The sequence below is a fragment of the Martes martes genome, assembly GCF_963455335.1.
Source record: "Martes martes genome assembly, chromosome: 8".
Lineage (NCBI taxonomy): Eukaryota > Metazoa > Chordata > Mammalia > Carnivora > Mustelidae > Martes > Martes martes.
Window position 1 is genome coordinate 99,755,416 of NC_137895.1, and position 72,089 is coordinate 99,827,504.

At 43.8% G+C, this 72,089-nt stretch overlaps 2 protein-coding genes across 2 annotated transcripts; one reads left to right on the forward strand and one right to left on the reverse strand.

Moving 5' to 3' along the window:
• Positions 1 to 3,092: 3,092 nt before the first annotated feature.
• Positions 3,093 to 4,541, forward strand: C3AR1 (complement C3a receptor 1; the record flags this gene model as incomplete). The annotated part of the gene is made up of 1 exon (XM_080811134.1): positions 3,093 to 4,541. One exon carries the CDS (start codon positions 3,093 to 3,095, stop codon positions 4,539 to 4,541), a length of 1,449 nt encoding a protein of 482 aa, XP_080667260.1.
• A 650-nt stretch (positions 4,542 to 5,191) lies between these two features.
• FOXJ2 (forkhead box J2) lies at positions 5,192 to 26,736 on the reverse strand. The gene is made up of 11 exons (XM_080811135.1): positions 25,977 to 26,736; positions 19,622 to 19,968; positions 18,262 to 18,336; positions 16,850 to 16,918; positions 16,556 to 16,696; positions 15,896 to 16,094; positions 12,986 to 13,369; positions 12,503 to 12,604; positions 11,731 to 11,940; positions 11,009 to 11,107; positions 5,192 to 9,888 (listed from the first exon to the last, which is right to left on the reverse strand). The coding sequence occupies exons 2-11, from the start codon at positions 19,952 to 19,954 to the stop codon at positions 9,800 to 9,802; spliced, it is 1,701 nt and encodes a 566-aa protein (XP_080667261.1). The 5' UTR covers positions 19,955 to 19,968; positions 25,977 to 26,736; the 3' UTR covers positions 5,192 to 9,799.
• Between the last annotated feature and the right edge of the window lie 45,353 nt (positions 26,737 to 72,089).

Consider the following 72,089-nt stretch of genomic DNA (forward strand, 5'->3'; position numbering starts at 1 on the left):
ATAATTTTAATACAGGAGCGCCTGGGTGGCTCAGTCACTAAGCGTCTGCCTTTGGGTCAGGTCATGATCCCAGGGTCCTGGGATTAAGCCCCGCATCTGGTTCCCTTCCTCAGTGGAAAGTCTGCTTCTCCCTCTCTCACTCCCCCTGCTTGTGTTCCCTCTCTCGCTGGGTCTCTCTCTGTCAAATAAATAAATAAAACCTTTAAAAAATAATAATAATTGGGGCGCCTGGATGGCTCAGTGGGTTAAAGCCTCTGCCTTCAGCTTGGGTCATGATCCCAGGGTCCTGGGATCGAGTCCCACATTGGGCTCTCTGCTCAGCAGCAAGCCTGCTTCCCTTCCTCTCTCTCTGCCTGCCTCTCTGCCTACCTGTGATCTGTCTGTCAAATTAAATAAAATCTTAAATAATTATTATTATTATTATTATTATACAAGGCAAAATGCTTCGCTGCACAGAGAATATGAAATGGAGATTCAACACATATACATACACACAAATTTAAGAGGTTGAAGAACTAATTTCCTATTGAGACTATAAGAGGAGGTTTCGAAGAAGAATAACATTTGAGCTTATTTTGAGGAACGGCTAGAATTTCAACAGGTAGAGATTAAGGATGCAGGACAAAGGAGGTTAAGGTGAAGGATGTAATTCCAGACAGAAGTAAACAGCATTAGCCAAAATAGTGAGTTGTTCAAGAAAGCTATAAAGTAGGGTGCATTTACGGGAGTCTTCGGAATTAGGGGAGGGTGATGTCAAGAGGCCAAGAGAATGGAGTTGTGGATAAGGACAGAGAAAACGATGTTTGGATTTGTTACTTAGAAATAATTTTAGAGGTAACTTTAGCCCAGTGATGGGTCAGAAGACAAATTACAAAGTGTTAAAAAATTACAAATTACAAAGGTTAAAAAGTGAGTGGTGAGAACAACAGACCCCGAGACAAGCTAGCATCCTTGACAAACTATGCCAAAAAAGGAGAGAGAGAGAGACTTAAACATAACATTTGGATGCAAAGTGTGATCCTAGATTGGCTATAACTGTGGTTCTTTGTAGTAGAATAGCTACAGAAGATGTTTCGGGACGGTGAGAAAAAAACTACGTCTAGAAAAAAGTAGACGAAGACTGAGTATTCCTCAAGGTAAAATATTACTGCATAATGTGGAGACTAGCTGAAATCAGTTTATACAACAATATGCATGCCAGTTCATAGCAGCACTGTTCACAAGAGCTAAAAGATGAAAGCAATTCAGATGTCCATCAAGAGATGAGTGGGTAAGCAAAATGTGGGGTTTACATACAGTGGAGTATTATTTAGCCTTAAAAAGAAAGAAATTCTGGGCGCCTGCGTGGCTCAGTTGGTTGATTGACTGCCTTTGGCTCAGGTCATGATCCCGGACTTCCGGGATTGAGTCCCGCATCCGGCTCCCAGCTCCATGGGGAGTCTGCTTCTCCCTCTGACTGACCTTCTCCTCTCTCATGCTCTCTCTCACTCATTCTCTCTCAAATAAATAAATAAATAAATAAATCTTTAATTAAAAAAAAAAAAAGAAGAAGAAGAAAGAAATTCTGACATATGCTACAACGTGGATGAGCCTTGAGAACACTATGCCAAGGGAAATAAACCAGACACCAGAAGATGAATGCTGTACAATTCCATTTATATGAGATGTCTAGAGTAGTCAAATACAAATAGTAACAGAAAGTAGCCTGGTGGTTTGCCAGTGACTGGGGGAAGAGGGAAGTGGGGAACCATTGTCTAATAAAATTAGAGTTTCGGTTTTACAAGATGAGAAAATTGTGGAGGTTAATTGTACAATAACTTGAATATACTTAATACTGCTGAACTTTATACTTAAAAAAATGGCTAGAATGGTAAATTTTGTGTTATGTGTATTTTCCCATAACTAAAGAATTTTTAAATATGCACAGACTAATCAAATTTTGTTAAATTTCGATTAAGAAAAATATGCATACACATATACATATATGTATATATATATGCAAATATATGTGTATATATTCATTAATAACATTTTTTTAAAAACAAGAAAGAAATGACAGATGTTGAGGGAATCAATGCTGAGGGTAAACAACTCTTGAGAAATTTGAAAGCAAAAGGAAAAGATGAGGTTATATCTAAAGACATAACTGGGGGTGGCACCTGGGTGGCTCAGTCGGTTAAGCAGCTGCCTTCAGCTCAGGTCATGATTGCAGAGTCCTGGGATCGGGCCCCACATTGGCTCCCTGCTCAGCGGGGAGCCTGCTTCTCCCTCTTCTCCTTGGTCATGCTCTCTCTCGCTATCTCTCTCTCTCTTTCAAATAAATAAATAATCTTTTTTACCTTTTTAGTAAAAAGTAAAGATACAACTGAGTCTATGTTACCTTTTTTTGTGGTATTGAGTCATTGAAAATCTGGTGGAGGGATTGGATGGAACTTCTACCCTCATAGAAATGGGAATATGCAACCTTAAAATCTTACATACCATTTGGGGTGGTGATGGAGCTCCATATAAGCCTTTTTGTGGATCAAAAGCTGGAAACCTCTGGTCTAAAGTTATTGTTCATCCATTTAGCTTATTTGGGTTTTTTTTTTTGTCTTGTTTTGTTTTTTAAGATTATTTATTTATGTGACAGAGAAAGAGAGAGAGAGCTCAAGCAGGGGGAGTGGCAGGCAGAGGGAAAAGCACGATGTGGGTCTTGATCCCAGGACCCAGGGATCATGACCTGAGCTGAGGGAAGACACTTAACCGACTGAGCCACCAAGGAGCCCCGCTTGTTTTCAGTAGGGAACACTGGGTAAGGAAAGGAATGAGTGCAGAATGTGATATTGGAATTGCAAGAAAGAGGAGAATGTACATTGACAGGGACTTCCAAATGAGATTATGATTTCGGTACACATTTAAATTGATATGGTAGATTATAACGATCACAGAATGTTTTCGTGTGGTCCAGTGTGAAGTCAAGGAATACAGACTAAACCAGGGGCCTCTGTAGTCTACAGCATTATGTGGGAGGGTTGTAATTCTAAGGATATGCTTTTTAAGAAAAAGATAGCTTTTAATATTATTGCTTCTATTTTTAGAGAAGTTCAGCAATGGAGCCTTCCTCCGCTGATAACAATTCAACTGACCTACCCTCACAGCCCTTGTACGAACCCCAAGTCATTCTCTCCATGGGCATTCTCAGCCTCACTTTCGTACTGGGGTTGCCAGGCAACGGGCTAGTGCTGTGGGTGGCTGGCCTAAAGATGCAGCGGACAGTGAACACCGTTTGGTTTCTCCATCTCACGCTGGCCGACTTCCTCTGCTGCCTCTCGTTGCCCTTCTCCCTGGCTCACTTAGCTCTGCAAGGACACTGGCCCTATGGCCTGTTCCTGTGCAAGCTCATCCCCTCCATCATCATCCTCAACATGTTTGCCAGCGTCTTCCTGCTGACTGCCATTAGCCTGGATCGTTGTCTTTTGGTCCTCAGGCCAATCTGGTGCCAGAATCACCGCAAGGTGGGGACAGCCTTCGCTATCTGCGGATGTATATGGGTGGTGGCTTTTGTAATGTGTATACCCGTGTTCGTGTACCGGGAAACATTCGCTGTAGACGACCATCATATGTGTGGCTACAATTTTGGTCCCTACAGCTCCTTTGGTTATTCAGACTTCACCAGTGATCTACTGGAAAATGGGTCTCTTGACAGCTCCACTGTGCAGCTGCCTAGAGAAATGGATGAGGGATTAGAGTCTTTCTCTTTACAAACAAATGATCTTCCTTGGACAGCCACCACTATCCTCTATTCTCAAACATTTCAAAGACCTTCTGGAGAGTCACTACCTGTGGATTCAGCGAAATTATCTAGTCAATATCCATATTATAATTTACTTGCTGGTGAGGTCTTATCTATAAGCCCCAGTGGGTTTCCTATTGAAGATCGCAGAACTAACCCACCAGGTAACTCTGATAGTTTTCTCTCTACTGATTTAGAGCTTTACTCTGGTACTTCCAGCAACTCCTTATACGCATATGAGCTATTCCGAAATCTCCAGGATTATGATCTAGGCCAGTTTTCATACGACAATCAAGTACTAACACCCCTGATGGCAATAACCATCACTAGACTAGTGATGGGTTTCCTTCTGCCCTTTATGGTCATGGTGACCTGTTATGGCCTCATTATCTTCCGAATGCGACGGGGCCGCTTCACCAAGTCTCGGACCAAAACCTTGCGAGTGGCCATGGCTGTGGTGGTTGTCTTCTGCGTCTGCTGGGCTCCATACCACATTATTGGAGTCCTATCATTGTTTTTTGACTCAGAAACCCCCTTTGGAGAAGCTCTGCTGTCTTGGGACCACGTGTCCATTGCTCTAGCATCTGCCAATAGTTGCTTTAATCCCTTCCTCTATGCCCTCCTGGGAAAAGATTTCAGGAAGAAAGCGAAACAGTCCATGAAGGGCATTCTGGAGGCGGCTTTCAGTGAAGACCTCACACACTCTACCAGCTGTCCCCAAAGCAAAGTCTTTTCAGAAAGAAACAGTATCAGTACACCTGTGTGAAGATATGGAGCCGTGGACCCAAGCCAAGGTTCTTAGGTATTCACCCGGTGTGACGTGTTTCTGAAGCAACGAGTGGTATTGTGAACAGGGGATTCCAGAAGCCATCCAAGAATCAATCCATAGGTTCTCAAAGTATGGTCCGAGACTAGAAGCATCTGCATCACCTGGTAACTTGTTAGAATCACCTAGAAACTTGCTGAATTGGAATCTCTGGGGGTGAGGCCTAGCAAGTGTTTTAATGAACTCTCGTGTTTCTGATGAATGCTAAATTTGAGAATCATCCCCCAAATTAGTCTATTTCCACCCCAAACTAAGCCAGTGAGGTCAGGGAGAACCTAGTCTGTTTTAAAATGATTTTTCCATCATGAACTTTTTTCTTTGGGAGTGTCCAAATCCCCTCCCAGGTGCAATTTAAAACCATTTTGTCTAATCTTACATGAGTGAACAATGATCGTCTCTTTTTGGCTTTGTTGTGGGGGTGGGGATGTTTTTAAATGAAAACAAGGTGCAAAAAGACAAAGTCCACGAAAACAAGCAGTTATGAGACGGAGTCTGGAGCAGAGTACAATGTCAGATGCTTGTTATGTGCAATACTCCTGGATACGGGACATGGGAATTCCACGTTTCCATTATTACAACTGAATAGGCATCTACTGTGTAAAGACAGGCTGCTAAGGCATCTGAAAACTTACTCAAAAAATGGCACATAAGCTGTGGTTTGGGGAGTTTTCCATTTGTTTACTTACTCTGCCTATTGATAGAACCATCTCTCTTCTATTCCCTTTCTTAAGCTCCTTTATTCCCTTATTTCTCCCCTGCCTCTAAATCTTCTTCCGTATTAGACTTTGTGAACCTAATAACCTCTAATTTCTTAAGATTCAAATTGCTCCCCTCCTCTTGCTTGAAACTAATATTCCCTGAGAAACTCATTTCCAGTGAGAAGAGGAGGAGGGTTGAAAATGGAGCAGTAAACCTTGAATTCACTCACGGTGACTGAGTACCCTCCAGGAATACCATCAAACTTTGTAAAGCATGGCTACATTTGTGTATCATTCACCGGGTATATCTTTGGGTTTTTGAAATGAATTTTTATCTTTCCCAAAGTAATAGATGCACATAATTTAAGGAGAACTCAAGGCTTATAATGAAATATAAAGTTTCCTGCCCCTCTCTGCCCAACCAATCCCTCCTCCCACTCCCATCTCCCAGAAATAACACTTGCAACAATTTTAGACATTTCTTCTGATATTTACCATGACAATCATGTGCTTATGCAGCTAGTTTTCATATACACGATAACATCACTCCTTGTCTTGAAAGATGAATTTTATCCACATTCATACTTTTTGCTTATCCATCATCCTAATATTCATTAATCACCGTACTTGAGTTGGCTCCTGACCACTTTCTCCTGTTCTGTGGATCCATCCCAACCCCACATACAGCTTTCCTTCCATCCTTTCATTCAAAAAAAAAAAAAAAAAGTTTTTTAACCCTATCACCTTCTCATTTGTCTGTGTATTTAAACTTTATTGTGTTAAACTTCTAAAATCTCAGGGGTTTTGTACTATAATATAGCCTCCCCTGGGTGGAATATAATTATTTAATCTAAAAAAGAGAGAAAATGAGATGTTTTAGACTTGCAAGGCACTATTATTTGTTCAGTGATTGGGGTGAGGCTCTGGACTACAAATAAGTAATAATGTGCTATGCAGGAAAATTGCAAATCACTGAGAAGTCGTTCAGGTGTGAGGTAACAATGTGTGACATGATGTAAGATTTGCAATGCTACCTTCCAATGTAATCTTCTTATGTATTTGATATGAATAAATGCTTGCTTTCTTGTGGTTCCTTGTGAGACTGGGATTCATGGATCCTCTTAATTGTTTGATACTCAGAATATGTCATAATCTCTAAACATACAGCAAATCATAGTAGGCAGCTGGAGGCTTGCTATAATGGCAATTAACTAGGATCCTGGAAGTCCCAATGCATCTCACAAGACCCAGATGCAAGTCCCAAACTTCTGCATTTAGGGTACAGGATATTGGGGTGATGGCATAGTTATAAGATTCCATAGTTGCTATTTCTGGATTCCCTTTGAGAGTTCCATCCCTGGGAAATGTATTCTGAAAACAAAATCTTACAATTAGAATTCCCTCATTTCTTATGAAAAACTCTGGTAAGTACCTGTGAGTATTTGCCAGGAAGTCCCAGATGGAGATCCAACTCCTCCCAAAATCATAGTATCTCTGATCTTTGAAATATCCCAGAACACAGGCAAGGTGACCTAGTCCACACACTGAGCTACAAGGGGTGACTGCCTCTCCCAACAATATTTCACTATATTTAATAGCATTTGGGAAAAAAAAAAAAGGCAATGTTAAATGCATGTTTTTTAATTCTTCTTTCCCAGCAATCTTACAAAACAATTCCAAGATCAACTGGTTGGACCCAGAGGTGGGAGGCAGGGAAAGGGTACAAGGCCAGCTGAAGACAAATGCTTCCCCCTTCCTTCCTTCCTACCCTGCCAAAAGGAAATCTGAGACCAGTACCAGTAAGATTAAACCATAAACATTCTTCCTTTTTTTTTTTTTATTAAGAAAGCATGCAAAACACAACAACAACAAATTGTGAGATCATACACCCCCTTGCCGGCCTGCACCAATGCAAAGCACTATGGGTGGTACGAAGGACTCACCAAACCAGAAACCTGGGGGTCGAAGAGAGGAAAGTGAGGATGAGTGGATCTATACCACGTGACTGCTCCATCTGTCCCTCTCCTCCCATTTCTCCCTCATCTCCTCCTGGAGGCAGAGCGCCTGCACTTTTGTACACGTCACCCAATACGACAATGACTATACTTTGAGCCCAGCAATGCTGGACCAACAAGAAAAAGTAGTATTCTTTCCATTTCATGGAGGGGAGGGGAAACTGAGGCCCAAAGAGGGTAAGCTTTGTCCTGTGCCATCTAGCAAGGCTGAGTTTAATGGAAGGGAGCTAAAATCCCAGGAGGCCTGGTGGCCAGTCTCCAGCCCTAGCCCCAAACTTTAGTTACTCTGGCTGCCCACCAGAGTCTTCATGAGACTAATTTTCAGAAGACACAGATGAATTATAAACAAGGGATATTTGCATGTACAATTTCGTCTACCCTCGTAAATCCTGTGTGGATCCGAGTAGAAAGGGGGTTTAGAAAAGAGAAGTGATCATTTATAAAGGGGGGAATATTGGGGAGAACAGGAGAACAGATGGGAAGTTGTGTATATAGGAGGCACCTTGACTGGAAGGAATTCAGAAGAGATGCCTAGAACAAGGACACAGGGCAAAGGCATTTTGCCACCCTCTAAGAGAAATTCTCCTTTCCCCAATGGGAAATATTATGTCATACTTCAACCCCACTGACTGCCCAACAACGGGGGATTCAAGCCACTTATATCCCCATTTCTTACAAAGAACTTCACAGAAAATAAAGTGCTCTTTAGTTAACCGCCCTTTCTTGCCCCTTTGCTTCAGGCTTCTTCAACAAACTCTCATATATAACCCCTTACAAAGAAAGAGAGGGGTGGGTGAGGGAAAAGCAGAAGAGAGGAAAGCCAGATCTCCTGGAAGTCATGGGTACGTAAAATATGAACAAGCAGCAGAAATCACAGAGAGAGTGGCCTTGTCCATTCCTTACATTTGTCCTGCAGCTTTCAGAAAGTGAACATTCAGTGAAATAAAAACAGAAGTAAAACTGCTCTTCCCTCTCGTAACTAATATTCAACAATTAACATGAAACATACACTAAGTGCTTTGCAGCAGTAACTCATGGCCATTTCTCGTTAAAGGATAGAAGTTGTCCCTGTACCTTTTTTCTTTTTCTGGGGGGTCTCCCTTGGCCCTCACAAACTCTCCTCTCTATATTATTTAATCCCCTCTACCAATTTCCTTCACCCCTTGAAAGTCAAATGGCAAAAGCTTCAGCCCCAGTGATTTGGATTCCAAGAGAAGCATTTGCTGACACAATTAAATAATTGAAATAATCCCTACCTATGTGTATGCCAGCTCCTTTTCCCTTTCCCCACACCCCTCCCACCAACGCTGTAGGTTTGGTTCTGCTATGATCAGTGGGAAAGAGGTTCCCATCTTGTCCTAGGACATGATGAAACTGAAAGAGTGATAATGGCTTACTTTTCTTTCTTGAGAGTTCCAGAAAATGGGGGAGAAGAAGATAAAAGGGGAAGAAGAGTTGAGCCAGCAACTGAAGGAGGACAAAATAGTATTTGCAGAATGGGGAAGGGGGACTGAAGGATAATTTGTAAATGCAAATATGAGCCACAGTTAATTTCCAGAGAAAACTATGTTTAAAAACTCAAAAGGGTTAAATTGAAACCATCTCCTAAAAGCTGAACCTACACTGAACAGGTATCCTCATCCCTACTACAGAAGCAAGACCAACTCTATCTCCAATAGACTAAGGGCTGGGAACAAGCCCATGGAAGTTTCTAGTAGCATACAGAAACTGACTGTTTTATATTCCATCACCCCTCTACACTGCTTGACTCCACCCAACCCAGACGTCTTATTCTTCTAGGATTTAATGGTCACCCTCCTGCACCACCACCATCACTCTTACCCTAGATGAGGAGTGAGGACCGGTAGAAGTAAGGATCGAAGATAAAAGGGACAAGGAAGAGCTCAGAGGACAAAATTAGCACCATTGAGTAAAACCTGCAAATTCATGGCTGCCAAACAGTGTTTTAGATCCCTTTTTACTTGAGAATGTGGCTTCTCTAGTACTGGACTGAACTGACAGGAACAGAAAACAATTTAGGGTCGGAAGGTGAGATTAGCATTGAGTTTCCCAAAGAGAAAGGTAAATCAAAATTTGAAACCTTTCTCTGTAGTCATCAAGGCCTCACCTTCTGGCCAAATGATTTTAAATTAGCAAGGGGTGGACACGGTCTGTGGAGGAGGGCAGAAGACTGGGGACAGCATATAACCAATAATAATAATAACAATAATAATAATAATAATACCATAATAAGAATAATAATAAAAGAATTCGGAAAAAAACAAGAAGGAAGAGGAAGAAGGAGGCAGGAAAGAGGGGGGTTATCTTCGGCAGCATCTTGCGGTGGCTTTTCTGACAGAGCAAGAAAAAAGAGGATATATAAGTATATACAGCAAGGAGGAAGGGATGGGCTGGGGCTGCTCCTGCCCCACTCCCAGACTTTTCGCCACCCAGCCTTGGGCTCATGGCCACGCTCCATGAGGCCCTAAGTGATCAAGTCCCAGTCGAAGTCATCAGGGATCTCCTCGTTGGTACCCGGAGGGGGGACCGGTGGCCGAGGGACCATATGGTGTGCTGTCAGGAAGAGAGAAAGAAATTAAAAGGAGAGTGGATGGGAAGTTATTCTAACAATCTAGATAGGCAGTGCTCAGCCCCGAATATGACCACGAGGAAGGGCTGGTGAAACTATGCTCCTTATCAGCCCAGAGTTGTTTCTGTTGCTAGCGCCACTCCAGTGGGTCTCAGGAAATAAACCAGAGTAAACAGAGGGCACACGGCAATTTAACACTATGCATCCCCCAAGAATTATACTTATGAAAACCATGTAGTGATGAAAAAAACATACACAACGTACTACTATATGAAATCACAGTATAGAAATTTGTAGACATGTTACATGGATAAGGAAGATATGGACAAAGAGTCTGATGTCACCCAAAAAATTCGAAACCCTCGTGGTTACGCAGGATAATAATAGCGATTTTTCTGAAATGTATTTAAAAGCAAATGATCTGTTCATTTTATATTATTTATGGCAAGTTAGGGTCCACCTCCACCCTCATCAGAGGTAGTTCAATCCCAGACCCCTGATACAGGAGTCAGGTAACAGGAAAACAGACATGGGCACAGAGCAGGTATGTCTGTATAACATGCTCATTGTATCTGCCTGACCATACCCTCCATCTAGATTCTAAAGTTGGACATAAATGTTCAACATCTTTGGTCTATTTGCATGTTTTTACTGCCTTTTTTTTTTAAGATTTTATTTATCCATTTGGGTGGGGGAAGAAAGAGCATGAGCAGGGGGAGAGGCAGACAGAGAGGGAGAAGCAGACTCCCAGCTGAGCGCAGAGCCCGATGTAGGGCTTGACCCCAGGACCCCAAGATCATGACCTGAGCCAAAGTCAGACATTCAACTGACTAAGCCACCCAGGCACCCCTGCTTTTACTCCCTTTTATTATTACAGGCACAAGTTATGCTCAAAGTAAATCAGTCTTCTTTAGTCTTCCATGACATATACCTCCCTAGCAAGGGGCCCACCCTCCGGCCTCAGGAATCATGAAGGCTCACACACTCCCAGCAGGGGTGAGCAAGAGGGAAGAGAATACAGGCTCAGAGCCAGAGGAAAGCAAACACAACTTGTCAGGGTAGAGAGTGTTGGGCTGTTGGAGAAGTAAGCTTCCTGGCTCTTACCTGGGCGATTGTATCCTGCTGAATCCTGGGTGGAGATTGGGTACATTGGTGATGGGCCGGGGTAGAGGTGGGGGGCTTGTGGGTGCACATAAGAGTTCACTGCCAAAGCAAGACAAGAGTTACTTGAGCAGACTTTACTATACTCCGTGAAGTGGGGCCCAATATAGAGGGGGAAAGAAGTACTCTTTCTCTCCTTGATGTTTCCTCCCTTCCTTGCTCTGTTCTATAGCTTCAGCAGGCTTAAAGGCTTTCTGGAGGAGCCATCAGTCCTCACCACTCAGGGCAAAAAGGGACCCTAATGGTCCCTAGAACTATGAAATATCATGGCTAGTCAAAGGATGACAAATAGAGAAACATGATCATTGAATCACTCTCATTACACTGGTCTGAAGGTTGTGTAACTGTAGAGAACCACAACCCCATCTGCTACGATCCGGGTAGGGGTTACTGAGACACACATCTGGAATGAGCACCTTCTCCTCCCTTTTCATAAGTAATTCTGATCTCCCAAATTAAGGTGGAAAAGGGACTCATACAGTGTTTCAGTACAGGACTCGACTGATGCACTAGATGTTCAGTCAACGTAGCAGACAAACCAGTCCCGCTGCTCAGTCTGGGTCACTGCTCATCAGATGACTTTGCTCAATTCTCTTCTGCCCTTTTCCTCCCCCTCTCTTTTTGTCAGAGCCTCCACCTCCTTGGTAACTTGCTTGGTTCACTACCTTGGTTCATGGCTGGCTCTTGTTTGCCACTGGTAAGGGCACAGGAGTCAGCAATACGGGCAGAGGCTGGTGGCCGGTGGGAGCCCCCTTGGGGGGGCACATGACCAGTCTGGGTAAGGAAGTGGTTGAGAGAGTCACACAGATTGGCAATGTGATGCTGGTCGAGGCTCCAGTTCTTCTGCTCTGCCTGTCGCAGACTCTCCATCAGTTCTACAAACAGAGAAGCAAGAAGGGCTACCCTTTGTGGAGATCCCAAAGCCCCTACCGTATCCGCCCCCACCTCCCCTGCTCCCACCACATCACAAATCAACACCACGGACTAGATTCGTTGCCAAGAATAATTGACATCTCCTAGAGCTCTACATTTTCGAACTCTTCTTCTGTTGGCTCCTTCCTAAATTCTTGTTACAATTTCCATCTTGCTGATAAAGAAAACAAAATTTCAAAGGGAGTGATTGAATTAGCCCATAAACAGTGACAAAACTACAAAATCGTGGTCCCGGTTTCTGAATTCCTGAGAGCCTTTCCACTCCAGGGACAAAATAGGGTAGGATAAAACATGGTCATATTTTGGGTGAGTTCCGGCAAAATTAATTTAAATTAATTTGCAAATAACATTGGCATCATCTGCCTTGTGAGATATGGAGGGAAAACAATGGAATCCTCCTTCCTCCAAGCTCACTTCACCATCCCCTTCTGGTACTGGTTTCTACTAGGCTTCCCACTCACCATGTCCTCCTCTCCCCTCTGGTCATCTCCTCTCCTCACTCACCTGAGAACTGTGACTGCTCAATGCTGGACCAGTTGAGCCGATTCACCATCTTAAAGCTTTCCTTTAAGGAGTCAATGTTGGAGCACCAGTCGGGAGGAAAGGCTATAAAGGGGCGGGGAGGGTAGAAAGTAAAGACGGTGCAGTGGCAGCCGGCTGACTACGTGCAAGGTTGTCAATGACATCACCAGTATCATCTGAAAATCTCCCTCCCTGGAGATGGAGGACTAGTAAAGCGCATCGCTTTAGGGAGAGACAGCCTAGCTCCCAGGCAGGAGAATCCGTAAAGCAATCGCAGGCGGTCCAAGAATTCCAGAACATGGAGCTCTGAGGGGCAACTTCCGCAGGCTCAAGGGGGCTCCTGCGGGGGGGCGGGGGGGGGGTGGCTAGAGACCCACTGTTAACTACCTGGCCAACTGCATCTCCAGCCCCAGTCAGAACAAGCGGGTCAGCCCGCCCTCCTCTCGGAGCACCCTCCGTACTCACCAAAGCCAGTACTGTTGATAGGAGCCTGGCCCTGCGCCTGCTGCTGAGCCGGAGGCGGCGGCTGCTGGGCGGGGTGGGGGTGGGGATGGTGCTGATGCGGGTGGTAGCCCCCGTGCTGTAGCGGGGGTGGGTGCATGGCCATCACGGAGGGAGGCCCGTAGCCTTCGGCCCCAGCCGGCTTCCCCCCCGGTGGGGTACACCCATCCGGGCTTGGTGTGTGCAGCGGAGGGGCACCCCCTACAGCGGAGGGGCCCTGGGCGGGAGCCGGCTGCGGCTGCGACTGCTGGGGGGGCGGCTGCGGTGGCGGCTGCTGCTGGGGCGGCGGCTGCTGGTACATGTAGTAGTTGTTAGAGGTCGGCATGTCCCCCAGGAGAGACGAGAAGCCTGGAGGGCGGGAGGAGGCAGCCAAGTGAATTGGGCAATGCATTTTTCTTTCTTTTCTTCCCTTTCTTTTTTTAAAGGTTTATTTATTTGAGAGACAGAGAGCATTGCCAGCAGGGGTTGGGATAGAGAGAATCTTCAAGCCGACTCCCCACTGAGCATGGAGCACCGCATGGGGCATTTGATCCCAAGACCCTGAGATTATGACCTGAGCCAAAACCATGGGTCAGGCGCTCAACTGACTGAGCCTACTGGACACCCCAATGCATTTTTCACTGAACAGGACTTCCACAGGGATGAGGTGGGAGGCGTCAGACAGAAATCCCAGACTTAAGGGTGTCCCGAGAAGGCACGGATCCTCTGGGCTCCCTGTGCCCTCCATGGCTCCCCCACCTCTATGATACAATGGACAGATGGAGGACCTTGACAGTGGGACAACTGCTCAAATTCTAGCAAAAAGGTTAGCATGTACCTTTTCATGCTATTCCTCAGGGATGTGGGGGTAGGCCTGGAATCAGTGTCAAGAGCAGTCAGATATAAGGTGAAGTTTTAAAAGTAAATCACAGGGGTGCCTGTGTGGCTCAGTCTGTTAACCATCTGCCTTTGGCTCAGGTCATGATCCCAGGGTCCTAGGATGGAGCCCTGCCTCAGGCTCCCTGCTCATCGGGGAGCCTGCTTCTCCGTCTCTCCCCTGCTCGTGCTCTCTCTCTCTCTCAAATAAATAAATAAAAGGTAAATTACTAATAAAATAAAGCCACTGGGTACCTACTCTTTCTTCTTCCTTACTGTGTCTACACTCATCTGCTATTACTACCTACTTGGATTCACCACCAACAAACGGAGTTGGGTGAGGCATAGAATAAGGATGGATGAATTTCTCGCACATATTGGGCAGGGAAGAACTAGAGACTGAGGCTGGGCAGGGGCTTTCAGCCACCATGAAACTCGAGTGAACACTTGAATCCTCACTCACTCTAATTTTTCACTTTGTCTCTGACAGCCCCTCCCTGCTCCCCACTTCTGATCAACCAATCATCTGACCTGGATTCATTTTTCAAGCAAAGGCTACAATCTCAGAGTATAACTCCAGCTCTAAATCCCCCGAGATATAAAAGAAGAAATCCATGGCAGTTAATATAAATTTTCCGAAAGGTGGCTTCTAATCAGTTTTCATCATCCTGTTCATCCCCTGAGGCCTGTACAAGGCAACTACACAGAACAAGAGGCTCTGATGCCTCACCCGAAGTTGACCCCCACCTCTAATTTCTTTAAAACCACAAACAAGGGGCACTTGGGTGGCTCAGTGGTTAAGCATCTGGCTTTGGCTCGGGTCATGATCCCAAGGTCCTGGGATCGAGTCCCACATTGGGCTCCCTGCTCAGCAGGGAGCCTGCTTTTCCCTCTCCCTCTGCTTGCCACTCCCCCTTCTTGTGCTCTGTTTGTCAAATAAATAAATAAAATCTAAATAAATAAATAAAAACAGAAACAAACAGGAGTCACAGAGGGCTGGACCAGGTGATCTCTCAAGGAGCTTTCCAATATGAACTTTACTCTCACATGGTAATTCAGGAAATTTGAGTACGGACCAAATATAAACTGATATTAAGGAAGTATTATTGACTGTATTAAAAATAATAATGGCAGTGGATAACCAAATCTTTATCATTAAGACTTCACACTGAAGTAGCATCTATAGGTGGGATAGCACGTCTGGGAATTGCATTAAATTACTCCCATTAAAAAAAAAAAAAAAAGTGGGTGGTAAATGAAATGAGCTGAACAAAATACTGCCATGTATTAAAACTGGGCCATCTTAAAGGTTGGAAACCTGAGGGTTTATTATACTATTTTCTCTATTTTTGCATCTGTTTGAGATTTTTTTCCAACAAAAATTAACATGGGGTACCTGAGTGGCTTAGTTGGTTGAGTGTCTGACTCTTGATTTCAGCTCAGGTCATGATCTCATGATCTCAGGGTGATGAGCTTGAGCCCCAAGGTGGGCTCTGTGCTTGGTGGGGAGTCTTTTTGAAGATCCTCTCCCTCTACCCCTCTCCCACTCGCTCACTCTCTCTCTCTCAAATAAATAAATAAATCTTTTTTTAAATATATGTGCTGCCGAAGTGAGCACAAATTTTTTTTTAAAAGGCAACTAGAAATGTGCTAAAAAATTAAGTTGTCTCACAATGAAATGTATTCTGAGGGAAAGGAAACCACTGCTGTCCCCTAGTGGCCATCCTCTAAGTGACCTGCTTGCAGCCATCAAGTCACTGCCCTTAGTTCTAGAAGGGGGATCCCTCGAACTCACTTTCTGAAGCTAATAACCCAGCATGCCTCTCAAAACAGCTCCAAAACAGCTCCAAACTAAGCCAGAAGAGCTTGACTCCAAACAATTCTGGTTTCTTGAGATGCTTCCCCTAACCAGTGATCAATCTCTCCTCATGTGAAAAGTAAGACCGAAGGGAAAGAGAAGGTTACCACCGTTCCGGGAGTATAAGGATGTTCATGCCCTCATCCCAACAGCAGGCTCACCATGCTGAGACGAGGAAGAGGATTTCTCCAGCATGGATTTGTAGAGGTTGCGAAAGGACCAGCTTAGGTCCTGAAAATTGATCTCTGAGTAGGAGAATTTGAAGTCATGGCTGGTGTTATACAGGGGAGGAGGGCCCTCAGCACCTTCTCGGCCAGGAGCCCCTGCTGCCACCGCTCCACCATCCACAGATCCTGTGCCCTGCAGAAAGGAGTAAGACAGACCCAATCCATGTGCTAAATCAGGAAAACAGCCCTTTCATGGTCACCAAGCTCTCTGGCTTATCTTCATCCTGTCCTAACTTTTCAATGAATGAACATCATTTCTCCGTCCGTCTCATTGATCCTATCATGATGCGCCTCAAGCCATTTTCCCATGCTTCATCCATCTTCCATTCTCATAACCTTTTTGGCTCCCCTTCTTCTCTTCTCACTACTTTTCATCCCCCTGATCTTTCTTAAAGTTCTGTTACATCTCTCTCTCTCTCTCTTTCTCTCTCTCTCAGCTTCCCTTTTCTGCTTTCCCCGTCTTTCCCAATTGATCTGTCTACTACATCACAGATACTCAATACAGTATTTCCAACTGGCAGATCTATGACTCTGTTCAATGACCTATCCACCCATCCATCCGTCCCCATGCACCCTGGCACCCCTACTTCTTACCTGGCTGTAGCTTGTGATAGAAGTGGGGCTCTGAAGGGACATCTGAGGATTCCCCTCGGAAGGCAGTGAGGCTTCTCCACCCCCAGGAACGCCTCCCCGTGGGCTCTTGCTTGCCTCCTGTTCTGGTGAGTCTTGGGATAGCTGAGGGTTGGGAAAGAACAGAAATCTAGAAGCAGAAACTAAACATCCTCCTGAGACCCATGGTTTCAGCTCACCCTTTGCCCCAAACATAGGAAAGGACCAAAACTACAAGACAGGATGTGGCCCGAGCAGCTGGCTCAGGTGGGGACTTACATCATCATCTGGAGGGTGTCTTCTCTTTCGGGAGATGTCAGGGCAGGTGTCGATTGTCCAGTAAGAGCCCTGGAAGGAGAACCCAACCCCACAGAAAACAAAATCATTATATATGAAAATTCCCACCTTTGGAAAAGTAGATAGTTGGGAGGATTTTCAACAACAACAAAAAAATGTTATAGGGGTGCCTGGGTGGCTCAGTGGGTTAAAGCCTCTGCCTTCGGCTCAGGTCATGATCCCAGGGTCCTGGGATCGAGCCCCGCATCGGGCTCTCTGCCTGGCAGGGAGCCTGCTTCCCCCTCTCTCTCTGTCTGCCTCTCTGACTACTTGTGATCTCTATCTGTCAAATAAATAAATAAAATCTTTTAAAAAAATGTTATATTAAGAAAAATAACTGGAGAATCACACAGAGTCCCGAGGGTACTGGCTATTTTTGAGGAGTAAATTTGTTCTAAAAGTTCAATGAGGGGGCGCCTGGGTGGCTCAGTGGGTTAAAGCCTCTGCCTTCGGCTCAGGTCATGATCCCAGGGTCCTGGGATCGAGCCCCGCATCGGGCTCTCTGCTCAGCAGGGAGCCTGCTTCCCTTCCTTTCTCTCTGCCTGCCTCTCTACCTACTTGTGATCTGTCTGTCAAATAAATAAAATCTTTAAAAAAAAAAAAAAAAAAAAAAAAAAGTTCAATGAGTATGGCAGGGGTATAACTGGTGGTCCAAACACAGGCCTTGATTGTTCTGGTATCTCGTTCAAAGAGCTGGAAATGCCCACACACAACCATCCCCTTCTGTGTGATCTGTGGCAAGGCTCTCCTGAAGTCTAGCATCCACATCTTTCGAAAGAAGAAACTGATTTATCTCTTTTCCCTTTTGAAGATAAAAGTCATGGGATTTTTGTAGAGAAAAGTCCCTACAAAGGTTATTTAGCCTACCTTTCACATCTAAAAAGAGGGCCACACATAAGAAAGGGGGCATTAAAGTCAACTTTACCATATATAATTCTATTTTAAAAAAGGATTTCAGGGATGGCTGGGTGGCTCAGTTGTCTCCTGCCTTTGGCTTAGGTCATGATCTCAGGGTCTTGGGATCTAGTCCCACATCAGGCTCCTTGCTCAGTGGGGAGCCTACTTCTCCCTCTCCCTGCTGCTACCCTTGTTCATGCTCTCTCTCTCTCCCTCTCTCTCTGACAAATAAATAAATAAATCTTAAAAAAAAATTTCACAATCTTTCTTAGTCATTCATGCTAGTGGGAGCCCACAAGCGTGATAGCCAAGCTCTTCCTTTGAGAAAAAATAAAGCTGCTTCTCTAATTAACATGATTTCCTCTTCTGGGTAATTAAAACAGCCACAGGATTCTAGGCTGTCAACTACTCCTCTCTCCTTCCTGCCCCTCCTTTCAATGCTTACAGGAGTGTCTCACCTTCCCAGGGTCATCCCGAGGTCTGGGCACCTTCCGGAAACACTTGTTGAGAGAAAGGTTGTGCCGAATTGAATTCTAGGGAAGCAGAGAAGCAAGTTAGGCTTCAGCATGGTGTAAAGCAGAAACTTTTCCAATAGGGCACAGAGGGACACAAAAAAAACATAACATATCATAAAGTCCAAGTATCAGGCAAACTTAGGACCTCCTAACTATACTGATGGAGGACCTTATCTAGCAGATAGCAAGAGCACTGAGATGAGAAAATGCGGAAATTAAATGGATGGGAGGTAATGCCTATAAACTTGACTACCAGGTGCTTCTGCTATCTATATAAAAAACAACAACTATATAATCTTTCTGGTTTTATACATATATATAACCAGAAAGATTAAATTAAGACAGATATATATCTGCCTTAATTTATTTTAATCTCCCCTAAAAGAATACTACTTTAAGACTGTTTATATAAATAAAAACAAATATAAATTAGAAACAAAACAAAGGCACAAGGTCACCTTTGTTTTCTCAACAGCCCCCTGGAATGCTACATTCGGAGGAAAGAAAGAATGTTGCAGCTGTGTATTAGATGAGGCTGGGTGTTGTGGTAGCTAGCAGGGACAGGGTCATGGAGGAAAAGCTGAATGCTTCCAGTAGTCTCCAGCTCATCATCTGGTTTGTATGTCAACCGGTGATTTACAGAGTACAAGAACTACATTAAATCCCCACTCCTTCTCAACAACTGGCAAATGAGTTGCTGCTCCAAAAGATGGGGAACAGCAGTCTTCCTTCTTTGCTTGGAAGAAGAGTTTCCTTCTTCCTTTACTGTCAGCCAAACAACTTATCCTCTTACTACTTGCTTGGTGGATGAGCTGTTGGTGAAGGACCTTATTATTATCATTATTATTATTGTTGTTGTTACTGGTATACAATTTTTCAGAAGATGAGGACTATGTGTAATGAAGCTTTGGAAATCTGATGAGACTCCTACCTCTAGGTAGGAAGAAGCAATGCCATCCCTTGCACAGTGACTTGAACATAGTAGAGTGGCAATAAGTATTTGTGAAATGAATGAATCTCCTTTTCGAAGACTCAGAAGGTAAGAGGGTATGATGAGCAACAGCATCCTGCCATCCTCATAACTACACTTAGTGGCTCGATATCACTGGAGTTTCCCTGATATACCTTATGAAAGTTGTTCAACTCTGAAAAAGAGTAGGGGATGGGAGATATAAGATTTTAAGTTCACACATCTCTGAAACAGGTCAGAGTGAACTGGACCAGGTTAGAGGAAGAAACAAAAGAGTAGAGAAAAAGGCTGTCAAAGGCTAAAAACAATCGCAGGTTACAGAAGCCATCCCACCTTCCAACCAATGCCAGCGTTCTTGTAATAGGGGAAGTTATCACAGATCCAGCGGTAAATCTCACTGAGGGTCATCTTCTTGGCTGGAGAGGAGTTGATGGCATAGGTGATGAGGGTGGCATAGCTGTATCGTGGCTTGCCATCCTGGTGCACTGCTGCCTCATCTTTGCTCAGGGTGGCATTTGGATCTGTGGGTGAGCCTGGGGGACACTTGCGGCTGCCACCTGGAGGCCCAGCCTGAGAGGCACTCCCAAGCTTCTCGATGGTAGCTCGAAGGGTCAGCTGGGGGAGCCAGTCTATGGAGGTGAGGCTACTCTCTAGGTCAGAAGCCATGGTACTTCTGGGTTCTGCAGAGAAGAGAACAAAGGGGAGAGGAAACTAGAACAGGTGAGTGTGATAGCTGGTTACTAGTGGCAAATAATATTCAAATGTTAGTGCTCTAAGGGAAGTAGAGTTTCTTCCCACTGTAATTCCCATGGGAGACTGTCGCAGGACAGCCCTCAACCAAGTGTTCCCAAAGCCCCCAGACAACATATCACCAATCATCTACCAGATGACAGACTGGTACTTACCAATCTTACATCTTAATGTAGAACACAGCCAACAGGACTCTCCATTTAGCACTAAGAGAGAAGTCAGACCCCCACCCAACTGAACTATTCCCTCAATCCTCCTTACTTGGAGCCCTACAACATAATATTTTAAACTACATAATTTTTTTTAAAACTTAATATACCAGGTAAAATCATCCAAAGTCTACTCTCCAATTATGTGATGCTTGTTTTACGTACATACAGACAGCACAAGTGAACATGTAAAGAAAAACAGTCCAAGTAAACACAAATATACAGAAACGAAGCACACACCAACACTTTTACAGATGTTTCACAGTGGGTGTATTTGACCCCTCACCCTTTTTATCCCATATATGTGCACATGAGGCATATTCGATTTACCCCAAGCATAAATTACACACGACAACGAGCAAAGGACTGAGGCAAGACACACACGTAAACAGTGGCCCCCATACCCAGAGATCACAATGAGATATACGATGTACATTACCAGCAGAGCACAAAGTCACACACAGAGGTAACAGATCCTGAGTTAGAGCCGCCCTCACACCTTTAAAGCTGCCCCTGACTGGCTCCCGCCCACAGACACTAACACCAGGAAGAAGGCATCGGCAAGGACCTCCCACCTCCCAGCCCGCTGGGCTTCACTGAGCCAGGAGGTGGGGGACACCCAGCTGTGTGCACACCGGTAACAATCAGATAGCCTAGCTAAAAATAGCCACTCTGGGGCTAAGAGCTGGCTCCCCTTCTCCCGCCCTCCTCCCCTCTCCTTCCTTCCCAGTCAGGCACGCACGCTTGCTGCACCTCCATGCAAACTCCTGGCGCTGCCAAACCGCCCACGCCTGATGTTTGCACACCCTGCTGCCACCCACACCCCCTGGGCGCTCTCGCTGGCAGAGCGGTGTAGCCGGAGTGACGTCTTGGTGGGGGAAGGTGAAGAGCGCCGGGTGCTCTCTGCTACTGCAGGGTCTAGAAAGGCTGGCAGGAAGCGCTTGGTAGCCATTTGGCGCTCCGTGAGAGCCCATGCCAGCAACCCCCTAAGCACTTGCCGCTTGGCAGGTTTGTGCCTGCTCGCCCCTGGCGAGGAGAGTCCAGCCAGTATTTCCTTCTCGCGGCCCTGCTGACGGTCCCACTAGGGCTACCGAGCCTCAGAATTCAGAATCCCGGACAGAAACACACCGCGTATGTAATTTCTAAATGCGCACCCAGATAAAATGCACGAGCGGTATGGATTCGACTATAGACAAATCCACATCCTTTGCCGTTAAAAACTCAATCCCAGGTACGACTGCCTACCCCCCTCTCCTGCCTCCAAAACACCTTGCAAGCTGTCAGCTCACTCTGTCGCCCATAGCGGGACTCTCCTCCCCTTGAGATTTACCCTTTCTCCTAAGGGTCAGTGTTTTCACTGGTATGTTCTCCCCCAAGTTCCCCACCCACACAACCTCTGCATGTACACACAAGTAGCCGGCACCCTGCTCCTCCCCAGCAACACACCCACTCCACAAGGCTAAGGGAAACACCTTATGCCTCAGGGCCTGAGCGGCATGAGACCCAACTGAAACCCAAGAATTGCTTGACAGGAGAAAGAGAGAAAAAAAAAAAAAAAGCTATGTTTATAAATAGTATCATGAAAGGGTTTCCCCTTTACGGTTAGCTTCTCTCCCCACCACCCTCCTTTACAGCCCACCACCACCATCTTGCCTTATAATATCATGGGAACTTGGAAGCTAATAGGGACATCTAATCATTCCAGGAAGCCTCAAACCTCCTAGCGCATTACTGAGTCAAAACGCCACAGCATCTGGAGTCAAGTACGGCGCTTTGGGCAGTGAATTGGTCCTATAGCTGGGTTATCCCAGCCGAACAGTAATGTGACAATAAGCAGGTTCTCAGTGACCAGGGTTTTCCTGGGTCCTCCTCAGAAGGGGAAGTCGGTAAAGAATTCCCTATTATCAGGCGCCTGGGTGGCTCAGTGGGTTGGGCCTCTGCCTTCGGCTCAGGTCATGATCTCGGGGTCCTGGGATCGAGTCCCGTGTCGGGCTCTCTGCTCAGTGGGGAGCCTGCTTCCCCCTCTCTCTCTGCCTGCCTCTCTGCCTACTTGTGATCTCTGTCAAATAAATAAACAAAATCTTTTTTTTTAAATAAATAATTTCCTAATATCTCCTGCTAAAGATCCCTAGGAAACCTCAACTTATGAACACAGAAGCCTTCCGTGGACCCTTCATTTGAAAGTCTCCCAACACGGGACACGGACATGAGAGTAGATTTCAAGTGGTTTACAGAACCCATTTGGCACATGCCATTCGCTGTGAATTCCAGAAAGGGAGGCACTCCCAGCCTTCGCTAGTTGTTCCATGCTCTTCCCTATCCTTACCCCTGCACCAGGTTCAGAGAGGTTAAATTTAACCTTTCTCCAGCACCCTCCCAGTCAGCCCTCCAGATACCACCCAGCACTCAAAATATATCCTAATCTTACCAGCTACAAGAAGCTTGCAGCAGAAGTCCTCCTGATCTTTTGGCACCATTCTCCCTTAACCCATCCCACTTCCTCACCCCTGTCACTTCCCCATTCTGGAAGGGCCGTCCAGTGCACAGAACCTCAGAGATGATGTCCCTCCATTCTATTCCCAGCCTTGACACTGACTCACTAAATGTCCCTAGCCACCCCTTGCTCCCTGAAGTCTTGATGCCTCAGTTTCCCCCTTCAATAAAAGGGATGAAGTCATCAACACTGCCAAAGCTTCATCCCTGGAGGGAAGTGAATGAAGCTTAATGAGCTTGTGGCTGCCACACATTCCATGCTCCCCAAAATAATGGCACGAGGCTAATGTTCAGGGCTAATATTAGAAAGGCAAACAAGAGCTACTTCCATTTCTCAGTCCAACCAACCTAGTTACCCAGACCTCTCTCTCCAGGTGGGCCTTGTGCCACTGGGCTTGGGCAGAACTCGAGTCAGGCCACATTCTTCTCTGCATGCTGGAAGACTGAAAGGAAATACCCATAGAAACTGGGAAAGGCAGCCAAAGGGCAGGCTCCATCACATCCACAGGACGTCTAATGAAGACTACAGTACCAGGAGAAAGGCAGAGAAAAACAGAAGGACATTCTGTTGGTGTGGAAGACTGATCCTGGATGAGATGTGTAAGATCCAAAATAACAGGCATGGTTTTCTTCCCACTTTATCTGAAAGGCCAGGAATTATTCTCTGTATGGTGCCAAGGTCAGGTACTAAGGAGTGATAACTTCCTGCTCTGGACAGAATGTCAACGCTAAAAGAGCAGTGGTTGAGTTTACCACATTACCAATTACCAGTCAGGACGCCTGGGTTTCAATCCTGGCTCCACTACTTACTGGCTGTGCAACCTCAGGCAAGTTACTTAACCTCTCTGTGTTGTAGTTTCTTCCTCTATAAAATAGAGATGATAACTGTACCTGCACAGGGTTGTTGTAAGGATTGCCTCAAGTTAATATTTTTTAAGGCATTTAGTAAGTGTTAGGTAAGTGTAACTATTATTATTTTTGAATGAGGGAAAACAGAGAATATTGGAAATGAGAAAGCAGACCGTGGAGGTTAAGACTGAAAACAGCAAGTCTGCAATGGTTTATGTTACAACACCTGCACTGAATTTGCAATAGCTTTCGAGATGTCAGAAACTCCTTTTACTTTGGGGATAAGGTCACCCCACTACTGACCAATGCCAGGACCACGGAGACTTCAAAGATGAGGGAACGAGGGGATATCATCTCTATTTTTCAGCAGGGACCAGGTCTAGTCATAAGACATGATCTGGAAAACACCACTCTCTAAAGCATAGTTAATCCAACCCAACAGCCATCTGCTTCCAGCGGATTCCACAGAGGCAAGAAGAATTAGGGAAACTCCGTCCTAGTAGGGCCGGTTGCACTGTTGGGAGTGGGAAGGGGGGTCCACCTGGAGCCGCTATGATACAGTTCCCTCTGAGTCTCTCAACATGTTGCATTCCAGCATCTGGGAAAGCACTTTGGGAGAAATGGGTTGCTATTACACTAGAGTCGGCTCTTTTCACAAAGTGGGGGAGGGAGTTCTAGAGGTAGAGCCAAAGAGCCTCATGCTTTTGAGACTAGAGATACCAGAAATGAAACTCTCTCGCTAATTCTAGAAGAAGTGGCCACAGCCTGACACTGAGCAGCCCTACCACAAGAAAGGACTCTCGTGCAGCCATTCATGAGGGTTCCCAACTGTCCAGGGCAGGCCAGGCCAAGGCCTTCCTCCCAGCAGGGCAACCTTACCAGCAATCTCTCCATGTCCTCCCGCAGGGGCACCTGCTTCGAGAGGCCTACCAGAAACACAGGATTCTGGGTAATTGGAGCCTTAGTCCGAAAAGCGCGGATGCAACTGTCCCCACACACATACCCACTCGAAACAGAGTCAGAGCCCCATTCACCTGAATTAAGAGACATATGTACACCGCTCTCTAGCATAGCTGTGCGGACCTGGATTATACCCCTGCCTCATATACCACTATCAGGTAGTCTCCGGGGCCAAGTGGATGTACATAGGGACTCACACAGCCCACCAAGGCCCAGACACAGAAAGAAGAAGGAAACATAAAAACCCACGTAAGATGAAGCCTCCCACTTGGTTTTGCTGCGAGGTGCACACAGAAGATGAGGCAGGAAAGCGGGCGCCCAGCTAGTGGTCCCAGGTGGAAAGACACACTGCTAAACACACACAGCCCAGCATCTGCTAGAAGGATTTCCTGGCACCCTTCTCCTGCCTTTTCTGATGATTCTGGGCTTTGATGATTCCTGCTCCATATCTCATGAAAGAAAACTTAAATACCAGATTCCAGAAACACAGAACTGAACAAGAAATGGAAGGGAAAAGATGATACTATTAGGTGCTTTTCTGAAAGGAGATTCATCACAGGTCAAATCTCCCGGTGGGGGGGGGGGGCAACTTATTTCGATGGAAAACTGGAAGGAGGCTGAGCAGCAACACCCCTCTCTTCCTATCCAGGATCTGCTTTTTCCTGAGGAACTGTCAGTGAAGGACAGGAGCCATGCAGGACATGAGGGCAGTGGTACAGGACCAGCACTAGGGAAGAACTTCAACCCAGGAGTTAGCGTTCCCCTGCATCTTCTCTTCTTGCCTTGGGAAGGGGGGATTTCCATTGTCCCTTTGGATTTTACTGACAGAGCCATGCTTCCATCCAGGAATAGGTAAGCCACAAGAGGAGGCCTCCTGGTGTTTGAGGAAGGGTGAGTGGGGACAGGCTGATTTTCTTGTCAAGGAGACAGTGGGTAGGAGAGAACAGCTCTGGTGGATATGAAGCTGAGGTAGGCTTACAAGGTAAGACAAGGTAGTATCACTGGAAGCCCTAGACAAGTGTAGGCCATGAAATGCCACGATCACTTTAGTGAACTAAGAAATCCCAAGAATGGAGAGCGCTCTGGGAGTCTGGTTGGGATGTGTCCATCATTATTACACAGTACCGATGCAGTTCTGAAAATGCAGGCATTTGCTGATACCCCTTTGCCCTCAGCATGAAACTACATGTCCCCAGGGACCTCAAATGAATCCCATCCATCGAGTCCCCAAACACTAAGAAACCCACTTCTCAGAGCCTCTGCAGAAGGTGTAAGTCTGAAGCCAGGAACTTCCTCGAACACACTCCCCAGAGGATTCTCTGATTTATTACTCTACCTTCCCCAGTGATGAAACCCAAGAGCCACCATCTCAGCCCCTACCCCCACTAGTACCTAAAGAGGACAGAGAGGTGAAAGAAAGCACTAACCTGTCTCCAAGCTTCCCCCAGCAAAGGGAGGGAACCACCTGGTACTGGAGTTTGGGGCTGGAGGGACTCCCCTCTTCAAAGGCAGATGAAGAGTCTCATCCTCAGTGGCTCTTCCTGTACTTGGCTGAGCATCCCAAGCTGGGGTCGGGGGAAACTGGGTCCCCTGAGGATGAGGAGCGGAGGGAGGAGGAGGAGGGGGCGGAGGAGAAGGAGGTCCTACCTGGGGAAGGTGGCACACCCCCCACACCCTGCCTGTAACCCTGGGGAGGAGGGGAGGAGCCTCTCCGAACCAGGAGTTGTCTCCTCCCCCTTGGGGGAGTCCCCCTCCCCCCCAAACTGGATCTTTCGGGAGTGGAGGGCTCTTTCTGTCTGCTGGGGATCTGAGCGGAGGGGCTCTGCCCTGTTCCACTGTCTAGGTACAAGGAAGTTGAGAGGAGAGTCCTTCCCCTCTCCTGAAAGGCTGAAAGCCGGCTCCTCTTCTTTCCCTGGAATGTCCTCTGCTTCTGAATGTAAGGACTCCTCTCCCCCGTGAGTACTGGATAGGATGGAGGGCGCCTACTCCACAGGCATGTCCCCCCTTCTCTTAGCCTCAAAAGTCCTGAACTGCTGAGAGTGTGCGTTTGGAGGGGTGGAGGCACGCTGGGGCGGGCTCACTCTGTCTGCTTCCTTTAGCAGGATCGCCCCTTTCTACTTCTGGAGGTCTATTCCCGGGCCAGGATGGGGGTTTTCCTCTCCCCTACAGGGGTCTCTTCTTCCCCTCGCCCGAGTGGCGGTAAGGGTCTCCGCTCCAGCGGGGAGAGAGGCTGCTCCCGTCCCCGCGCCCGCCTCCGCTCCGGGGGTGCCCCCGAGGGTGGGGTTTTCCTACTCCCCGCTCTCCCTGAGCTGGCCTGGGCAGCAGGGTCCGGGAGGCCGCGGCTGCCGACTCCGGTCCCTGGCTACTGTGGCCAGCGCCTCCTCTAGTCCCGTCCCGTCCGGTCCGCTCCCTTCGGCGCGTGAGGCCCCCGGCGCTGCCACCTCTCGGGCTCCGGCCAGTCCGGGCTCCCGGGGAGCCAGAAGGCGGACGGACAGTGTCAGGGCTCGGCTCGGGCTCGGGCTCGGCTCGGCTCCGCTGCAGGCCCCGGCTCCTCCCCGGCCTCCGCGCCGCGCTCCACGCCCCTCCCCCTCCCCCGCCCGCCCGGCCGCCGCCGCCGCCGCCTCCCGGCGCGGGTTAAGGAGGAGCGGGCGGCGCCGAGCCGCGGGCCGAGCCGCCGGGGTGCGCGGCGCCGGGAGAGACGCGCGGCCCGCAGCCGGGGGACAACGCGGGGTGGGGGGGCCGCCGCCGCCGCCCGGCCACAGGGCCGCACGAGCAGCTCGCCTGGGCGCGCGGCGGCAGCCCCCTGCCCTCCGTCGGGACGGTCCCCCGGTCACGCCCGACGCCGTCCGCCGCGGCTGCACGCGCGCCTTCGCGGGTGTTCTCTGCGCGGCCGAGCCGAGGTGTTCTCTCCGGAACGGCGTTGATGGGCTTCCCGCTCCCCGGAGACGGTGTATAAGGGGTTATGGCGTTGGGACCGAGTTCGTCTGTCATCCTGACCTCATCCCGACCTCATCCCGGAGTTCAGTACCTGCTGTTGAAGGAGCGGGTGTGTGAAGAGAGAAAGCGCGTCACGGAGAGAACTCTAGACTAAACTCCGTATAAACTTGTGCAAGGCCCCTCTTCCGCGGGGTCTGAGCGACGAGGGGACCTCGATACTCGCCCTGGCTACCCACTAGGCCTGTTGCAAGGACCACAGGAGATAACTGATGTGAAAATGCTTTTTAAACCGTACAGTATACAAAGGATGCAAAACATGACTTCTCGTTCAGTTCACTTGACGATCTTGTAACATACCTTATTCTGAGTGACACATGGTAAAGAATGTTACTTTCTGCCCCTTCCGGAATCATTCCCACCCAGAGACAGAAAATGCCACCCGGGAGCCCACCTCTACTTTGGCTCCGTCAGTCACATTATTCCTCTGGAAATTCTCACATATTTCACCCTCTGACTTGTTTAAACTTTTCTCAAACTATTCCAATTTCTATCATATAAAATAATATGAAAGCAAAAAATACCATCCATGAAATATTTGAATTGCTCAAAAGAAAAGACTGCGTATTCAGGATTACAACTTGATGACTAAATTTCACGTTTAGATAGTAAAGTCTTTTATCTTCTGGCTAAATGTATAATACTGTGTTTAAGTTACACATGTATAAAATTCCATTATATTTACAGTGTGCCAGGCATTGAGCTAAGAACTCTGCATGTGTTATCACATTTAATTCTTCTAGCAATCCGGTAAGGTACCACCATTACAAGACCTATTTTACGATGAGAAAACTGACTTAGAGATTATGACTGTGTCTACATTCACATGATTAGTAAGTAGCAAAACCAGGACTTAAACAAATAAATCCAAGGAACTCCAAAGACCCTACTCTTAACTTCTATTCCATTGTCCTGAACTGTCAGAATTAAAAACCATCCTTAAACTTGTTGTAATAGAGATGTATGGAAATAGATGGTAGCTACATTTATGATGAACATAGCATAATGGATAAACTTGTCCAATCACTACGATTGTATACCTGAAACTAATGTAACATTGTGGGCAACTATACTCAAATAAAAAAGAAAATAGATGGCATTTCCTCTACATAAATAGAAAGCAGAAAGGTCAGTTGGTTGTTTGTGATTGATTGATCTATCTATATCACAAACATGTATATATGAAAAAAAATCCTTAAATTTATAGGAAATGAAGCCCAGTTGAGTATTTTCTTTCTCTCCACCCTTCCACTATCCCAATTTAAGCTGTATCCCTTCCTTTAAAAAAAAAAAAAAATTATTTATTTGAGAGAGAGAGTGAGAGAGGGCAAGAGAGGGAAGGTCAGAGGGAGAAGCAGACTCCCCATGGAGTTGGGAGCCCCATGCGGGACTCAATCCAGGGATTCAATCCAGGGACTCTAGGACCTGAGCCACCCAGGTGCCCTATATTTTTCCCCTTTTGAAATATTAACTTGTTCTCCCACACACAGATAATTTGGCATCAAATGCTTGCTTCTTGCTACGTTAGATGTTTTGTTATGTTTCATTTGTCAATCATTTTTGACATTTTTGTATGTATGTGGAATTTGAGAGGCATGGTAGAGAAGTAGTACTAAAAATGAGAAAGTTAGGGAAGGATTAGACCATCCTTTCCTGGAGATTGAGAAAAATTAGAAGCTCAAGAAATTATTTAATATATGTGAGATGTTTGCTGCATTATTTGTGACTGTAGAAAATGAGAAAATTTGCTTAAATAACCATAATAGGGTAACTCTTAAATAAATAATGGTATGTCTATATAATAGATAGCTGATTTTCTTTTTATATCTTCTTTACCATTTAGATATCTTACAATAGGTGTACATTATTTTAAAAGAAACAATTTTTCATATATCCAAATATATTCCAGTGAGAAAATCATGTTTTAAAAGTTTGTATAATAGAGGCATCTGGGTGGCTCAATCGTTAAGCATCTGCCTTCCGCTCAGGTCAAGATCCAGGTTCCTGGGATTGAAGCCCACAAAGAGCTCCCTGCTCAGTGGGAAGCCTGCTTCTCCCTCCCCCACTCCCCCCTGCTTGTGTTCCCTCTCTCTTGAAGTCTCTCTCTCTCTGTCAAATAAATAAGTAAAATCTTAAAAAAAAAAAAGAAGAAAAGTTTGTATAATATAATCACATAATTGCTTTTTAAAATATATTCTTATTGGGCGCCTGGGTGGCTCAGTTGGTTAAACGACTGTCTTTGGCTCAGGTCATGGTCCCGGAGCCCTCGGATCGAGTCCTGTCGGGCACCCAGCTCCATGGAGAGTCTGCTTCTCCCTCTGACCTTCTCCCCTCTCATGCTCCCTCTCTCTCTCTCAAATAAATAAGTTAATTAATTAATTAAATATATACTTAAGTGTATGTATATATTTGAGTATACACACAGACACAAGTGGATATACACCAAAGATGTGAACTTGAAGATAATTTAGTTTACCTCATTTTCTACTATATCTATAGTTAGTGTTCTTATGGGTTTTGCTTATGTAATTTTTAAATTAGAAAAAGTGGTAAATAAACCTACGTTTGTTTTGTTTTCACCTAAGACAGAGGGAAACACTTGCATTCATTCTCTGTATATTTGCATTAAGAAGGGTGATATGGAGCGGAATAAAAATATAGTCACTGAGGGGCATCTGACTGGTTCAATTAGTAGAGAACATGCCACTCTTGATCTTGAAATCATGAGTTTGAGCCCCACCGTGGGTGTAGAGCTCACAAACACATAGCTCTAGAGAGAGAGAAAGAGAGAGTGAGTCACTGAAACATGCAAGAAACCAAAATGTAAGGATTCACACTTTTCTAAAATAGAACATATTACATAATTCACAAGTGTTAGTCTACCTTGAGCAAATCGTTTCTTCATACTATTGGTGACTAATATGTCACAATACCGTTTCGGGAGCATTTATTAAAGACTTATGTATTATATAAAACACAGTGAATATGATTCTTGTATCCAAATCCCAGCTTTGGTGCTCTATAACTGTGAGAACTTAAATCACTTAACTGTTATGTTTCCTCAACAGTAGTAAAATGGGAATAATAATAGTACCTACTTCACAGTGTTGTGGAAAAACGATGTGACTTCATGCATGTAATGCATTTAGGTAAGTGCACAGAGAAAAAGAGCCTGAAGCTTAAAGGGGCTTAAAAATCATACCAAGCAAATACAATGTATATGGACCAAGAGACATATCCATCAAATATAATATGTGGACATTTGGGCCAGATGGAGGGAGATCCTGATTTGAACAAAGCAACTGGAAAAGATATTATAAAGCAATCAGTAAAATTTCAATCTTGACTCTGGTGATATCAAGGAATTATTGTTATATTATTATTAATTATTATTAATTATTGTTATTGTTAGATGTGTTAATGGTACCATGTTATTGTTTAAGGATCTCATCTTTTAAAAATGCATACTGCAGTATTTAATCATGGAATGCCTGAAATCCCCTTCAGAATAATCAAGTGATGGGAGGAAAGAGGTATAGATGATAAAAGATCAACCGGGGTTGCTTATCACATGTTTTTTGTTTTTGTTTTTTAATAAATTATTCTCAGGGTACCTGGCTGAGTCAGTGGAGCATATGAATCTTGATCTTGGGGTGGTGAGTTCGAGCCCCACCTTGGATGTAGAGGTGCTTAAAAATAAAATCTTTTGGGGGCGCCTGGGTGGCTCAGTCGTTAAGTGTCTGACTTCAGATCAGGTCATGATCCCAGGGTCCCAGGATCTAACCCTGCATTGAGCTCCCTGCTCAGGGGCAAGCCTGCTCTTCCCTCTCCCACTCCCCCTGCTTCTGTTCCCTCTCTCCCTGTGTCTCTCTCTGTCAAATAAATAAATAAAATCTTTTTTTTTAATAAAATCTTTTAAAAATAAATAAATAAAATACCATGCTCTCTACATTCGTACGTGTTTGAAATTTTACAAAATAGTTTTTTAAGGGGCACCTGGCTGGCTCAGTCAGTAGAGCCTGCAACTCTTGATCTTGGGGTCCCGAGTTAAAGCCCTATGTTAGGGATAGAGTTTACTTTTAAAAAGTTTTTTTAAAATATTGTTTTAAAAAGTGCTAGAAGATAGTAAGGATTATGCAAGTGTTTGCTGTTACTATATACTATGTATTTATAATACTGTATTATCTATGCTTACACTTTTCAGATTACAATGTTTTCATTAACACTATGTCTTTTAGCAGTGACAGTAAACCTAGGGAGTAGGTATCATCCCCATTTTACAAATGGGAAGATTTGACTAGAGCCAAGACTGCAAGACTGTGCAACATACCACCTCCACTCTTCCACTTTTTCAAGGGACCTGCTGTTTGAAGGTGTAGGAGGTAAACCACAGCTACCAAGCACAGGATTTTTGCTTCCCTTCGAGACTGCAGTCAGATATAGTGGATAGGGATTAAATGAACATACAAACGATTCATTTGGAAATATTTATTAGACAAAATCTGAGCTCACGCGGCGCCTGGGTGTCTCAGTGGGTTAAAGCCTCTGCCTTGGGCTCAGGTCATGATCGAGGGGTCCTGGGATGGAGCCCCACGTCGGGCTCTCTGCTCAGCAGAGAGCCCGCTTCCTCCTCTCTCTTTGCCTGCCTCGTTGCCTACTTGTGATCTCTGTCTGTCAAATAAATAAGTAAAAAAATCTTAAAAAAAAAAAAAAAAAACCTGAGCTCACGTTTCCATATCAGAATAAATTCTAGCTGCTACTTAAAGGGTAATCGAGGGATAACAAAATAGAACACAGCAGAGATTAAATCACAAAGGAAAAATTCCATGGTGCGTATTTCCTCTCCATAACTTTATTATTTTAAGTTTTCGACGCTAACTTTATATCCTCTTCCTAACCTGCTTGTGCTCCCTAAAACGAAGCCTAGAAGTAAGGTTAGAGGACTAGAGATGAAAAACGGAGAAACGTGGTCGGAGGGCGGGAGGACGTCACATCCCGGTTGTTCTGAGGCCCAGCCTCCCGACAGCTCCGTTCCACCTTAAGAAGCTTTAGCCTCTCCCCGAGCCGGGCAGACAGACAGCTCCTCCCACTCCCGTGTCAGCTCCGACCCCGGAACGTGGGGAAGGGAGGAGAGACGCACTGAATGGAAAGATTGGCGCCCGAGGCCGTAGGGTCTGTCCTTCCCCTGCTCTGCCCGCACGAGAGGAACGTGTAAAGCCCCGGCAACTGGGTTTGGTTCTTTTCCGCAGGATTCAGGATGGGGGCGTGCCAGTCTGAAATCGGAGGGCGGGGGGTGAGGGGAATATATGTGAGGGGTGGGGCTCATCTTGGGGTGAGGTCGAAGAGAACAGAACTGGGGCATTAGAGATAGACAGTACGCAGTGACTGTTGGTCGAAAACTGTTAAGTTCAAGAAATCCGGACGCACCTCTCCAAACCATTTCCAAAAGAGGGGGCAAGTTTTCCATTCTCCGCCCCAATTCCCCGTCTCCGTTTTAATTGATTGGGTTTAAGGTAGGCTGGGCCCAAGGTTGCTGGTTGATTGGCTGCGTCAGTAATCCATCAGGATGACGCAAGCGAGGGGTGTGGCTATTTGGGGAGGAAGTGGAGATTATTTTGGTACCGCCTGCCGCAACTACTGATTGGTTGAGGTTGGCAGTGAGGTAAACGAGGCATAAAAATGTCCACTAAAGGGAAGGGCTTATTGGCCATTCTCTCAGGGACGATGTCTAGGGTGGGACTGCCAAGAGTCAGCTGGACTCTGTTGTTGTACTGACGGACCAAATTGATTAGAACCCGGAAATGAGTTTAGAAGGGAACTGAAGGAAAGAGGGAAATCCGCGGCACTTTCGTTGCCCTCAAACAAGGTCATTTCCTGGATAGGATCGATAATTTCCTGTTTACTCAACGAAGTCAGCGTGTACCCTGGCTTTCTGGAATACATAATGATAATTGAATTCTTATGAGCCTTTGGTGCCATTTAAGTGGGACCAAATTTAAGACTTCCCATTTACTTACATTACCTAAAAGAATGAGACAGGAAAGGAAAAACATGGGTTTAACCTTGACTCTAGGAAAGGATAGAGAAACAGACTCTAAGAGAGAAAGCTAAGGATGGACCCTGGATTACAGTATCCAAGCAGGTGGGTTCCTAAAGAAATCATTCATAAAATAATGAAGAGTGGGCGGAGATGTAGAGAACTGAAACGATTTGTCTAAAGAGCATTCATCTATACAGAAACCTTGGGTAGGGAATATATTTTGTTCATCATTGTATCCCTCATGCCTGGTGGTGTCAGATACATGGTCCGAGATCTGAACCAAACAAAATGAGAAGATGTTTTATAGTATAATGGACAAATTCTAAAGATGCCAGACCTTTAGAATATGTTTTTTACAGTATCTATATCAAAATAGGGGCGTCTGGGTGACTCAGTCCCTTGAGTCTGCATTTGGCTCCTTGAGCCTGCGTTTGGCTCAGGTCATGATCCCGAGTCCTGGGATGGAGCTCCGTGGGCGCTCCCTGCTCAGGGGGGGAGCCTGCTTCTCCCTCTCCCTTTGCCCCACCCCTAACCCTCTCTCGCATAATATAAATAAATAAATCTCTCTCTCAAATAAATCTTTTAAAAAATATATCTATACACACATATTTAAAAAATAAAGTATCTATGTCAATTTTATAATCCTGAAAAAATGTTTCACACTTACCACCTGGGTTAATCCAGCCATAAAATGAAAGGCAGATCTGCTTCCCAAACCTACCATTTTCCTCTTAACACCCTGGGGCCTTTAAAATTTGCAAGCAGATTGCCCCTTAACCCACATTCCTAGAAAAAAATTGAAAAGATAGATGGAATTAGTAAAAAAAAAAAAAAAAAAAAAAAAAGGCTTCTACATCCAATGAATGGAAAATAAGTTGTTTAACCTACAATCTGAGAGTCAAGGGTAGGAAGAACTTACTATCTGAGAGTATTGAGAGATCACCAGAAATTATGGAATCGCTTGCTTTCTGGCAAGATTATAGCAAGATTTCACCCATGCTTTAACATGGTCTAAAAACGGCTCTGAAATTGAGGAAACAGTGCAAAAACTTTCCAAGAGTGTTATAACTATCCCACTGCAGGCAGGACACTGCACAGGCTGTTGGTCAAGATTCAAGTACCTTCTGTTTATCCAGACCGATTCCCTCTTTATAATTTTCTAGAATCTTCTAGGTCAGATAGTTTATGAGAGAGTGTATCATACTGGTTTGTCAGTATAATTTGGACAGTAGTTTGAAATAAGGGGAGGAGCCAGGGGCAGCTCTATTTGCAAGAATAAAAATGCCATAGGAAAGTTATTTCTAAGCTACAAATAATTTTAGCATAGTAAGGTATACGTTGCTTATACGCAAGTAGGTAAGGGAGATATTAAGAAAATTTTCAAGAATGGTGTTTATCACTTAAATGTGCATTTTTTTCCTGGTAATATTGTATGAATATGTGGAACCATGCAAAATGATTTTGGGGTCAATAATTCATACAGTGAGAGCACTGTACCTTTCCTTTTGATGATATCCAATAAATCAGAGTGGAAATTGTCTCTAAGGAGAAATAGAGCCTACCACTAAGTCTAAGGAAGAAAAAAATTGGCATTGTTCCTAATCAAAGATCCGAGCCCTCTAACATGTAAAGATAAACCAGTGGCATCTTGATTGGTGAGAACATAAGATACTGAGTCAGAAAGAATCTTAGGCCCTAGGAAAATCTTCAACTTCCTCCAGCCTAACAGCTGCCCCACCTCCCCAAACCCCAGCTCTGTGAAACACAGTGATCTTTTTTTCTTTCCTCTGGAGGCCCAGCAACAGCTAGAAGCCCTCTAAAGACCAAGGATGAAAGCTCCAGGTTATGCTGCACTTGGAATTTATGGAAAGAAAAGAAAAGGGAAGGCAGGGGTTTGGAGGGGCTGGTAGAAGTACAGAAGGGACAAAGTACTATTGCTCAGTAAGTATGTGATCTGGTTGTCTACAGGAAGCAGAAACCACTTTATTTTAAGCAGAATAGGCCTTAATACAGGGACATGGGTACTTACGAACTTGTTGGAAGGACTTAGGAGGAGCGGGGCCCCTGCTATATCCCAGATATGGCTTCAGAAACAAGACTACTAAACTCACCCACCAGGGGCAGCTGCAGAAAGGGGAGGAATCAAGACTGTTCCTACAACTGTTGAGTGCAAGAACATAGTGCCTTCCCTAAGATCCAGGCATCAGGAAGCTACCGTTACTAATGTCTCAGCAGCTTTCAGTGGCCATGAAGCTTGTACACGGTTGCTGGAACACTACAGAAACACCGCCCCCCCCACCAAATCCCCTGACCAGGCCGGCCAGCAGCAACTACCAAAGTAGCCAGGAGATGGCCCCTGCCTCACTTTGACTTTTCAAGTCTCTTGGATGTGCAAATTTTTCATAGATCAAAACTCACAACTAGAATCCTAGCTGCAAGAAAATCTAGGAAATTGAGGTTTTGGTTTTCCAGCCTCTGTAAGTAGAGGAGAGTATATAAAAAGGAGGGAGGGGGACCTGGGTGGCTCAGTGGGTTAAGTGGCTGCCTTTGGCTCAGGTCATGACCCCTGGGGTCCTGGAATCAAGCACTGTGTCAGGTTCCCTGTTCAGAGGGTAGCCTGCTTCTCCCTCCCCCTCTGCCCTTCCCTCACCTCATGCTCTGCCCCCAACCCCAGGACTCAGTCTGTGGAGCAGTGACTGTTAATCACAGAGTTGTGAGTTTGAGCCCCACACTGGGTATAGAGATTACTTAAAAATAAAGTCTTTATTTTTATTTTTTCAAAGATTTTATTTATTCATTTGATAGGAGAGAGAGCTAGTGAGAGAGGGAACACAAGCAGGGGGATTGAGAGAGGGAGAAGCAGGCCTCCCACTGATGACAGGGAGCCTGACTCGGGGTTCAATCCCAGAACTCTAGTCATGACCTGAGCCAAAGCCAGACGCTTAACCAACTGAGTCACCCAGGCACCCGGAAATTAACATTTTTAACACCAAAAAGATGGGAAGGTTATACTCTAATAATTTAAGAATTGGATACATAGCTCTTCAAGAAAAAAAAAAAATACTGCCTTGTTTTTTCCCTTCCGAGGAGACACTTTATTCCAGCATGACATCGTTATGAATCCACTCATGTAGTATAAGGTGACTGCCGTAGCAGGAAAGAAACTCAGCTTCTTGTTCAGTCTGTTTCAGACTTGCCAAATAGCCTTGGACAGATCATTTTACCACTGGGCCTTCATTTACTGCTTCATTTAATTTATTAAAATTAGTATTTCAAAAAATATTAACATTTAAGAAAAGAGAATAGAAGGTTTGGAAGAAACAGTTTCTAAAAGGAACATAGACTAGAAAAAGAAAACCTGTTATTCAAAAATTTAAAAAGGCATTAGACTAGCAGAACTCTTAGTTCTCTTACAATTCTAAAAGTCTATTATTCATCTTTTTTCCTGGACTCCTAATAACCTCTCGACCCGGACTTTGGCTTGTAGAGTCTACTTATGTCAAATCATCCCCTTCAGTGGCCCAGATTTAATAAAATACAGATTTTTTTTTTATGTCACTCTTTTTGTTCAAGAGCATTCCATGGCTACCAATTGTCAATAAAACATAATCCAGACTATTCAGCTTGGCATTCAAGGCCCTCCTGAAGCTGATCCTAATCCCTACCTGATCTGCAATTCCCTGCCCTTCAAAAACCAACTGGTATCATCTGAAAGGGTGCCTTTATTTGTTATCATTTCCCCCCCCCATTTTATTTCAACAAATATTGAGCTTATTGAACCTCTTCTATGTGCCAGACTCTGTTAGAAACTTCAAGTTCAAAGATGAATCGGGGGCACCTCGGTGGTTCAGTCAATTAAGCATTCAACTCTTTTTTTTTTTTTTTAAAGATTTTATTTATTTGACAGAGAGAGTGAGAGAACACAGGCGAGGGGGGGCGGCGCGCAGAGGGGGAGGGAGAAGCAGCAAGGTCCCTGCCAGGCAGGGAACCAGAGGCAGGGCTCTATCCCAGGATCCTGGGATTATGACCTGAGTGGAAGGCAGACGCTTAATGACTGAGCCACCTAACATTCACCTCCTGACTTTGGCTCAGGTCATGATCTCGGGGTCATGAAATCATCAAGCCCTGGTGGGGCTCCAAGCTCAATGGGGAATTTGCTTGAGGATTCTCTCTCTCCTCCCTCTGCTCCTCCCCACTTCTCAAGAAACAAAACAAAATAAGGGCAGGGGAGCCTGGGTGGGTCAGTCGGCTGAGCATCTGCCTTGGGCTCAGGTCATGATCCCAGGGTCCTGGTATAGAGCCCCACATTTGGCTCCCTGCTTAGCAGGAAGCCTGCTTCTCCCTCTCTCCACTACTTCTACTTGTGTTCCCTCTCTCACTGTATCTCTCTCTGTCAAATAAATAAAATCTTAAAAAAAAAAAAAAAAGAAGAAGAAGGAGAAGAAGAGGAAGAAACAAAATAAAAAGTGAAAACAAAGATGAATCAGGCTCAGCTCCAGTTAGAGTGACTACCCATCCCAGGTTGCCCACAACTATCCCGGGGAAACCCCTTAGTCCTGGGATAACTGAGACAGTTGATCACCCTAGCGCCTATTCACAAGAAATTATAAGGATCTTAAGATCCCTCTAACTCGGGTGCCTGGGTGGCTCAGTGGGTTAAAGCCTCTGCCTTTGGCTCAGGTCATGATCTCAGGGTACTGGGATAGAGCCCCACATCACGCTCTCTGGTCAGCGGGGAGCCTGCTTCCCCTTCTCTCTCTGCCTGCTTCTCTGCCTACTTGCGATCTCCGTCTGTCAAATAAATAAATAAAGTCTTTTTTTAAATAAATAAATAAAATCTTAAAAAAAAGAAAAGATCCCTCTAACTCAGAAACTCTGCCTAGATGCATATATTTCCCCAACTTTCTTCCAGAGTAAGTATTTTAATAGGATTTCCCTAACAATTAGCACATAATCAAAGACTATTCCCCAGCAACGACTTGCTTATACCACTGCCTAGATTATGAAATACTGGAAGGCAGACACATTTTTCCAGGACTCCACAGTGCCTGCTAGAGCCTTATAATGATCATAAAAGTGATGCAGGTTGAATTGAGCAGAGAAGTTGGACAAATTAATATGTCAGGCTTTTTTGTTCTGAAAACTTTTTAAGGTAAAACATATCAGGGAAATGTTTTATTGGATATTGGGGTTTTTTTTCTTTTTATTAAATATTTTATTTATTTATTTGACAGAAAGACAGCAAGAGAGAGGGAACACAAGCAGGGGTAGTGGGAGAGGGAGAAGCAGGCTTCCTGCTGAGCGGGGAGCCCCATTTGGTTCTTCATCCCAGGACTCTGGGATCATGACCTGAAGGGAAGGCAGATGCTGAATGACTGGCCACCCAGGCAACCTTGGATGGTTGTTTTTATAAAGTTAACAGCACCCAGACCAAGTGACTGACAGACCCCAGAAGCTGTACTGTCCTTTCTAGTTACAATCCCCTGAAAGGTAACCACAGTCTGGATTTATGACACCATATGCGAGTTTTGACCTTTATATAAATAGAATCTTTTAATATATTCTCTCTCTCTCTCTTTTTTAAAGAGTTTATTTATTTATTTGACAGACAGAGATCACAAGTAGGCAGAGAGTGGGGGGAAGCAGGCTCCTCACCGAGCAGAGGGAGGGGGAGCTCCATCACAGGACCCCAGGGTCATGACCCAAGCCGAAGGCAGAGGCCTCAACCCACTGAGCCACCCAGGCGCCCCAACATATTCTCTTTTGCACCCTGGTTTCTTTCACTAAACTTTATGAGATTTATCCATATTGTTGCATGTCACCATAATACATTTGCTCTAATTGCTGTACCCTATGTCTTTGGGTGAATATACTCACTACGTATTTTATTTATCCATTCTTCTCTCAATGGACATTTGGATTTTTTCCAGTTTTGGAGCTATTATGAATACTGCTGAGATGAACATTCTAGTATCCATGTTTTGGTGAGCATGTATATGAATTTCTGTTGAAATCCGTTGAAATGAAATTGTTGGGTCACAGGGTAGGCCTATGTTCTGTTTCAATAAATATTGCTAGTTTCCCCCAAGTGATTGCACCAATTTATCAATGTATATCCCCAATTAACAGTGCAGGAGAGTTCTGGGTGCCCCACATCCCCTCCCACGTTTGGTATTCCTTCTTCCTGTCCTTTTCCTCCTTCATTTTAACCATGGGTGGGGGGGGGCATGCAGTGGAATCTCATGTAGTTTTAATTTGGAGTTTCCTGAAGACCAATTCAATTGCGTACTCGTGTGTTTATTGTTCACTGGGACAATCTCTTTGGAGAAGTTCAGTGTAGATCCTCAAAACAAACACCAACAATACCAAAAACCATCCCTAGTGCCTCGCCGCTTTATTAAAGGCCAAGCCATCATGGTGAGGCTCCAAATAATTCCAACTTAGGTTTGGGGAAAAGCAGTCTCCCCCAAACACTTTTGTGTTCTCCTGGCTCCTCCCCTCCCCTGGAGAGCACCTACAGGGCAGCAGGGGACGACTTTTATTGGAAACTGGAAAGAGTCCTTTCTGGGAGGTGGAAAGAAAGGCAGTTGGGCTTTTCATCAGAAAACAGCCACCGGGGCCAGAAGAACTACCAGGAATTGTCCCCCCTCCCCCCGCGCCCCCTCCGCCTCCTCGGCACCCACTCCGGCCCGCCCCGCGGGGATATCTGGGGGCACCCTCTCGCGGGCGAGGGGGCGGCGAGGGGGACGGGTATCTCTTAAAGCAGAAATGTTAACACCCTCCTAACGGCGACTTTAAGGATGGCGGGGCCCAGCACAGTTTCCCCGTAAAGGGTTCCCAGCCGCCGCGTCGCGAAGACGCCGGATGGGTCGTGCGCCGGCCGCCGGTGCTGGTCCGTTTGGTGCGAAGGTGAGAAGGAGGGTCGCGGGGGCCGCGGGGGCGGGGACTCGCGAGAGGGGCCCCCGGCGCAGCCCGCGGGTGGGAGCGCGCGTCCTCCTTCCGGAGGGAGCGGGATAAGCGAGTCACGTTTTACTACCGCATCAACGGATCCGTCAAAAAAGAATCCTTGACATTTGCCAGCAGCGCGGGGGGCCTAACGGCTGCTCAGCGAGCCCCGCGGAACCGCAGTGGCGCCGTCACTGCCACTCCCGGGCGCAGCGGCCTGGGACCAGCGGAAAAGCCTGGGGGGCCCCCGGAGATGCGCGGTTGAGCGGAGCGGCAGGGCCCAACTGGAGTTGCAGGGTCCGGGTGGTGGGCGCGCTGCGCTGTCCCAGTGGCCGGCAGGTGGGAGGACCAGCCCGCGAGCGGGGCTCGGGTAAAGGTGGGTGGTGACCCAGAATTGGGTTGCGCCGAGAGAGGATGGGTCCCGCGGCTCTGGAGAAACCACCACGTCGCCTCTGAGTCTTGGAGAGAATATTGGTTATTTCCTGAGCACCTATTGTGTCTCGGCCCCTGCTCGAAATGCTGGGGGTCCCACTGTGTACCAGGTAGACAATGGCGCTGCCCTCCGCGAGCTTATAGTCTAGCAAAGAGGCAGACAAGAAAATCACATAGATAATATGATAAAATGCCAGATGGCGATAAATCTTATGGAGATAATACACAATAAGAGATGGGGAGGGTACTGGTGTATTAACCTCGGCGAGGGAGAAGGGATCGTATATTAAAGGGGGGTGGGGGGTGAAGGGAAAGGGGATGAGGTGGGTCTGAGAAGTCCTTTCCGAGGAGGTGTCTTTTGACTCTGAGACCTGACGGAAGTGAGTAAGGGTCGAAGAATGGTCCACGCCATGGAACTTGAAAGATGTCTACCAGGAGTTTAACTGCTACTCAGATGAGATTGGTTTTGTAGGTTTTGCAAGATGAAAACTGGAATTGTCTTAGAAAATTATGGATCATCCATTCATTAAGTGCTTTATTCCTGAAGCATAAGAGAAGGGGAGTAAGGCCAGATGCCCTTGGAAAAATACTGTTGTTAATTTTATCCCATTTTAATACATAGATTAAATTTAGAATTTCTGGTTGTTTTCAAGAAGAATTTATCTGAATTAATTCCATAAATAACCAAATAGCATCTCCCTTTTTAAGAAAAGTATATTTACTCAAGTTTAAAGAGTTGTGGGCTGCTTTTGTTTCTAGTTTTGTCCCCTACCCCTCCCCACCCCCCAAATGAGGATAACCTAGAAGACAAGAAGCAGTAGACAGGAAAGGAAAGAGAGGAGACTGAGGTGAGAAGTTTGAAGAGAGAAATGGAAAGGAGAAGTATCAAGGAGGCTGTGGAATAGAGGAATGGTCTGTCCTAATTCTCTGCCTCCTCCTGATAAACTCAGAAAGTAATACTGGTTCCTTCAACATACAACATCCCAGCCGATCCCCACAACCATGCATCCACTTCAGGAGAGGAGGGGACAGACTCAGGACTTGATAACGGGATTAAGCAGAATCATGATTTCTGACTCCACTGCAGCTCGCGGAAGCACTTTAGGCCACGGGTAGCTTATTTCCAAGATTTTAAATTTTACATGGCAAAATAGCCACATTAAGTCCCAGAATTTTGTAACAGCTAGATTATCTACCCCCCTGCTTATTTCGCTAATGGGGAAAACACTAGTTGATGACAGAGCAATGACTCAAAATATAGAGGTTCCATTTTCACCATATCCAGCTCTGCCCCTCTTCTCTCCCCAGACCCCTTAACTTGATAAAATTCTTCCCACTGGCTACTGAACAAGTGGAAGAAGCTTTGTTGAAGACCCCAGAATTGAGTTAATCTAAGACAGCGTTAGATTTCTGTGAAGGTTTCACATCCTTCCACAAGTATTTCTTGGTGTGCCCAATGGTGGGCTGTCATACTTAAGCTCTCAAGGAGTTCAAGTAGATAGAACGAATAAATAACTAGCTAATTACAATTTACAGGAAGCAGTACCTTGAAGAGGAGTTGGAGGGAGAGTGAATTCTTAGAACAACAGAGACATGGAGAGCAACAAACAGGATGTGAGTATTAAGAATTTATGTCAGATTGGTATCACACTGTTTTGTCATGGCTGTGTTAATTGTAATATCTTCCGTCTTCCTAACCTTTTGTTGGCTTAATCATGTATGACATTCATAAGTGGTGGTGGGAGAGACTATTACAGTTAATAGACTTGGTACATTTCTACATTCTCTCTTTTTAAATTAACTAGTATTTGCCCCTTGTGGTGTTTTGTGCTATAATATGAAGAGTAATAAGAATGTTCAGCATCGTAATTGCAAACAAGCCTTGGTAAAATTATGACATAACTGGTTTTGGGGGAATATTCTGGAAAAGAAGCATGGCTGTGTAGGTGTGAAGAGTAATACAGAGGAATATATGAATGCATGATAGTAAGAACTCTTCTTACAGAGCAGGCTCTAGAGTGTAACTGAGTCCCTATTACTTGCGAAGCCTTGTAGTAAGAATCTCCGAAAAGGTGTTAAAACTTTGGAATGAGATGGGGTGGGGTAGACATCATGGGGTGGCTAAAATCACATATTGCTCGAAGTCAGTGGTTTACCACGTGTGATCACATCTAGAAAGACTTTAAATAAGGTTGTTTCTGGGGTTTCATTGGTATCTTGAATGGCTGGCATCTCAGACTCCCTGATTTTTTCCTGAACTTTTTAATAGTCCTACTAAGGGAAGAAAAGCTGGGAGAGCAATTGCTTTTCCTTAGCATGTTTTCCAAAAGATGTACATTTTGGAAAAGTTTAAAAGTCAACACATTTTAAAAGATGATACATTTATATGACAATGGTTAAGACTCTTTTGGAAAGACATTGGAGAAAGCACTCTAAGAGCAAGATATGAAACTCAGATATTCGAGTGATTATTTTTTTAAAATGTGTTCACTTCTCTACCAATCAAGAGCAAAGCCACTGTGCCCTTGCCATCCCAGACCTCTATCTAGTTCCCACTGTTGCATAGGTATTTAATAATTAGACTAGACCCTTTACTTTGTTTTGCATTTCAAAAATCACAGAATTATCTACCTCTGTTATTTGTGGGCTTCTAATTGTGCCTTATCAATATTAAGATATCATATATCATTGTTTTATTTTAAAAGAAGTCCATATCTATGAAACATCTCGATAATACAGAAATTAAAGGACAAAGTCTTCTGAATCGTGGTGGTAATTAAGGATAAATAAACATTGAAGATGGTTGTTGCTGTTGTTACTGACATTAAAAACAGTTACTCTACTTTTGACAAGGTCATTTTGACATAGCCAGATACAAATGACTGTGAAAGTTTGTTCTATTTCATTATCTATTAGCCACACTATAATTAGCTCTTTGCATGACATCTCTCTTTGCCAGTTATTGTAACAATTAAATTGGATTGTATATTCTAAGCACTTGGCAATGTATTTGGTTATGTAGGGAAAAAATCCAGTGATGTTTCCTACAGTGATTCTTTCCTTTGGGTCTTGTTTACGACTCACACAAAACACTTCAGTTCTGGTCACCAAATTTTGGAGGTTTTTCCTCACACCAAGCAATTTAGTTGTCTTACAATTTAATTCAATTTGGACACCATCTACCTAGAAATAGTATCAGATTCCACAGGTTAGGGGCCCAGTCCTACTAGACTGACCCTCCCCCCCAACACTCACACACCTCAGACACCAGTCACAAGCCCTGGTTCTACCTGCCCTTCTGATCAACTGGCTGTAGATCAAAGGTTCCAGCAACCCCCTCTTTGGGTTTGCTGGAGTGGCTCCCAGAACTCAGGAACACTTACTTGTATTTACCAGTTTATTATATGATAAAGGGTACAGATGAAGTCAGATGAAGAGACACATACGGGAAGGCTGGGGAGGTTCCCAAGTGCTGGAACTTCTATCCTCCTGGACTTGGGGTGAGGCACCCTCGCAGCGTGCACATGTTCACCAGCCTGAAAGCTCTCTGAAACCCTACGACTGGGATTTTATGGAGTTTCTTCAGATCGGTGGGATCAATTATTAACTCCATTTCTAGCCCCTCACCCTGTGCTGGAGGATGAGGGGGTAGGGCTGAAAATTCCAAGGTTTTAACCATGGCTTGGTCTTCCTGATGACCAGCCCCCATCCAGGAGTCCTCTCATTAATGTAATGAGTCACCTCATTAGAACAAAAGATGCTCCTAGTGCTCTCATCACTTCGGAATTTATAAGGGTCTTAGGATCTCTGTGTCAGGGATGGGGTCAAAGACAATTATTAGAACAAGAGATGCTCCTAGTGTTTTTGTCACTTAGGAAATCACAAGCGTTTTAGGAGCTTTGTGCCAGAAGCTAGGCATATAGAAAATATTAAATAATTGGAAACTTTCAATTATTTACATACATTGATTTGTGAAGCAGATGTTATTATCTGAATTCGAGGTTTAAGATCTTGAGATAAATTTTCAAGGTCACACAACTACAGCATGCTAGAGCTGGCCCATGGTCAATTTCTTTATAGCGAAGCCCTCTTTCTTTTCTTTTGTTTAACATTGTTCTTTTAGTAGACAGATGAAGAGGTTCAGAATTCAAAAACAATTGGAAAAAAGCAATCACGGGTGAAAAAGATAACCTACATTATTATTCACCCATTAGGCTCAAGAGGAGATCAGGAAGGAATATAGAGTTAGAAAACTAAATCTAAGGGCACCTGGGTGGCTCAGTCGGTTGATCATCTGTCTTAGGCTCAGGTCATGATCCCAGGGTCTTGGGAATCTAACAGCATCGGGACTCTCTGCTCAGTGGGGAGCCTGCTTCTCCCTCTGTCTGCTGCTCCCCCTATTTATGCTAGCTCTCTCTGACAAATAAACAAAGAAAATCTTAAAAAAAAAAAAAAAAAAAAAAGGAGGGACGCCTGGGTGGCTCAGTGGGTTGGGCCTCTGCCTTTGGCTCAGGTCATGATCTCAGGGTCCTGGGGTCGAGCCCTGCATGGGGCTCTCTGCTCAGCAGGGAGCCTGCTTCTCCCTCTCTCTGCCTGCCTCTCTGCCTACTTGTGATCTCTATCTGTCAAATAAATAAATAAAATCTTTAAAAAAAATAAATAAAATAAAATAAAAAGGAAAGAAAAAGAAATCTAAAGACATCCAAACATCCTTGCCCTCTAGTCCTCTGTAAATCCTTAGCTTGCTCTGTTAGGGAATCTCACAGAGGTACAATGACACATAAACATCACTTACACAAATTATGGTGGGAATCAGATATATAGTTCTTTTATTCAAGCATTGCTCCCCTAATAAAATAATTTATGGAGTTAACAGTAGGATTATTTTTCTAAAAAATGGGATAGTTCTCTATGATTCATTTTTCATTCAAATATATATTAAGATTTTATTTATTTGTCAGAGAGAGCACAAGCAGGGTGAGCTGCAGGCAGAGCAGGCAAAGGGAGAAGCAGACTCCCAGCTGATCAGGGAGCCTGATGTGGGACTTGATTCCAGGAACCAGGGATCATGATCTGATCCAAAGGCAGACACTTAACAACCCAGGCGTCCCCAAATATTTCAAATAGTACCTATAGTAGGTACTGTTGGTGCGAAGGACAACCCTCATATAGCTTATATTCTCCCAAAGGAAGTAACACATTCAAATGAAGAAAAATAAAGCAAGGTAAAGGCATAGATGTTGGGATAGGAAAGTAGGGTTGCATAAATAATGTAGTCAGAGAAGGCCTATCCAACATGAATTTGAGCAGGAACCTTTGTGACAATAAGGAACCAGCCATGAGAAGATCTGAAGAAAGTGCTTCAGACAGAGGGAAGAATAGATGTAGAGGTGCTAGAGTAGAAAGGCTTAGCAGATTAGAGCAGAGAGTCCACAAAGTTTTCTATAAAGACCCAGATAGTGTTTTAGGCTTTGTAGATTCTGTGTCTCTGTAAACAATTTTCAACTCTGCTGTCATATGTTAAAGCAGCTACAGACATTATGTAAACAAATGGGCATGGGTGTGTTATAATGAAACTTTATTTATAAACACAGGAAGAGGCTTGACATCAAAAGCATAAACCATAAAGAAAAAAAAAAGATAAATTGGGCCTCACCAAAATTAAAAGCTTTTGCTCTGTAAAGACCCAGTGAAGATGGTGAAGAGACAGGCTACAGAGGAAATATTTACAAACCACATATTGACAAAAAGCCCTCTCAAAATTCAGCAGTAACTGTAGTCAAAACAATGTGGTATTAGCATAAGGTTAGACATATAGATCAATAAAATAGAATTCATAGTCCTGAAATAAACTCTCATATGCCTGTGTTCAACTTTCAACAAGGTGCCAGGACCATTCAGTGAGGGAAAAAATAAGTATTTTCAACAAATTATGCAAGGACAACTGGATAGCCACATGCAAAGGAGTGATGTTAGACCCTTACCTCACACCATTTACAAAAATTAACTCAAAATGGATCACGGACTTAAAACCATAAATTTTTTTTTTAAGATTTTATTTATTTATTTGACAGAGATCACAAGTAGGCAGAGAGGCAGGCAGAGAGAGTGGAGGGGAAGCAGGCTCCCTGCTGAGCAGAGAGCCCGACGCGGGGCTCGATTCCAGGACCCTGGGATCATGACCTGAGCTGAAGGCAGAGGCTTTAACCCACTAAGCCACCCAGGCGCCCCAAACCATAAAGTTTTTTAAAAATTATTTATTTGAGTGAGAGAGATAGAGGTGGGGGGAGGAGGAGATGAAGAGGGAGAGAGATTTCCTCAAGCAAATTCCCAGCTGAATGCAGATCCCAGGACCCTCAGATCAAGAGTGACACCTGGACCTGAGCCAAAATCAAGAGTTGGCTGCTCAATGGACTGAGCCACCCAGGCACCCAAACCATAACATTTTCAGAAGGAAACATATATGTAAACCTTTGTGATCTTGCATTATGCAATGGTTTCTTGGATGAGATACCAAAATCATGAATAACAAATGAAAAAATAGATATATCGGACGTAATCAGGATTAAACACTTGTGCTTCAAAGACACCATCAAGAGAGTGAAAAGACAACCCACAGAATGGGAGATAATATTTGCAAATCATGTGTATGGTAAAGGAACTTGTATCTAGATTATATAAAGACTAATTATAATTCCACAATAAAAAGACAAATAACCCAATTAAAAAATGGCCAATGATCTGTGTGGACATTTCTCAGAAGATAAACAAATGACTAATAAGCACATGAAAAGATGCTCAATATCATTAGCCCTTCAGGAAATACAGATCACAACCACAATGAGATGGTATTTGATGCTCACCAGTTGTCTCTAATTGAAAATACAGACACTGAAAAGTGTTGGTAAGGCTATGAAGAAGTTGAACCCCTTTATACATTGCTGATAGGAATATAAAATGGGAAAGCTGCTTTGGAAAATAGGCTAGGAGTTCCTCAAAACATTAAACATAGGGGCAACTGGGTGGCTCAGTGGGTTAAGCCTCTGCCTTTGGCTCAGGTCATGGTCTCAGGGTCCTGGAATTGAGCCCCACATCGGGCTCCCAGCTCAATGGGGAGCCTGCTTCCACCTTTCTCTCTGCCTGCCTCTCTGCCTACTTGTGATCTCTCTCTCTCTCAATCTGTCAAATAAATAAATAAATAATCTTTAAAAAATTTTAAACATAGAATTACCATATTGACCCAACAATGCAGCTCCTAGATATATACCCAAGAGAAATGAAAACGTATGTTTACACAAAAACTTACACTTGAGTGCTTATAGTAGCATTATGCATGATAATGGAAATAACCCATTTGTCCATCAACTGATGGCCAGATAAATAAAATGTGTTATAAGCATACAGTGGAATATTATTTAACAGTAAAAGGAAACAGAGTGCTGATAGCGTGCTACAATATGGATGAATCTTGCAAACATTGTACTGAGTTCATGAAGCCTGTGACCAAAGTCCACATATTATATAATTCCATTTATACAAAATGTCCAGAATAGGCAAATCTATGAAGGCAAAAAGTAGATTAGTGGTTGCCTAGGACTTGGAATTTGGGGGAAATTGGAGAGTGACTGCAAATAGGTATGGAGTTTCTTTTTGGGTGATGAAGATGTTCCAAAATTGATTGTGGTGGTGGTTGCACAATTCTATGAATATCCTAGAAACCACTGAATTGTACACTCTGATGGTGAATTGTATAGTATGTGAGTTTTATCTCAATAAAACTATTATTTTAAAAAACCTCAACATTTTTTTTAAAGAATGAGCAAAAGGGGCACCTGGCTGGCTCAGTTGATAGAGCATGCAACTCTTGATCTTGGGGTTGTGAGTTCGAGCCCAATGTTGGGCACATAGAGATTACTTTTTTTTAAAAAAAGACAAACTATTGCTTGGATGGGTCTCAAGGGAATTTTACTGAGTAAAAGGAGACAATTTCAGAAGATGACTTATTATATGATCTTATTATGGACTGAATGTTTGTATCCCCCCCCAAATTCATTATATTTTAGAAATCTAATCCCCAGTGTGATGGTACTTGGATGTGGGGCCTATGAGAGGCTCTTGGGTTACAAGGGTGGAGCCCTCATGACTGGGATTGGTGCCTTTATAAGGAGAGGCCAGAGAGCTACTTTGTGTGTTCTGTCTCTGCCATGTGAGGATACGAGGAGAAAGCCACTGTCTGGAAACCACGAAGAAGACCTTCACTAGAGCCCTGCCATGCTGGCACCCTAACCTCAGACTTCCAGCCTTCAGAACTGAGAAATAAACTGTTTAAGGCACCCAGTCTATGGTAGTCTGTTAGAGCAGCCCAAACTAAAATAGGTCCCATTTATATAACATTTTTTAAATGATAAAAATATAGAGATGGAGGAGAGACTAATGTTTGCTACTGGTTGGCATCGGGAGAGAGCTAACTGGCTATAGGGTGAGTAGATAAATCAACATCAGTTCCCTGGTGATATTGAACAGTGTTATGCAGGATATTGCCTACAGGGGAAACTGAGTTAAGAGTATATTTAGTATATTTAATACACAGAGATCTGTGTATTATTTCTTACAACTAGATATGAATCTATAATTACCTCAAAAAGGCAATAAAACAGGGGACACCTGGGTGGCTCAGTCATTAGGTGTCTACCTTCAGCTCAGGGTCCTGGTGTCAACCCCGCATCGTGCTCCCTGCTCGGCGGGAAGCCTGCTTCTCCCTCTCCCACTCCCCCTGCTTGTGTTCCCTCTCTTGCTTTGTCTCTCTCTGTCAAATAAATAAAATAAAATTTTAAAAGGCAATAAAACAAACAAACTACAAAAAACAACAAAAAAAAAACCCAGATGATAGGCTACGTTTGGCCCAAAGACCATTACAAGAACAGCAAGGGAGGAGGGTAGCACATCAAGGAGAAGAATAAGAAATGAGATTCGGGAGGCAGGGCTGAATCACCTAGGGCCTAGCAGACCATGGTAAAATGTTTGATTTTTTTTTTTTTAATTTGATATCACGCCACTGGAAGGGTTTTGAACAGGGGAGAAATAAGAGTAGATTTATGTTTTTAAGAGGTCACTAAACCTGTCGGTTGGAGAATAAACTATGGGGGCAAGTATAGAAGCAGGTAGGTCAGTGATTAGCATATTGGTAGAGATCATGTCGGGATGGGTAAAAGTGGTAATAACGGGTAGGAAAAGTAGGGGTAGGAAAAGCAGTCAGTTCAGCAGGCAGGACCTGCTAATGAATTGGGCAGAGGGTGCGAATGTAGTACAGAACTTAATAGTAGTTTCTTTTTTTTTTTAGCTTAAGCAGTTGAGGTAGGAAAATTGGAGGAAGCACAAGTTAGGGGAGGAACGGACAGGAGCCTGGAGCACTCTTGGGTTTGAGATTCCCATGTAGCCCTCCGTGTGGAGATACCCAGTTCTGTAGCTTAAGAGACCGGGTCCAAACTGGAGACTGAGATTTGATATAAATTGTATTTAAAGCCATGGGTCTAGAGGTGACAAGCCAGGGTATGAGTATATGTGGAAAAGGGTTTTAAGGATTAAACACTGGAGACAATCCAATGTTTAGAAATGCTGAGAGGGGCACCTAGGTGGCTCAATGGGTTAAAGCCTCTACCTTTGGCTCAGGTCATGATCTCAGGGTCCTGGGATCGAGCCCCACATCGGCTCTCTGGTCAGCGGGGATCCTGCTTCCTCTTCTCTCTCTGCCTGCCTCTCTGTCTACTTGCGGTCTCTCTGTCAAATAAATAAATAAAATCTTAAAAATAAATAAATAAATAAATAAAATCTTTAAAAAAAAAAGAAAGAAAGAAATGGTGAGAAAAGGCAGGAACTGGAAACCAAGACAGACCGATGTATCAAAAGCCTAGGGAGGAAATTTATTTGAGTGATTAGTTTTGTCAGAGATTTTTGAGTGGTTGGGTGGGAAAGATAGAGAATTGGCCGTTGGATTTGATAAGATGGAGTTTGTTGATGACCTTGACAGAGTAGTTCAGATACAGCAGGAGGGACAAAAGCCTACTGGAGCAGGTTTAATAAAGAGTGGTTTAAGGAATGGGAAGAATTTTACTTTAAAGGGAGCCCAGATATGGGGTGCTCATCTTGAGAGGGACTTATTTCCTTCCTAAGGAGAGAGAAGAATTATTTCCTTTCTATAAAGGAATTTATGTGTTATAAGAATTTTTTATGGATGGGGTATCTGGGTGACTCAGTTATTAAATGTCTGCCTTCAGCTCAGGTCATGATCCCAAGGTCCTGGGATCAAGCCCTGCATTGGGCTTCTTGCTCAGTGGGAGGCCTGCTTCTCCCTCTCTCAATCCCTCTGCTTGTGCTCCCTCTCTCTCGCTATCTCTTTATCAAATACGTAAATAAAATCTTAAAAAAAAAAAAAGAATTTTTTATGGCAAAAAATATATATATTTAGAATTAGCCAGCTGGACTCAGTTTAGATGATCCCAGTTTCTTTGGCAACATCCAAAGCATCCTAGTCAGGAGTCAGTTGAACATGGACCTTCTCTCCATCAGGCCTAATCAGGGTGTTGACTTTGACTATGTCAATGTCACAGAGCTTCCTCATACCCATTTGGTCTGGTACTTGTAGACTTTGACATCCACAGTGACTAGAAGAATGTTGTGGTCTTCCTTCTTCATGGCTGAGTCAGTGGTCAGGGGGAATTGATGAAGGCATAATGTTCAAGCTTGTCTCTCCTGGGGGTGCTCTTCTGAGGATGTTTGGGCTGCCTATGGAGCCGTAATGTGTGGGCACCTTTTAGCACTGCTTTTTTGGCCTTTAAATCCTTTGTTTTTCACTTTGGGAGGATCAGGGGCTTTCTTCTTCACTTTCAGCATCATCTTTATAAAAAAGGCAAGAATTTTTAAAATGAACATCTTACACCTATCTCCCTGCTTAAGAATTAGAGTCTTATAGATAGTGTTAAGATTCTCCTCTAGCTTCTCACCATGCCTGAAGTCTGCACTTTCTGAATTTTGTCTTTATCTATAAGGGAAAGCCTTGGTATGGGGTGCCTGTGTGGCTCAGTGGGTTAAGCATTTGCCTTCGGCTCAAGTCATGGTCAGGGTCCTGGAATAGAGCCCTGCATCATCGGGCTCCCTGCTTAGTGGGGAGTCTGCTTCTCTAACCCTTTCAGAAAGGGTCTCCCTCTGACCCTTTCCCCCTGTTTGTGCTCTCACTTATATGCTCTCTCTCTCTCTCTCAAATGAATAAATAAAAATCTTTAAAAAGAATTCTTGAATAAGACTAGAAGAAAAGGGATCCAGTTTTCTAGTGGAGAGGCTGGCCTTACCAGATGGGAGCAAGAGCCACATCACCCATTTTAACAGGAGGGAAGATGAGTGTGTGGATACTGACATCGTGAAACTAGTAGATTTGGTAGTGAAGTAAGATAATGAGGAAATTCTCTTATCTAGGTTTCCAATGAAATTAGAAATGAGATTATCAGTTGAGAGTGAAAAAGGAAGAAGAGATCTTAGAAATTTCAAGAGCAAGGGAAAGGTGTGAAATTGTTTTCTTGGAGAGTAGAGAGTTAATTGATTTTGGAAAATAAAGCTTTGCAGAGCAGTGCTGAGAGCGCACTTGAGATTATCATCTAAATTTAGTGTGGGACCAGTTAGCAGGGTTGTGGGTTTCTTTCCTCACCTATGTTTGCTTAGTTAGAGCAAGCAAGCAGAGTTAAGTAGGGTTGAAATTAACCAAGGGTTGGGATTTTACCAAGGAATACAAGGGGAAGGGAGGAAGTGCCAGGGAGTTCCAAGTTTGCGCAGAAGAGTGTGTAGAGTGATGACTAAAATAATTTAGGGTGAGTCATGTGGGAAGTAAAAACAGAAGAAGAGTGATGAGCAGTGAAAACTTGATAGGGCTGCTGGCTTAGAGATCTTGCATCTATTAAGAAACTGTTGCAGAGGAGGTGAGGGTCAGTGTGAGATGTGAGAAACAGGTTTTGGAAGAAATGTATTTATTATTAATCACCTGGACTGGGGGGTCACCATAGAAGTAAGTGACTGAGGTGGGCTGGAAAAGAAGATGACTGGAAATGAGTGGACAAGGAGTTGAGAGGCCAGCACACTATTTCCATGGATGACAAAGTCACTAGGAATGATGATAGTAGGAGTGGTGTAAGCGAAGGAATGAATCAGGTCTTCAAATTTCCAGGGAAAGAGGGGAAGTAACCCAGGATTGTCAGCAGATGATTACAGTACCCTGATGGCATGTACCTCAAAGGATCTGAGGTTTTGAGAAATAGTTTGGAAGAGGCAACGTGGAGCTCTGTAAGAATTACCAGGGAGATCCGGAATCAGTCGGTGGAACTCTAACCCGGAGTGAGATACTCCTAACTTGGAAGCTCAGAAAGGGGATCATGGAAAAAGTGGCATTTACTCTGGAGTTGGGAAGGTGAGAGCGTTTTGAGAGAAATTTTTTGAAAGATCCTTCCAGGCAGAGAAAATGTTATGACGGAGAGAGAGGGGGTTCTCGCTGTCTGTTGCGCCCACGACCGGTGCTTCTGCGCCTCCTACGTCAGCCCGGTTGCTAGGTTGTTGCTAGCGCCCTGGCGTTGCCAGGCGCTCTTTCACAGTAGGCCACCAGGTGGCAGTGTAGATCCTTGAGGCGCCCTCACCAGTCCCGCGGCTCGGTGAGCCCCGGAAATGAAAATCGAGCACAGGTCTAGCGGAGGTGAGGCAAGTGACAAGTGATGTGGGGCCTGGTGTATTTAGTAAGGCTTGAGATGTTGTCACGGTCCTAGCGATGAAGGGGCGAAGCTCTCAAGAGAAGAAAATAAACCTGAGAACATTTAGGCAACAGATCAGGAAGAAGTTGAAAGGAAGCTGTCTCAACATAAGGGTATGGTGCATATGCTGCAGAAGTAAAGGCCGTGCTTTCTAACGCCTCACACAAACGTAAACTCGATGGATCGAGACTTGAAGCCGAAACACTCCTGGAGGACAGCATAGGCAGTAATCTCTCTCACATCAGCCTTAGCCACATTTTCCTAGGCCAGGGAAACAAAAGCAAAAATAAACTATTGGGACTACACCAAAATAAAGATTGGCACAGAGAAGGGGCGCCTGGTTGGCTCAGTGGGTTAAAGCCTCTGCCTTCAGCTCGGGTCATGATCCCAGGGTCCTGGGATCGAGCCCCACATCGGGCTCTCTGCTCAGCAGGGAGCCTGCTTCCCTTCCTCTCTCTCTGCCTGCCTCTCTGCCTACTTGCGATCTCTGTCAAATAAATAAATAAAATCTTTAAAAAAAAAAAAAAAAGATTGGCACAGAGAAGAAAATCATCCACAAAACAAGAAAGCAACCTACCAAATGGGAAAAGATACTTGCAAACGAAGATGTGTCTATGTTATGAAATATTTGCAATAAAAAAAGAATAAAATCTTGCCCTTTGTGACAACGTGGAAGGAACTGGAGGGTATTATAGTAGGTGAAATAAGTCAGGCAGGGAAGGACAAATACCAAATGATTTCACTTACATATGGAATCTAACACACAAATGAACATACACACAAACCGAAAACAAAACAAAACAGAAAAGGACTCATAAATGTAGAGAACACACTTTTTGTTGCCAGAAGGGAGGAGAGTATGAGAATGGGCAAAATAGGTGAAGGAGAGTGGGAGATACAGGCTTCCAGGCATGGAATGAATAAGTCATGGGGATGAAAGGCACAGCATAGGGAATATAGTTGATGGTGTTCTAATAATGTTGTATAGTGACAGATGATAACTGGAGCTACTGTGAATGTAGCATGCCATACAGACTGTGGAATCACAATGCTGTACACCTGAAACTAATGTTACATTGTGCGCCAAGTATACTTTTTTTTAAGATTTTTTTTTTATTATTGATTATTTGACAGAGAAAGAGAGATCACAAGTAGGCAGAAAGGCGGGGGCGGGGGGAGGGGGGCGCAGGCTCCCTGCGGAGCAGAAAGCCTGTTGTGGGGCTCCATCCCAGGAGCCTGAGACCATGACCCAAGCCGAAGGCAGAGGCTTAACCCACTGAACCACCCAGGCGCCCCAAGTATACTTAAGAAGAAGTAAAGGCCAAAAGGAGGAACCGCAGAGAAAGGAAGAGACTTGCAGACCTGCGGTATTACAGTGGGAAGTGGGCACCAGAGCAATACTGAAAGAAAGACAGAAGCAATGATCTTCTTCATTTTCTTCTTCTTCTTTTTTATTTACTCACAATTTTGAAAAACTATATACCCTCCTCACACATTTTTAAGTTAACATCTAAAATAAAATTTTTAATGTCTAAATAGCTCACAGGGATTAATTTTCTGCAGACTAGTATATGACGTATGTGCTTTGAGGGCCACTGCTAGACTTCCCAGTGCCTCTGCGCAAATTTGGAAAAGATGTCCCCCTGGGAAAAAGCAGAATGAACAGGTTTTCCAGGGATGGTGCCCTTGTGCAAAGAAAAAGATGTCCCTCCTTTTGGCAGAAGAGCAGGGCCTGGCCAGTGGACTGTAGACTATGTTTCAGCCTCTGCCCTCCCTGGGAAGCTGCACAACCAGGTTTCAGCCTCCACTTCCCCCCTTAACCACATAGCCATACCCATAGGCCTTGTACGTTTTTGTGTCTGGAAACCTTTAGATAGACATAGTTCATTGAGTTTGTAGAAATACAAACCAAATGGCAAACCAGTAAGCCCATTCACACTTTCTGTCAAAAAAGACAGGTTTTTTTATTTCAAGTAAAAATGTTAATGTATAGGGGCGCCTGGGTGGCCTAGTGGGTTAAGCCTCTGCCTTCAGCTCAGGTCATGATCTCAGGGTTTGGGGACCGAGCCCCACATCTGACTCTCTGCTCGGTGGGGAGCCTGCTTCCTCTTCTCTCTCTGCCTGCCTCCCTGCCTCCTTGTGATCTCTCTGTCAAATAAATAAAATCTTTAAAAAAATGTTAATTTATATCCCTGTGTCAACCATCTTCCTTCTTAATTCTAAGACAGACAAAAGCTATGGAACTTTGCAGAGGGCTTCTTTACCAGTTGATGCTTCTAAAACTTTAGCACACTGGGGCGCCTGGGTGGCTCAGTCAGTTGTGTGTCTGCCTTCGGCCTGGGTCATGATCCCAGGGTCCTGGGTCTGCTTCTCCCCCTCCCTGTGCTTCTCCACCCTGCTCATGTTCTCTCTCTCTCTCAAATAAATACTTAAAATATTTTTTAAAAAAAATAAATCGTATTTATAAATAAATAAATAAAACTTCAGCAGCACATGTAAGAGGCACTTGAAAGTCTTGTTAATACAGATTTCTTGGTCCCACTCTGCGGGCATTCTGACTCTGCAGGTCCAGGGTGGAGCTGAAAGTTTGCTTATCTTCTGAGCTCCCAGGGGATGCTGATGTTGTCTCATCCACGGATGATCACACTTTGAGTAACACTGGTTGAACTAAGGCATTGCCTGCTTTAATATTTCCCATCAATGCCATAATGACTGCCATAGCTCTGTCCCTTAGGAGCTATGCACTCTCAGATTTTGCCTATCATACCACGGTAAAAATTTAAGATGGCTTAGAGATATGTTTTTCTTTTGCAAAAGAGGATAAAGCAGTGAAAAATGGGAAAGAAAAAAGAGCAAAGCAGGCGCATTCTTAAGAAAAGCTGTTTCATGGGCGCCTGGGTGGCTCAGTGGTTTAAGCCGCTGCCTTCGGCTCAGGTCATGATCTCAGGGTCCTGGGATCGAGTCCCACATCGGGCTCTCTGCTTGGCGGGGAGCCTGCTTCCCTCTCTCACTCTCTCTGCCTGCCTCTCTGCCTACTTGTGATCTCTCTCTCTCTGTCAAATAAAATAAAGAAAAGCTGTTTCATGAAAGTTGAAGATCTGGAAAATTATTTCATTATATGTGGGTTGGAGGGGAAGGAAGGGATGAGTAAGTGGATCATAGAGGATATTTTAGACAGTGAAACTGCTGTTTGATACTGTAATGGGAGGTACAAGTCATTATACATCTGTTCGGACACATGGAAGGTACAACACCAAGAGTAAACCCTGATGTAAACTATGCATGTTGAGTGATAATGATGTGCCAGTGTAGGTTCATCAGCTGCAACAAATGTAACATTCTGGGGAGGGATGTTGACAATGGCTCTTCAAACAAAACAAAACCCAGAAGCCCTGTCATCAGAAAATAGGAACTGCAACTGGCATGAAACTGCAATTGACATAACCCAGGAGGTAAAGATGGGGTGCCCATTGTCGGGAGTGGGAGGTAAGGAGTTACCCCCGGAAGCGATGTAGTCATTTTGCTGTGCAAATTACACTCTGATTTCCCAAGCTACATATGAAGAGAAATGTCTCTGAGGTATGACCGCCTGTGGGATGGACTATCTCCTGACCTCTGGTTCAAGGAATCTTCACTTCCAGTGCTTGGTGGGACTCAGTGCCAAGAGCTCAGAGCTTTGCAATTTCCGAAGAACTTTAGTGTTTTTTACTCAGTCCTCCCATAATTCAATGTTTGGCACTGATGCTGCAGAGCTAAACCTCAAAGCAGAACTCAGCCAAGATATGTAGTTTGTAACAGGCCTTTACACTTATACTGTAAATTATTTCTAACAGCTGAAGTTGCGTAGTATAAAAGTGATTGTGCTAATGGAAACTGTTATATGCTTACACAACAATATTTATGACCACCATCTCGTAGCAGATTTCATTTATTTATTTTTAAAGATTGTATTTATTTGAGAGAGAGACAGACAGAGAGAGAGAGAGAGACACACACACACACACACACACAAGCAGAGAGGAGGGGCAGAGGGAGAGGGAGAAGCAGGCTCCCTGCTCAATGTTAGGCATGATCCCAGGACCTGAGCCAAAATCAGGTTCTTAACCAACTGAGCCACCCAGGCGCCCCTCAGATTTCCTTTTATAATTGTGCTTCACTCAATACTAAGTATTTTTCATGTTTCATTTCTGTAGCTGGGACAGATGGATTGGGGGGGGGCAGAAATGAACCAGAAGTATGCTGGGTGACTAGGACAATCTACACATCGCTTCTCGGCCTTTTGGCTAAGATCAAGTGTAGGACAATCTACACATGAATAATTGAAAATTATTAGTATCATATTCCTAAGACTAAGGAGAGGCCAGAAGAACTTTTATTTACTAGTATGTATTAGGTACTTTGCCACTTTATCTCATATAATCCTCCTGACAACCTATGAGATGGAACTTTAGCTACCTGATTCAGGTTGCCAGATAAACTAGTTTTTGGTATCAGTATGTCTCAAACATTTCATGGATGTATTAATAGTATGAAAAGTATTCATTAGGGGGGCGCCTGGGTGGCTAAGTGGGTTAAAGCCTCTGCCTTCGGCTCAGGTCATGATCTCAGCGTCCTGGGATCGAGCCCCGCATCGGGCTCTCTGCTCGGCAGGGAGCCTGCTTCCCTTCCTCTCTCTCTGCCTGCCTCTCTGCCTACTTGTGATCTCTTTCTGTCGAATAAATAAATAAAATCTTAAAAAAAAAAAAGTATTCATTAGGGCACCTGGGTAGCTCAGTTAGTTAAGCAACTGCCTTTAGCTCAGATCATGATCCTGGAGTCCCGGGATTGAGTCCTGCATCAGACTCCCTGCTCAGCCAGGAGTCTGCTTCTCCCTCTGACCTCTCCCCTCTCATGCTCTCTCATTCTCTCTCTCTCTCTCTAATAAATAAAAAAAAAAATTAAATATTCATTATTCATTTGAAATTCAATTTTAATGGCATTGTTTGTTTTTTGCTAAATCTGACAACTCAACCTGTTTCTTTCATCCCTTATGTTAAGAATGAATTGCTTTTCTTCAAAACACATTGCACTCCTTAAACAGATTGCCTAGGTAATACAAACATAGCTCAGAGATATTGCAGATTCAGTTCCAGACCAGCACAATAAAACATATCACAATAAAGCAAGTCAAATGAATTTTATGGCTTCCCTGTGCATACAGAAGTTAACGTGTACACTTTACCATAGTCTACTACATGTACACTAGCATCACACTAAATTTAAGAATAATGTACATATCTTTTTTTTATAAGGTTTTATTTATCTGTCAGACAGAACACAAGCAGGGGGAGCAGTAGAAAGAGGGAGAAGCAGATTCCCGCTGAGCAAGGAGGTTGATATGGAACTTGATCCCAGGACTCTTGAGACCATGATCTGAGCCAAAGGCAGGTTCTTAACCCACTGAGTCACCCAGGTGTCCACAATGGACATATCTTAATTTAAAAATGCTTTATTGCTTAAACATGCTAACCATCCTCTGAGCTTTCAATGAGTGGTAATCTTTTTGCTGGTGGAGGGTCTCACCTTGATGTTCGTGGCTAATGACTGATGAGGGTGGTGGTTGCTAAAGACTGGGGTGGTTGTGGCAATTTCTTTCTTTCTATCTTTATTGCTTTCTTGGCTTTCTTTTTCTTTTATAAGCTCTAGGACCAACATGGGCTTGAACCCAAGGCCCCAGAACAAGAGTCACATGCTCTATCAACTCTGTCCCCATGGCAATCTCTTAAAAATAAGAACAGTGCAGTCCCCCCCACCCCTTGATTGATTCTTCCATTCACAAACGATTTCTCTGTAGTGTGTGATGCTGTTCGATAATTTCACTCACAGTAGAACTTCTTTCAAAATTGGAGTCAATCCTCTCAATTATCAGCTAAGATTATGTAATATTCTAAATCCTTCGTTGTCATTTCAACAGGAGTAGATTCCATCTCAAGAAACCACTTTCTTTGCTCATCCATAAGCAGTTTGATCACGTGATTGGAGCAATTCAGTCACATCTTCAGGCTCTGCTTGACTGTAGTTCTCTTGATGTTTCCATCCTATCCGCGGTTCCTTTTCCACCGAGATCGTGACCTTCTCAAAGTGAGAGCCGGAATCCCCTTCTTCAAAACTCAGGTTCATGTTGATACTGTGACCTCGTCCCATGAATCACAAATGTTCTTTTTTTTTTTTTAAGACTTTGTTTTTTTGACAGAGATAGAGCACAACAGGGGAGAGGCAGGCAGAGGGAGAAGGAGAAGCAAGCTCCCCACTGAGTACAGAGCCCAATGCTGCACTGGATCCCGGTACCCTGGGATCACAACCTGAGCTGAAGGTAGACGCTTATCCGACTGAGCCACGAAGGTGCCCCAAATTATGAATGTTCTTAATGACATCTAAAATGGTGATCCCTGGGGTGTCTGCATGGCTCAGTTGGTTAAATGTCTGCCTTCAGCTCAGGTCGTGATCCCAGGGTCCCCAGGGTCAAGCCCCGCATCAGGCTCTGTTCAGCAGGGGTCTGCTTAAGGATTCTCTCCCTCTCCTTCTGACCCTCCCCCTGCTTGCACATGCTTACAGTCTCTCTTTCTCCCCCACAAAATAAATAAATAAATCTTAAATGGCAAATCCCTTCCAGAAGGTTTTTGATTTGCTTTGCCCAGATCCATCAGAAGAATCATTACCTATATTAGCTATAGCTATGTTGGCCTCACAAATTGTATTTCTTAAATAATAAGACTTGAGGGGTGAATGGGTGGCTCAGCTGGTTAAGCGTGCAACTCTGGAATTTGGCTCAGGTTATATATGACCTCTGGATCCTGGGATTAAGCCCCACATCAAGCTCTATGATCAACAGGGAGTCTGCTTGAGCTTCTCTTTTGCTCTCTCTCTGGCCCTTCACCCACACATGCTTTCTCTCTAATAAATAAATAAATATTTAAAAATAATAATAATAGTAAGACTTAAAGTAGACTTATTCTTTGATCCATGGCCTACACAATGGATGTTGTCTTAGGCATAAAAACAATCTGAATCTCAATGGGCATCTCCATCAGAACTCTTGGGTGACCAGGTGCAGTGTCAATGAGCAGTCATATTTGAAAGGAATCTTTTCTTCTAAGCAGTAGGTCTCAACAGTGGGCTTAACGTACTCAGTAGACCATGTTGTAAACAGATGCACTGTCATCCAGGCTTTACTATTCTAAATTAGAGAGCACAGGCAGATTGCTGCTCTAAATTAGAGAGCACAGGCAGAGAAGACTCAGCATAACTCTTGACGGCCCTAGGATTTTCAGATGGTGAATGAGCATTGGCTTCAGCTTACTCACCAGCTGCATTAGCCCCTAGAAAAGAGTCAGCCTGTCCTCTGAAAATGTGAAGCCAGGCAGTGACTTCTCCTTTCCAGCTATGAAAGTCCTAGATGACACCTTCTTTCAATAGAAGGCTGTCTGCGTATATTGAATATCTGTCATTGAGTGTGGCCACCTTCATTAATGATCTGAGCTAGATCTTCTGGAAACTTCTTGTAGCTTCTCCATCAGCATTTGCTGGTTCAACCTGCACTTTGATGTTATGGAGATGGCTTCTTTCCTTGAAACCCATGAACCAACATCCATTAGCTTCAAACTTTTCTCCTGCTACTCCTCACCTCTCGCAGCCTTCCTAGAATTAAAGAGACTTAGGCCCTGGTCTATATTAGGCTTTGGCTCAAGAGAAATGTTATAGCTGGTTTGATTTTCTATCCAGATCACTAAAACTTCTTCCATGTCAGCCATGAGGATCTTGCATTTCCTTATCATTACCATGTTCACAGGAATAACACTTTCCACTTTCTTCAAGAACTTTGCCTTTGTATTTACAACTTGGTTAACTGATGCAAGAGGCCTATCTCAGCTTTCAACATGCCTTCCTCACTAAGCTAAATCATTTCTAGCTTTGATTTAAAGTAAGAGACTTATAACTCTTCCTTTCACTTTAACACTTAGAGACTATCATAGGGTTTCATTCATTCATAATTTCAATATTGTTGTGTCTCAAGAAGTAGGGAGACCCAAGGGGAGGGAGAGAGGGGAATGGCCAACCAGTGGAGCAGTCAGGACACACACAACATTTATCCATTAAGTTCATCACCTTACATGGGCACATTTATCCATTAAGTTCATCACCTTACATGGGCACCCCAAAACAATTACAATAGTAACATCAAAGATCACTGATCATAGATCACCATAACAAATATAATAGTAGTGAAAATTTTTGAAATATTGTGAGGATCACCAAATGTGACAGAGACCAAGTGAGAAAATGCTGTTGGAAGAACATCACTGGTAGACTTGCTTAACACAGGGTTGCCACAAACCTTAAATTTATACAAAATGCAATATCTGCAAAGCACAGGAAAGCAGGGTGCAATAAAACAAGGTATGCCTGTAATTTTGTCTCACTGGTGACTGGATTGTAAGAAGAGTCAAAAGTTAGAGGCAAAAGGTTGTCAGTGTTTTGGATAAATTTTATAGGAATCTACTGAAGGAACTGTAGGAAATCCCAGAAATTTAACTTCTATTATTCCCAGATTTTTCTGAATCTCAAGTCCTCAATCCTAATTTCAGTGAAGAATGATTTATTTCTCTTTACCTATCAACCTTATGAATAGACATGTTGGTGAAATCTTACAATGACAATTGTAAAACTTTTAAATGGGAAGAGACCTTAGAGAATATCTAATTTTTTGAGTTTCCAGAACCTGACTGACTCATAAGCAAAAACCGTTTCTCCAGGATTTTGCAGATGGAGATTCCCCTACCTACTGCCAGGGGGTGTCAGCGTACCTCATCTTTCCCCTTTTCTTGCCTAGGCCTCCTCCCACACACCTCTCCCTGTCTGAGTACCCAACATTCCAAATAGTTTTTGTCCTTAGGTTATGAAGTGTTATCTATGGCTCCAAAGTGGCGGTGATAAAAGCCAAGCAGGAGAAAGAAAGTGATATGGAACAATTAGAGATGAAAATAAACATGCCCCAGACATGGGGAAATTGAAAGTGTGGTGTGCCTGAGGAAGAATAGCTCTTTCCAACATGGGAGAGAGAGATAGGGAGAGGTCAATCGCACAGGCTCCTTGTAGTGGATAAATGAGAGGTTATTCTTCCTAAACCAATAGAATTCAAGGTCATGAATGCTAAAGGGGAGTAAATGCCAAGTTAGTCAGCACCTGATCTTCTAATGAATATGTAACCTTGCCATTGTTCTAGAGAAACAAACTGAGATTAGCTGAAATTTTTTCTAAAAGACTTTCTTCTGCAAGGAGGGCCACCAGCTCTCAGAAAGGCTCTTCTCCATGATCTGCTAGCACATATCTAGAAGCTTACCAGTGGCTTTAAGTCATAAAAATATATGTCTATGGGTACACAGAGAATTAATTGTCCCAAAGACTCAATATATAATAGTTGATCAGTAAATGTTTATTGAATGAATACCCCCAGATCAGGTTTTGTTGTTGTTGTTGTTTTTTAAGATCTTTTTTATTTATCTGACAGAGAGAGACAGCCAGAGAGGCAGGGGGAGTGGGAGACAGAGAGGCAGGCTTCCCGCTGAGCAGGGAGCCTGGTGTGGGGCTCGATCCCAGGACCCTAGGACCATGACCTGAGCTGAAGGCAGACATCTTAACCACTGAGCCACACAGGCACCCCAAGTGGTTCTGTTATTTTTCCTGCTTTGTCACAACTATGTCTATATCTTATTTTTGCCATCTGAAGTTTAAGAAAAACCAAATCAAACAAGAAATCATAAGACTTTCCTCTCAAGGAGATTTACTTGAAAACAAAGGTTTGCCTGAGGTTTATGTTTTAAGCCCTTTCCATAGCTGGTGTTCTGAGCTCACCTGCTAAGATCTCAGGTCAAGTCATTGTCATCTATTCATATAAAAGCCCCTGAAGAGTTTTAGTAATCTTCATCCGTAATCTTTCTAAATTTCATGCTCATGTTATTAATGTGCTAAACCTGCTAGCTCTCCATGGTACTCAGAATAAAGTCCAAACTCCTTAACCTAGCATATTAGGCCATTTGTGATTATGATCCCTTCTTGCTTCCCAGCCTCTTCTCATCCCTTGGCCCTCTACACTCCTACGCAGAAATTTTTTGAGGATCGCAAATATACCATACTCTGTCCTTCAAGCTCCTTCTCACACTGTACCCTCAACCCAGAACACTATTTTCTCTTCTCTCCCTCCCTCCTATACTGGCAGGGCAACAAGGAGCAAGCCTTCAGGTCTTTCTCAACTTATCTTCTCAAAGAGGAAGCCATCCCGGACACTGCCACACCCTTCCTTCTGCCTGAATTTTGTATCTGTCCCCCAAGTCCCCTCTGTGAGACCGGAAGTCATGCACTTCTGGGGTACGGAGGGAGGAGTCACATAAACTCCGATAGACCTGGTAATCTGGGGGGTGCAGACAATCTACGGAGTCTTCCATGGGGTCACTATGGGAGTTTATGAGTCTCATACGTCTCCCCATGCTTCTGTCTCTCATAAGACTGCTAATTCTGCAGTGATGTGGCCCATTGCCATTCTGCCCCACATAACTGCTCCTTTATAATTCTAGGCCCTGTACTGAGTGCTGGAAGACAATGAAGGGAAACTAAAGAAATTAATGTGTGCATTCAACTTTAATACATAACAAGGTCATGGCTAGTTCTATAATAGAACTGTAAAAAAAAAAAAGTACTGTGTAAGTCCTCAGGAGAGCATAATTAATTGTTTCTGAGCTTTGGAAAGAGCACAAGTGGAGGGACATTTGAGCTGGGCCTTAAAGGTATGGCAATTGGCAGAAACAGTAAATAACCGTATTTCAAAGAGAGAAAATATAACACCAAGAGTACAGAGATGGGATGCCCGACTCTTGATTTTGACTCAGGTCATGATCTCCGGGTCCTGGGATCGAGCCTCGCATGAGACTCCCCACTTGGCAGGGAGTCTGCTCTTCTTCTCCTTATGCACCCCCACAGATAAATAAATAAATAAACTTTTAAAAAATAGTACAGAGGTAGTCTGTGTGACCAGATTAAGTAGGAGTGAATGAGGAGGGTGGAAATCAAGGTCAGTTGTGTAAGGTTTTGAGTGCTTTGTTCATCAATAAGAATTTTGCACAGCAGGCAACAATCATTGAAAAATTTTGAGCACAAGAGTGATATAATTAGATCAGTGTTTAAAAATATTTTTCACTATTTTTACTACAAAACAAAGCATACGTCTTTTTTTTTCCCTTCTCCACTTATCCCAGAGAAATATACGTCAGATAAAGTGCTGAAAGTTCTTTATAATCCCACTCACTAGAATTAACGATTTGGTATAATGCTCCATATTTTTCCTGTGCACATGTACATGTGTGTAATGTATTTATATATGACTAATTCATTCCTAACAATGAGATCATTCTAACCATACTTTGCCTTTTTTGAAGTAATAGTATCTTCTTTTTTTTTTTTTTTTTTTTTAAGATTGTCTTTGAGAGAGAGAGAGGACACTCCCACATGTACAAGCAGGCATTGAGGGGGCAGGGAGAAGCAGACACCCCTCTGAGCAGGGAGCCAGACCTAGGGATGGATGTGGGGCTCCACATGGGGCTCCATCCCAGGACCCTGAGATCATGACCTGAGCCGAAGGCAGACATTTAACTGAGCCACCCAGGCGCCCCCATAGTGAGTATCTTCTCTGAGGAGGCAGATCGCATAAACAGTATCAACTACAACAAAAACACAAGCCATATGTGAATATACTCTACTTCAGTAATAAGAATCAGTATAGAAATGATATCCTATTTTTACCTATGAGATTGGACAAAGTTAAAAGAATGATCAGGGACGCCTGCGTGGCTCAGTTGGTTAAGCAGCTGCCTTCGGCTCAGGTCATGATCCCAGCGTCCTGGGATCGAGTCCCACATCAGGCTCCTTGCTTGGCAGGGAGCCTGCTTCTCCCTCTGCCTCTGCCTGTGCTCGCGTTCTCTCTCTCTCTCCCTCTCTCTCTCTGACAAATAAATAAATAAAATCTTAAAAAAAAAAAAAAAAAAAAGAATGATCAAGGGGAGTCTGGGTCGCTCAGTCAGTTGTGTCCGCCTCCTGATTTTTGGCTCAGGCCATGATCTCAGGATCATGAGACTGGGCCTCGTGTGGCACCCGGCTCTGTGGGGAGCCTGCTTAAGATTCTCTTTCTCCCTCTCCGTCTGCTCCTCCCCCTGCCTTGTATGTGTACTAGCTCTCTCTCAGAAAAAAAAAAAAAAAAAAAAAAAAAAAAAGAACAGTATTTAGTTTTGGTGGAGATATAAGCCACACTACACATTTGGTAGGAATAAAAATTAGTACTTTAAGAAAGGGAAATCTACCAATTCTTTTCAAAATTTAAAATATATCTACCTGTGAGGTAGCAATTTCAGGGGCACCTGGGTGGCTCAGTTGGCTAAGTGTCTGCCTTTAGCTCAGGTCATGATCCCAGATCCCTGAGATCGACTCCCACATCAGGCTCCCTGCTCAGCAGGGAGCCTGCTTCTTCCTCTACCTCTCTCTGTCTCTTTGTCTCTCATGAATAAATAAATAAATAAATAAATAAATAAATAAATACAAAAATAAATTTTTGTAGCAAGTTCACATCTATGAATTTTTCCCACAGAATTATCTCAGAAGCTCACAAGGATAAATGCACAAAGATGTTTATTGTAGCATTATTTGCAATACCAATGCATCCTAAGTAGACAGTAAATTCTGGTGCCCACTACCATATTATGGGCCATTGTGTAGCATGTGGAAATGTGCTGATATAAAAGAATGTTCATGATACAATGTTGAGGGGCGCCTGGGTGGCTCGGTGGGTTGGGCCTCTGCCTTTGGCTCAGGTCATGATCTCGGGGTCCTGGGATCGGGCCCCGCGTCGGGCTCTCTGCTCAGCAGGGAGCCTGCTTCCTCTCTCCCTCTGCCTGCCTCTCTGCCTACCTGTGATCTCTGTCTGTCCAATAAATAAATAACATCTAAAAAAAAATAAAATGATATAATGTTGAGTGAAAAAATATCAGACTGGTAAAATGATATATGTATTTACATAAGACCATGTTTTAAATTGTACATATATACAGAGAGCATATGTATGTATTCATCTGTAATGTGTGTACATATATATGTGTTCACATATTATGTATATACACCCCCAGAGTTTAACCAGTTAATCTTGAAATTGAATAGGAATGTAGTGAATATCTTTAACTTTTAACTTTTTTTTTTTTTAAGATTTTATTTATTTATTTGACAGAGAGAGATCACAAGTAGGTAGAGAGAGAAAGGAAGAAGCAGGCTCCCCACCAAGCACAAAGCCTGATATGGGACTCGATCCCAGGACCCTGAGATCATGACCTGAGCCAAAGGCAGAAGCTTAACCTGCTGAGCCACCCAGGCGCCCATCTTTTTACTTTATATATTTATGTACTTCTTCCTTTTTTTTTTTTAACAGTGAATATATGTTATTTTTAAAATATACAGTGAAGAGTGGCACCTGGCTGTCTCAGTTAGTGGAGCATGAAGCTCTTGATCTCAGGGTTGTGAGTTCGAGCCCCACATTGGGCAAAGAGTTTACTTAAAAAAAAGAGTAAAATAGACAGTGAATACACTTATACTCAGATATGTTTTCAAGTCAATATATATAGTTATATTTTATTCTTTTTAAGAATGACATTGTAGGGGCACCTGGGTGGGTTAAGCCTCTGCCTTCGGCTCGGGTCACGATCTCAGGGTCCTGGGATCGAGCCCCGCATTGGGCTCTCTGCTCAGCAGGGAGTCTGCTTCCCCCTCTCTCTGCCTGCCTCTCTGCCTACTTGTGATCTCTGTCAAATAAATAAATAATTAATATTTTTTAAAAAAGAATGACATTGTATTTTATTGATAGCTATACCATTTATTCATTCTCCAGTTACTGAGAGCCCACTCTACAGCAGATATCAAACTGGGGATTGAAAGAAGCAACAAGCACTTAAAACAGAAATTAACAGAGAAGGATCTTCTTTACGAAGATTGAGCAGGGAAGGCCTTTCTTAGTAGTGACAGTGAAGCTGGGACCTAAAAGAATATGCTAGCTTTGGAAGAGAAGAGCATTCTTGGCAGAGGGAACATATTTACAGGGCCCTGACCAACAGAGTTTAGGTAAATTTCCTGGGAAATTGAAAAAAATATCAATGTCATAACTGCTAAGTCAGGGGGAGTAATCGTGCAAGGTGAGATAATAGGCAACATTTTTTTTTAAAGATTTTATTTATTTATTTGACAGAGAGATAGATCACAAGTAGGCAGAGAGGCAGGCAGAGAGAGAGAGGGAAGCAGGCTCCCCGCCGAGCAGAGAGCCCGATGCGGGACTCGATCCCAGGACTCTGGGATCGTGACCTGAGCCGAAGGCAGAGGCTTTAACCCACTGAGCCACCCAGGCGCCCCTAGGCAACATTTTTTAAAAAACAAATTTCCTTAGACATTGGTCTTGTGTCCAGACTTTTCCTTTAACTCCATGCTACAGTGATCATCTTTGTACTTGAATCTGTATATACTGTGGCAGTATTTTATAGGATCCCTGCACAGCAGAAATCATGGATCAAAACGTATGAATATTCAAATTTTGGTAGATATGGTTAAGCTGCTGTCTAAAAAGGTTTATAAATTTTACATTTATTCCAAGTGTCTATTTTCTAAAACTTGAGCCAGGCTTCAGTATTGTCAGTCGTCATAATTTTTACCAGTCCCTATAGGGGACGTAAAATAAACAAAAACAAAACCCTTTTCATTTTCATTTGTTTTGTTACTAAATTTGGATGTCTTTTTGTTTTGGCCATTACTGATTTTTCCCATTCAAAAGCTAGTTCCTGTGCCTATTATTGTCTTTTGTTGTTCCCTTTTTTTTTATTGCTCTGAAAGATCTCTTTGTATATTACGAAAATCAAGCCTTTGTCCTTTGAATTGTATACTTCCTTGCCAACTTTTTTTAATTGGACAGTATTTTATAACAATAGAAAGTGTTAACTGTATGTGGTCATATTTGTAATTTGCATGTTACATGTTTTGCTTAGAAAACGGATTTGTATTTTTTTTAAAGATTTTATTTATTTATTTATTTGACAGATAGAGATCACAAGTAGGCAGAGAGAGAGGAAGAAGCAGGCTTCCTGCTGAGCAGAGAGTCCAATGCTCGGCTCGATCCCAGGACCCTGGGATCATGACCTGAGCTGAAGGCAGAGGCTTTAACCCACTGAGCCACCCAGGCGCCCCCAGATTTGTATTTTAAAAAGAAACTATAGGCGTACCTGGGTGGCTCAATGTGTTAAGTGGCTGACTCATGATCTCAGAGTCATGGGATCAAGCCCTGAATCGGGTTCTGCGCTTGGCTCAGTCTGCTTGTCCCTCTCCTTCTGCTCCTCACCCTACCCTCCAAGCTTACTGGCTCTCAAATAAATAAATAATAAATAAATAAATAAAATCTTTTTTAAAAGGCAACTATAGTGTTGTGAGGTTTATGATTAGCCTGGGGAAATTGAAGAAAATGAGACAAGTTAGTATTGACTGCAAATTAAGGCAGTGACTATGAGCATGAGGAATAGAGCTCACTTACTTAAAGTGTTCAAGGGTTTTCAGTACATTCGCAGAGATTTGCAACCATGAATCAGTTTTTATCACCCCAGAATTAGCCCCATAATCATTAGCAGTCTTTCTTCATTCTTCCTTAACCTCTCCCAGGCCTTGGCAACTGCTAAACTACTTTCTGTCCCTATGGGTTTGCCTATTATGGACATTTCATGAAGGGAATCATAAAATACATAACCTTTTGTGACCGGCCTCTTTTACTTAGCATGACGTTTCAAGGTTCATCCATATTGTAACATGTACTTCATTCCTGTCTATGAATAAATAATATTTAGTTATATGATGATTATATGGCATTTATTTACCCATTGATCACTAAATGAACATTTGGGTTTCTTCCATTTTTTAAAATTTTTAAAAATCTTTTTAAGATTCTTATTTACTTATTTGACAGGCAGAGATCACAAGTAGACAGAGAGCCAGGCAGAGAGAAGAGGAAGCAGGCTCCCTGCTGAGCAGAGAGCCCGATGCAGGGCTCAATCCCCGGACCCTGGGATTGTGACCCGAGCCAAAGGCAGAGGCTTTACCACTGAGCCACCCAGGCGCCCCTCTTATCCATGTTTTTATGTGGACATAGGTTTTCAGTTCCCTTACACAAACACTGGAGTGAAATTGTCAGGTCATATAGTAACTCTGTATTTAACTATTTTCCAAAGCACCACACCATTTTACATACCCACCAGTAATTGTGAAGGTTCTCGCTTATCCATATCCTTGGAACAATTGTTATTTTGTCTTTTTTATTATAGCTTTTTTGGTGTTTGTAAATTGGAATCTCAATATGAATTCAATTTGCATTTCCTCAAAGACTAAAGATGTTCTTTGCTTATTGGCCATTTGTGTATCTTCTTTGGAAACATGTATGCCCATTTTTATTGGATTATCTTTTTGTTAAGTTATAATTTTTTTTTTTCCCTTTGGTGAGCTCTATGCCCGATGTGGGGCTCAAACTCAAAATCCCAAGATCACAAGTCACATGCTCTACTGACTGAGCCAGCCAGGTGCCCCAAGTTGTAAATTCTGTTATTTGTTTGTTTGTTTGTTTTTTAATTAGGCTCCATGCCCAACATGGGGCTTTGAACTCACAAACCTGAGCTGAGGTCAAGAGTCAGACACTCAACCAACTGAGCCAACCGGGTGCCCCCCAAGTTGTAAATTCCTATATATTCTAGATACGTTCTTTATCAGATATATGACTTATATTTTCTCACACTATATGGGTTGTTCTTTAGCTTTCTTGATGGTATTCTTTCAAACACAAAAGTTTTATGTTGACGAAGTCCAATTTCTCTCATTTTTCATTCCTTACTTGTACTTTTGATATTATATCACAAAAAGCTTCATGTGACCCAGGTCAAGAGGGTCTATATTTAGATCTGTGAACGATTTTGAGTTAATTTTTATAGTATAAGGAAGAGGAAGGGGTCCAACTTCTTCTTATGTTCATGGATATCCAGTTGTAAACAATACTGCTTTCAAAATAAAATTTGACCTTTTCAATAACTAGTCCAATATTAAGGGACATTTTCTGAAAGCAGTTTTGAAAGTACTTGATGGCTTAAAAATGAAGAAGATAGAAGCATCAGAAATTTTAGTTCAGGAACTGGATAATTACTAATGCCATTAACCCAAGTGGGGAAATTAGGGGAGAAAAAGCATAAGCAGATTTGGAAAATCAGTTTTGAGCATGTTGAGCTCGAGGTACTTATAGGATATCCAGGTGGAGATTCATAGCAGGCAATTGTAAATTTGGTCTGGAATTCAAAAGTGTGTTTGTTGAGTGGCTCTGTGGGTTAAGCATCTGCCTTCGGCTCAGGTCATGATCCCAGAATCTCAGGATCAAACCACCTAGCATGGGGCTCCTTGCACAGTGGGGAGTCTGCTTCTCCCTCTGACACTCCCCTCACGTGTGTTCTCTCTCTCTGTCTCTCTCAAATAAATAAATAAAACCTTAAAAAGAAAAAAAAAAAAGAATGGAGTGAAAACCCAATATTAAAGTCTCTTCTCTGAGAAAGGTTGAGAACACGAGAAGGTGTTCAAAGATGAACCTGATGTTTAAGAGTCATTGAGGAGGAAGAAGTAAGGGGGGGGAAAAGTAGAACTAAGAATTAGAAAAAGTTGAGGACTACCTAGAAAATGGTGTGGGAACTGAGAGAGATTGGGGGGCTCACTAACAATTGGGGGGCTCACTGAAAATCTTGAAAATAGGTTCCATTGGGCAATAGCTAAGAAGGTCACTGGTTTTACAATTAGGTTATTCAGTGTCTTTTGCAATTGGACCTTCAGTAGAGAGGCTGCAATGGAATGTGGGGAAGAGTGCTTGAACCTTCAAATAAAAACACTTTTTCTTTGGAAATTATTGCTAAAGACTGTACCTGCCCTCTTGGTAGCCTCAAGGAAGGAGCACAAGAAGGACAGAGTGCTTTTCATTTCCTCTAATTCTGTCTCTCCACTCCAACTTAATACAACTGAGATAAGCCTGGAATGTTGTAGCAAGACTTTCCAAAGAGTAGGAGATAAAAGAAGAGAAAAAAAAATACAAAAGTTATAATTAATAGATACTTGTCTTTCAGTGAAGTGGTTCACAGAAGACCTATCTTGCCAAGAAGCTCTTGGCCTAGCTCCATTTATCAGAGGCCAACCTTGTACTTCTTAGGAGGGTCCTCAAACATATC

Coding starts and splice junctions, on each gene's coding strand:
- FOXJ2 (XM_080811135.1), bottom strand. CDS start 19,954: ATGGCTTCTGACCTAGAGAGTAGCCTCACCTCCATAGACTGGCTCCCC. Junction 13,370..15,895: donor CTCTTCCTCGTCTCAGCATG/GTGAGCCTGCTG, acceptor CCCGCCCTCCAG/GCTTCTCGTCTCTCCTGGGG. Junction 11,108..11,730: donor AGAGCCAGCCATGAACCAAG/GTAGTGAACCAA, acceptor TTGCTTTGGCAG/TGAACTCTTATGTGCACCCA.